Source organism: Vanessa tameamea, chromosome 7 (assembly GCF_037043105.1).
Source record: "Vanessa tameamea isolate UH-Manoa-2023 chromosome 7, ilVanTame1 primary haplotype, whole genome shotgun sequence".
In the NCBI taxonomy this organism is placed as follows: domain Eukaryota; kingdom Metazoa; phylum Arthropoda; class Insecta; order Lepidoptera; family Nymphalidae; genus Vanessa; species Vanessa tameamea.
This window is the reverse complement of record NC_087315.1, coordinates 9,649,716-9,706,379: the sequence shown is the minus strand read 5'-3', so window position 1 is coordinate 9,706,379 and position 56,664 is coordinate 9,649,716. Positions and strand designations below refer to the sequence as shown.

General features: G+C 32.1%; 1 protein-coding gene across 1 annotated transcript; it reads left to right on the top strand.

The window, feature by feature from the left end:
* The first annotated feature begins 19,378 nt into the window (after nt 1–19,378).
* LOC113401293 (uncharacterized) lies at nt 19,379–41,541 on the top strand. The gene is made up of 5 exons (XM_026641148.2): nt 19,379–19,431; nt 39,914–40,143; nt 40,324–40,427; nt 40,498–40,613; nt 40,691–41,541. The coding sequence occupies exons 2-5, from the start codon at nt 39,916–39,918 to the stop codon at nt 41,539–41,541; spliced, it is 1,299 nt and encodes a 432-aa protein (XP_026496933.2). The 5' UTR covers nt 19,379–19,431; nt 39,914–39,915.
* Nucleotides 41,542–56,664: the final 15,123 nt, after the last annotated feature.

Below are 56,664 nucleotides of genomic sequence, written 5' to 3'. Positions count from 1 at the left end.
TGTGCTCCGAAGAATAACAAAAGAAGCATTATACACAGAATTTTATTCTGAATAGGCACTCGCTATGTAAGATTTTCAGAAGATCTTAGTCGTTTACTGCGAATACAAAGAAATTCAATTTTCTTTAAGATAGGCAATCGTAAGTGAAATAAAACCAGTAACCAATTCAAAATCGTAACCAATATTGGAAATGCGAAAATGACTTTGTTTATTACGTTTTCTCGTTTTAACTACAAAAAGATTATTCGTGAATGGTGGCCTGTTCGGTGTAAAGAAAGGGACAGAGGGTACTTAACATTCTGCCCTCACAAGAGGGTGAGATCCGACGAGACGAAGATATTATTCGAAATGAATTCCAGAACGACGTTATCCGTATGTACGGTAACTTGACACCACAACAAATGGTTTTACCCAATTAATTTTTAAAATAAATTTATGGCTTTCATTGAAAGAAATAATCTCATGAATATTATATATATTTATAGTCGGGCTGCGATGTTCACATTAGTCCGAAATGCCAGCTGGGTCTGAATTAAGACTTGTAATAGGATTAGGAAGACGATGAGCAAACTTAGAGATCATCTGCATATGTGAGTGTTGGAGAGGACTTAAAATAGACGTAATTCATGTAGATTAAATAAGGAAGAGGGAATAGTAAGCCACCTTGCATGACACTTACATTGACTCCACTGGCATCCCCGTTGACAACAATGAAACCGCTACAAAAGAACTGAGCCCAATATCAAAATCAATGTTATTTAATTCTAGTACCTAAAATGTTTCGACTCCATAAAATCAAATATCCTTCTGAAGGTTTATTCGTTTCTATAATAAACGATATATACATATAATAACGCAGATTTTTATGTACTTGCGTCATTAAATAATTTAAATTTTATGTCAACTTCAACAAAAATCAACCTTAATTGGGTATATTTTGTAATTAATACCGTGATTAGGTTTATATTAAATATATTCCTGTAATATGACGATTCAAAAGTGCTTGTAGAGCTTGCTTGAAAAAATAATATATTGATTTGATTGTAAAGATTATTTAATTTCCAGCTTATCTATACTAATTATTATAAATGCAAAATTAACTGTCTTCCGGTCTGTTGCTCTTTCACGGCCTGAACCAAACTTGATTAAATTTGGTACGAAGTAAGCTTGAACTCCAAGGAAGGACAAAGGCTGATTTTTATGCCTAATACTTAACAACTAGTTATCCATAAATACACAAATGTCATATCTTCATTGCATTATGATACTATAACCTCGTCGGAAACCAGTGATGATAAAGAATGTTTCTACGGTTCAAAGAATGCGTTTACTTGGTGGTAGGGCTTTGTGCAAGCCCGTCTGGGTAGGTACCCCCCACTCATCAGATATTCTACCGCAAAATAACAGTACTCTGTAATGTTGTGTTCCGGTTAGAAGGGTGAGTGAGCCAGTGTAATCACAGGTATGAGGGACATAACATCTTAGTTCCCAAGGTTGGTGGCGCATAAGTGATGTAAGGAATGGTTAATACTTCTAACAGCGACTTTGTCAATGGGCGGTGGTGACCACTTACAATCTGATGGCTCATATGTTCGTCCGCCAACCAATGCCATAAAAAAGCGTCTTTTATGAAGAATAAAGTTTACTAGTGCCTTGGAAAAGAGCTAATATTGTGTATTTTAGAAGGTAAGTAAATGAGCATAGAAAGACAAGGATAATGTAACCCGAAGCTAACCTAATAAATACGTTTTATATTTCCTGAAAATTATATTCAGGTGAAATCCCAAGGCGTACTAATAATAAATATTGATATCAAATTTTCAAACCCGATATTAGTGTGGAATTCAAATTCAAATTTATTAATTAAATATTAAGCCTATTTTTAGATACTAACAGCGAACTAATTAAAGTTGATTGATGAACGAGTTATTCATTAAGTGTAATATAAATAATAACATATTAATCATAAACTCTAAGTAGTGCATAATATATCTGAGCTATAAGCAAATCCCATGAAATACGTAAATCTACGGTTTGTTTATCTTTATTCCTCATTCGATTGGAATAGGTTATAAGTATTTATTGAAACGAACTTCTGGTACGCGTCTTACAGTAGAGTAGAGCTGGCAGAAAACGTCACATAAGAGAAAAGATTTTGCTCTCTCCAAGCGATATTTCATTCTTTCTTTATTTTTTACTATAGTAATTATAACTCAGCTACAGAGTAATTAAAGAATAGATATATACAATATACAATATGTCTACTACCGACAAAATAATTTTCAATAAGAAATCAAAAGACATTCATACTAATACATAGAAAATTAGGGTAACAGATATATATTGTGACACGCTGTTTTCAAGATTATTTAAAGCAAATTAAGCTGTTAAAGTCATGCTTTTAGCAGACAATAAAGGCAGTGGAGGATCTGCGTACAGATTGAATAGGTTTGAACCTAAGACGGCAGATATGACGGCTAACTTAGTGTCAATTTTTTAAATTCTACTTCTGTGGCTGCGTTATGAAAAAGTTGTGAGTTTTTGTAAAACGCGCAGGGCGTAATGAAAGTTACATGATGAAGTTGCTCGCTAAATCGCCAATAAAATTTCAAGTCACTCGAAATAGACAACTTCACACCTGATATTTCCATCCCACTTACTCATGAATGATAAGAAACGTTATCAACCATATTGACCACCCCACTCCAATCCCTTTATTTTTTTATTGTAATTAAATATTTTGCAAGCAAATTAAAACATATTTTTAATTCCCTCGAAGATGTATAACTTCTCACATGCCTACATAAGTACGCGCACCTTTTTTTTTAATTATGTGTTCTACACACATAATTGCAGCTGCAGCGTACATAAGATATCTGCAAAACGGATTTCTAATACGTTAACAAGATTTTTTTTTGTTTTTTCTTCCTTGATATTTAAACTACATTTGTGCAATTATTATTTATCGTGCAACATTTTTGAATTACATAAAGGAAAATAGACGAGTAGGTCATTTTACTGGTTTTTCAAAGCCGGCAAAAATTCAACAATATTTACTTAGACAATTTGTAAATCTACCACTGATTAAAATTATTTCATACAATATAAAATATTGTGGATATTACGATTACTCCAAAAAATCATATACTCAAAACTTGTTTGAACACTTGTCTGACTTGTAACTATTTTTATTTAAAAAAATACAAACTAATTAATACTAAAAATAAATCAGGAAAGGTAGGTAAACGATATATCACTTGAGCAAGCTGCTACTCGCTTATAATCAATCACGATAAGATTACCGACTTGCGTGGATTCTCTTTATAAAGATATACACGTATAGAAACGTGTAATATGTCCTTCGATAACAATCCAAATATAATTTCGTATACTTTAATAAAAGACTAAAGACTTCTTTGTTATGATTATATAATATACTAGCCGCCCCTCCCTAATTCAAAAGGGGGAGCATTTTTATGTCTATGGTAAGCAGACGTTCGGGCCACTTAATGATAATAATTGGTCATTACTACTCATAGATATTGGCGCTGTAAGAAATTTTAAACATTCCTTACATCGATGGAAACTACGATGTTATGTCCTTTGTGTCTGTAGTTACACAAAAATATTAATTGTTTCTGTTTGGCGGAAGAATATCTTATAAGTGGGTGATATAGTGACAGAGAAATAATAGAGAGTTTTACCTAGAATAACTTTGTACCATGTTTCTATAGTAACATACTGTAAATGTCCCACTGCTGAGCTAAGGCCTTCCTTCTGAGGAGAAGGTAGAGAGCCTACTCCACCACGCTGCTGCAACGCGGGTTATTAGTTACACATGTGCTCGAGTACGAGATGAATTATAAACACAAATTAAGCAGATGAAAATTCAGGTGCTTGCCTGGCTTTGAACCCGCAATCATCGGTTAAAATGCACGCGTACAAACCACTGGGCCACCTCGGCTCATCATATAATGTCTGACATGTTTCTATATAGTACAGTAATTTGTTCTATGAGTATCACCAATTTTTTTTAATAAGTATAAGACCAGTGCTAAGAGTGACATACTTATAAGGAATAATCTTAATCTAGTCCAAAAAGTAAAATACATTCTATTATCATTATCATAGCTTACCCAATGGAAGCTGAAAAAAGAAAAAAAAAAACAGATAAAGGCACTAAAACTCTCTTTTCCTTATATTAAGGCAGATATGTGTATTTTGCGTCGGCTGAATGTTAATAACAGGGCATCAAAAACGCGCGTGATCAAAATACAATAACCCCGGAGCTATTGAAAAAATCTTCTCTGTAAGCAAGTTCGTGACATAATTTTATTGAAATAAATAAACATCCAAATCGTAATATCTTCATTCGGATTGTTACTGCAAATTGATTGCAATTCACGTTAATACTATTGAATATAGTTTAATTAAATGCCCAATGAGCCGAGATGGTCCACTTGCAATTTAACCGAAGATTTTAATATGATTAATTTAATAAATAATTTATAAAACACCTTTCTATTGACGCATAGATTATACATTTGTCGGAACAAAATCTCTGCCACATGTATATCCACCAACCCGCTTTGCAACAGCTTGGTGGAATAAACTCCAAAACCTTTTCCTCAATAGTAGAAGGCTTAGCCTAGTAGTGGAATTTGAAGTTTGTCACAATTTTTTTTTTAATTATTATTTGTTAAATGTCATTAAGATCGCTTACGAGAGTAACAGATGTAAATCCTTTGGGGCCGTCGCCAACACATCTGAATATCTTATAAGATTCTTTTGTCATACATATTGAATACATATCCATCATTTTCTTAATACACCATAAATTGAGCTTCATCTGTATCGAGACGAAACGAATTTATTGTATAGGAAAATAGTCAATTTATATTCAGATTCGTAGGCAGCAGTAAACTTTGGACAAAGAGCGACGTAGCTCGGAGACATTTGCATAAAATGTCAGCTCTACCTGAGGGCACGCTATTGTCGAGACAAGTCTGGTAATCTTAAAATATGTGCCTATTTTTAATTACGATAAAACTTTAGAGTATATACGTTTCAAGTATTTTTTTTTTATTAAAAAATATATAAATATATTATGTCAATTTCAAAAATGTTTTTATAGATTCTCAATCTCTACGAAACATAGTTTTTATTTTATTTTATTTCAGTTGACTAAGAAAGTATTAATTGATACACTGGGCTTAACATTATTAGTAAGTTCTAATTATAAACCAACCAAGATCTACCTTCTTGAATATTTAAACATTTATCGATCTTAAATCTATTAACGGGATATATTTGATATAATAATAAATGAAAATAACACGAACAATGCGTACATAGGTATTACTTTAACTAAACAAAACTACATTTAAATTTAAAATAATTGGATTTGAAATCAAATATTTTAATCTTTTTGAAAAATCATTCGCCATTTCCGCGAAGGCAATTAAACTTCACCGAAGTTAAATTAACAGATATGGCTAAATAAATTCATGGCCCTTTAAGATATTTATAGTTATGTATTTATACGAATTACCAAAATTAGTGATTCGCATTACCAACATTAGTCTCAATAATTCTATTCAATCAAGCACAATTGCTTTTAAATAATACTAATAAGAGTAAATGTTATGGAGACATAGTTATCCGTATTATTTATTTATAGATTTTCGAAACACCATCGGCATATTCACAAATTATCGAGTAACTAATTAAGCAAAGAGGTTAACATTTTCTTAAAACTATTTCTTTTATGGTATATATAATAAAATGAGTCTTAAAGTCATTAACAAAAAATCATTTTATGAAACAATTTTTGAAAATTTTTGAAGTATGTAAAGTACCGTAACTAACTGAACTAAATATTAATTGAGCTCGATATGTATATTGACACCAAGTACGTGATATATTTATTTTATTCGCGGAATTTAGTTCAGAAATTAATACTCTTAAAAAAGTCGATGTAAACGTATAAAAAGACAAAAAATTTACTTAATTGCAATCGTTTCTTACGAGCAAATTTCAATCTTCATTTTACAAGAGTCGTGTCGGAATGTTCAATAAACAACTACTAACTCAAAGCTCTTTAATCATTAATACATATATATAGGAATAATGTATGTCTAAAAATATGCTATGCTATATATAATTGAATATATGATAAGATCTCTTCATTGGAATTCGTCTAAGCCTACAAATAATGACTTTCAAAATATAAATAACATTGATAAAAGCTAAGCCCGATAATGTTTACCTCGGTTTTATCTGATTGATTTTCTTCTTTGGTATTCCTATTTCTACTAAAAGTAGCGAGTAAAGAATATAAGAAACAATTGTCGGCCGCGGTTTCTGTCGTCAGATGTCAGGCAAAAGTTCAAGCTTACTTCTTTTTTTTTTTTATTTAGCTTTTATTTGTGCCGAGAGGGCACAGATTATTTCGCCAATGTCACGTGCAACGACAAGCTTACTTCATACCATTTTTTTTTTTAATTCGATTTAGATTTTAGAAGTTCTGCCAGAGTAACAGGCAGACAGCGTTTCTTTCGAATTTTGTAATATTAGTATAGATGATCAGTATATTCTGAAGTTCAGAGCTAGGAGATCACGAACAGTTTTATCAGCAGAAATAAGGATAAGTACATGTGTTTTGCTAAACACATTTTAATTAATATATAATGTTGGCATTTGTAATAATATCTGTGTATTTCTTGTCCCAAAATTTTAAGCAAAAATTTGATGGAACTTTTTATTTCGTTAGCATTACATATTTTATGGTGCAAAGCTATATACCTAGGCCAATGCAACAAAACACATGCGGGTAATACGTAAAATTGAATATTTCACCTTTCACCAAAAATCCTGTAATTCCTTTATATAGAAATACAAGGTCAGGATTGTCTGACTTTATATATTTATATACGAGTAGCAGAGGCAATCTCGTATGCGGGCGTGTTTAGGGGCACACTTAATTACTTCCCAGCGTAACGACAAGAAACAGCTAACGTGATATAAAATTAAACTATTAATGTATGTTAACTTAAGCGATGAGATTCTCAACAAAATGGAACGCCTTCCAAATACTTAAATGATAAAAGGATACTGGAAAAAATACGTATATGCCGTTAAATTTATTATTTAGTTCGTAGTGCTATATAATTATTGTAGGTATTTCACTCTGCAGAAAAGCTTATGTTCCTGATGCCTTCGCATCGCGTCGGATTTATTACTGACCTCGTTTACCGAGGAAATGGTCGGTTGTGGAATAGCTTGCCCGAGGACATTAGAAAAATCCCGACACGGAATTCGTTTAAGCTGTAAATCAATAATTTGTTACTTTCGAAGAAAATAAACATTAGGACCTTTTAAAACAATTAAGTCGCCTTAAAAATGTTTATTAATATTTGCGTTTTATAGTAACAAAAAATATACCAAATAGACAAATAAATTGGCAATTTATAGTAGCGAAAAATATGAAATTACCAACTTATTATTTATGACACCAACAATGCTGAATGTCAATATTATTACTAGTAATCATACCGTCGTGATATGGATAAAAACCGTACTACTTACCGTCCTATTTCTCCCCCTTAAAATTAAAATTTCCATTAAATATTTTCTTAATAAACGTTTATATCGCAGTAGTAACTTTAAGTCAATCTTATAGTTTCGGAGTATAAAATGTAATCTTCTTTTATTTGCAATTAATTATTTCCAGTCATACTTAGTTACTTGAATATCAAAGGAATACATCAATAAATATTATATTGACATGTTAATTATAGTTTTCTTTTGATACATGGTTTGCCTGAATTACGTTATTAATAATTTCTGTGCCAATATCTATATATTATCGACAAATTTATATTCATCAACGTTAACAGTCATCTATACCTAATTAAGCGATTGCAAATATTCAAAACCGATACTCGCATATCGTCGTAACTCGCATTGGTATATTTGTACGATCGATCTCCATAAAGACTTCGACATTGATTCCGCCTTTCACCTTCACCTCAAAATACTCTCTGCGGCGTATTTTGATACACCCAGACAACACGGTCATCTGTCAGGCCTGCTCGTATATTACCTTTACTCAGACGTCCTACGAGCATTGTGAACTAAAAATACGATAGAGTTTCTATCACAAACACTGTCTTCGTAAGGGAAACATTACCCAAACATAGTCACCGTCCTCGGTGAGGTCAGTCCGTCGGGTATTCCTGAGTTACCGAATTCCCGAGTTCCCGAGTCCGTCCGGCACCTCCCAAGGTCGTGACGATAACCCGCGATGCTACGTGAAGTATTATATTTCCACCAAATTAAAACATATGTATAATGAGTATAAAATGTTCATCTTTATCATATAGTACTTGTTATAAACGAAAACATAAATACATACCTTCAATACAATAAAATATATCAAAAGTAAAACATATTTGGAACAAACAACAAATTAGCATTGATTGAAAAGATTAACCTGGTCCCTAAAATGAATTTATTCATCAAAATCTTAACAATCGAATCGACGTGAATCCTGGAACTTGATTAAAACTCCTTGAACGTAATCTCGTTTTTGTGTAAAATGACTCAACGAGTCTTAAAACAAATGATTCAATCTATTGCCGTTTTAGTAAAATCTACTTGACGTACAATTTTAGTACAATCTATGTATAAATTACAATATGTTAGCATTAATTAGCAAATTTTAAATATTACTAATTTAAAAAAAATAAGAGTAGTTTATTTCAAAACATGTAAATTGATACATACTCGTACAATACTACAAATTTCCGATAATTATTACGGGTGAATTTCGACCGCAGAGTGAACTATACATCACGTTATAAATAGCAAATCAAATCAATTTTATTCAAGTAAACTTCACAACGAAGCGTTTTTGAATCGTCAATATTAAAATACTACCACCGTTTCGGAAAGCAGCCTCCAGCGAGAAGAAACGGCAAGAAACTCGCATAGTTGCTCTTTTCAAATAAACAGATTTACAATGCTGTTTTTTTACAATAATTAGTGTCCTGTGATGGAACCCGAGCCTAAATCCAGGCGTTTTTTTCTAAAAAGTACTCTTTTAATGAATAATAAGACTTATTTATTAATTTAGTCTTAATATATTTTTTAATTTTCGTAAATGGTAAATTGGTTACATTTCCCGGTATCTTATTATATATGCGTATACCATTGCCCATAAACGTTCTCTTTACCGTATGCAAACGGAAAGTAGGGGTATAGTATATATATAATTACGATGGTATCCTTCTGATCGATAACGGTCAAAGAGGCAATGCTGCAAATGTTTGTGCAAAAACACAGATGTACTCTCTATTACCTCCCAACTTAACACGACCCGCGATACAACAGGTACAGAACCGAATTGACAGAAAATAATTTTAATGGCCAGTTCCGGGACTTCAACTTCAGACCTCGAGTTTAGCTAATCACTACGACAGCCAATGACACAGTAAAAATCTTTTAAATCCTCTAATAACCTATATAACTCTACAATTTTAATATAGAAATTCAAATGTCAAGTAGATAAGTACTACGAACATTCAAACATAAACAGTGCCGCTGATTGTGTCGTACACATTCTGAGCTATTTGAAATGTCAAATTACTTTAGTTTTAGAATTTGTATCTAATTGCTGTCCCGTTTATACAGAAAGTTGGAGAAACATAAACAGAACCATTTTGATTTAGAGATAATAATATTTTATCATTTTTCCTGTAGAATAAGCAATACAATAGAAACCCCTAAAATATGTATCGATCGCTTGTATAAAAAAAGTAAGTTAAATTAAAAAATATATCGTATAGTAGAATAATAGTATATGATTGTCAGTTATAGTCGGCAACAGTTCATCAAAACGAATAAATCAATCTACATTCGTTTTAGTTATTTTGCATTTCGCTTCTGTAACATATTCATTGGTTTGTTGCAAGCGCGTTTCAAAACTTTTACATAACTATTCATGACGTACATATTTCTGTGAGCTGGATTCAGTTATTTTTAAGAGAATGCATCATAAAAGGCTCTTTGTTGTGTTACACATGCATATCTATACAGAATGCTTAAAATGAATAAATTTATTGGAGACGGTATAAAAGAGTTATGTTTTACCTAATTTTATCTTTAGTACACAAAAAAGTATCAGCCTGTTAATGTCTACAGGCCAGGAGTTACTTTGGAGTTTACTCCAACACTCTGCTCCAAAGCGAATTGAGTTAATTTATATACACATGTGCTTAATTTATATAAAAGCCAATTATACCTTAAAAGTACCTTATATAACTTTGCGATACATTGTGTATTACTTGTGACCAAAGCAATAAAAACGACCAAGATATATGACACTTAGTTCCTGCTTAGGGCATCTCTTTACCAAAAGGAATCTCAAAACATCAAATGCAAAGTCTTAATTTGAAAGAGTCCGACCGAAGGTCGCTTCATTTTTTCAGATGATTCCGAAGCCTATTAATTGACTATCGCCATGACCTTTGCCTGAAGCCGAAGCCGAAGCTGAACCCCTACAAACCTGAAGCGAATAACCCTACAAAATTCAATTGAATATTTGTGCCAAATGATGCAGGTTTGAAAATGACCATGTTTTAAAAAAACACATATTTTTTTAAACTGCAATATACATTTGATTCAAATTAAACAGAATTGAGAAATAATATCGAATAAGGAAAAGAAACAGCCTGTAAATTTCCCACTGCTGGGCTGTGTCCTCCTCTCTTATTTGAGGAGAAAGTTTAAAGTTAATTCTACCACGCTAATCCAATTCGGGATGTGGCACAAAATTTCCACCTGGCACAAAATGTATTATAAATTATAATTAATCACATGAAAATTCAGTACTTCAAACCGTCAATTACGATTCACGTACGTACTACAAGCAATGGGCTATTTCGGGTTTAAAAAAAATATTAAATCATAAGTTACTTTTATTCATCTTAATTTCGTGGCTGTTTCAGATTCTTCGTCCTGAAATATATGTTCGCTGTATAAATGAACCTTTGTATATTTAATTTAAGTGTTAATAAGAATCGTTTTTTATTTAAAGTAAAAAAAAAACTTTTTATTGTTATCTAGTATACAATGCAAAATACATAAATAATTTCCAAAGTACGTCCAAGGCTTACCGGGGGAAGTAATTATAAGACGCCTCCAGCGGCTAAAGTTAACAGGTGCACAAACCAACTCACATAACGTATAAACTACGTGACCTTAGAAAGTAAAATATACTAAGCTAGAAATGAAAATATATTTTCACTTCTTATCATATACTTAAATTTATTTTGTAAAATATTAAGAATGTTATTATTTGCGTAGCAGATTCATAAATATAATAATGATTTTTTTTTGTACAGTAATAATATTAATTCGTTCAACAAATATATATTTTAACCATACTAATACTAAGATAATATGTTAATAATGAATGTCAATAGATTGCTCTTATTAATGTGTATTATATCTTTTTGTAATGAGTAAATTATTATCTTAAATTATTTCATATTTTACGTACAAAAAAGCCATCCAACCACCGTAATGAAGTGCGAACTCATACGAGGCCCTTAAGATGGTCGTCATTTGGAGCCCGAAATGTCTCGAATTTCAAAGCGTAGTCAAGCACTCGTCGTTGCGCCATTAAATCCAGTAAGAGCCACCAACAATTACACAATCAGAATACAAAATAAAATAATATTATAATATTAACATTGCCGATTAGAAAATGTAAATATATTTTGAGGAGCATTACTCAACACAATTTTTTATAGACGAGGATAGGTATGTAAGGCGGTGTATGATACACCCATTTGGGTTGACGCTCATACCCCACAAAACAAGGCCGCAGAACGTCATAGCGGTGATGGCTATACGTGGTTACCCAACGGTGAAATCAACAGCGGCGACCCTGGAAACTCCAGCCGGAGGTGCTCACGTTACTGTACCCCACTGGGTGAAAATCAGGGCGAGAGACGTCCGTTCAGGGTCTACTGAGGTGGGGTGAATCAGAAATCTAGCCCAACGAGACTTGATTCACAGATGTAAAGAGGACGCCATTCGCAGGCCTGGTGACAGTGGATTAAATGTGCCCCTATTTGAGTCGCTAAACATACTCTTTTTGGTTTTGTCTTACTGAAAAGCTACTAAACCGGATAATACAGCGCGTTCTCGAATACGTTTTAGTGTATAATATTACCATATAAACAGTACCGCTTCGCAATTTCATCCCTTTATAATTTAAACTATTGGCGTGACAAACTTAAATTCCATATTCCTGTAAAAATTAATAATAAAACTTTATTTACATAGCTCTGAAACCTCAGTGATTTTGATCCATTAATTTAAAGCATCATTTGAAAATAGTTTAGAATTTGAGTTAGTCTCAACTCACAAATTTTATTTTCAGAATAGTACTATAAATAAATTGGATTTTGACTATAATAAAACTTACTCCACATACAGAGAGTAATACTCTATTGAATAGTAAATTTATCTCCATCAGTTCAAATTGGCGTCGTCGGCCGATAGTCACGAGGGGACGGGTCACCAAATCCTAATGGTCTGAAGGTAGCATACATCTGTTTCAACAGTGAGGATATTGTATCCGTATAATATCCCGCCAATATAATCCTTTATATTTTTATTGACTAAAAACAATAAAAAATAATAATCCTTTATTTGGGTTGTTTTTAGAAGGTCATATATATGCATAATAATATCATGTAATTCGGCATATTACATATTACATTATTATGATAGTTATATTTCAACCCGATTTATTTGACGCTTCAATATTAATTTATTCTTTAATTTCCGGACGGATATAAGCTGTACGGTATGTTGATATTGTATTGCTATCTAAGCAAAAGTTGTCAAAACTATAAAACATGCTCGTACTTGAAATTTTTATGTGGAATATGTTGAAAATATTAACAGTTTTTTTTTTCTTTTATAGATAAATGAATAAAGATAAATGTATTTGGCTTACAGTTCTAATTTATATTCAAATAAATTATACATTAATTTTTAAGTATTATATAAATTTTCAGTTGGTAATTTTAGACAATTGATCAAATGCATGATAAAAAATAAATATTGAGGCGTGCGGTAGTGTGTTAATATAATAGATATTAGAATGTAGAGAAAATTACTTTAGCTATCCCTTAGTTAAATATTTACTGTTTGATGATATTTGATTATTTAAAAAAATATATAACGAGGTAAATCCTTACTTACCTAGTCATGACGATTACCTAGCATTTGATTTATATACTTATAAATAAATTAGGATCTATATTTGTACGTGTGTACAAAAATGTATTTGCATTCGCCGACCTGTTAAATAATTGAATTAAATACAAAAATAAATATAATATTACGTTCCATATACACAATAAACTACAAAACTAATAATAACTGTTCACAGTTACGGAGCTACGGACAGATAGAAAAGAATCTTCAAAGGCGCTTTGCTTGTTCTATTTCCGACGGAATCGATCCTTATCTCTCCTACTAATAAAACTCGATTATTGACAAGAACCAATTTATTTACATAATATTCTTTGGAGAGTACCTCGTTGGTGTAGTGGCTAATAAAGGTCGCAAGGTCCTATAGTACCAAAACTCGATACAGACCAATTTTTATTTTTTATAAAATCGTCTGTAACAGTTTGGACGAAGGCGATATATACTCTGCCGTACCTCCAATAAGACGTAAAGCCGATATTGCCTGTAAGTCTGTATTGATGTTTTGTTATTTTTAATTAATCATTAATAAATGAAAGTATTTTAAATTGAATTCTAAATATCTTTGGTTAAATTAAAATTATAGTCGTTTCATTTCTATCACGAGTAAGGGATGGAACAGCAAGTCACCTCATTAGCGAACTGAAGTATACAAGGGCAGCATATTATTAAGTCATATTGAGGCTTTTTATGTCGCAGCTTTACAAATGAAATATTATTTCATAAAAGGCTCTTTTTCACATTTCATTATAAGACTTTAGTTCAGAATCGTTTTTTTTTTACATAGCCACAGATTGGAATATTTTTATCTAATTCGTCCAAGTTGTTTCACCGGCGAGCACGAGATGAATTATAAACACAAATTAAGCACACAGAAATTCAGAGGTGCTCGGCCGGGTTTGAGCTCAACATTTTCAGTTAACATTCGGATGTTTTATATTCAATTAACTTTTTTCCAATTTCAGTTCTTTTATCGCTAAAAGAACTACAAGACAAACAGAACAAACGCAAACGGAAATTAAGTCGAGACAAAGATGCCGACGAAATGACGTCAAATGAAAGAAGTGACGTGCGCTCTCAACAACCCAAAACAGTCGACAAATTAATATTTATACTCAAATAATTAAATTGAAATTAATGTTCAACATTTTATTTCATAAGTGTTTGATAACAAGTCGAGAGAACGAGCGCCGTTTTACTAATAAAGCAACAGGTCTTGACGGAGTTTCGGGCTTTGTAGGCTTCCCGATTACTCTTTTGCGGAAATTTTTACAGAGAAATTTCTTTAGAGCACAATTTTAAAGTAGAATTTATGCGCGAAATTTTGCTGTGTAACGTTATAATAGTAAAACGTCTCTGATACAGTTTCATTTCGTCGTGTGTACTAAATTGAGCAATGAAGTATGAACTGAAATTAAACATATAACGTAATCGGTTTAAATCATGTTTTGAAGAAAGAATAAGGGTAAAGGATACCCTTATTCTTTCTTTTAACTTATCTCTAACTTAACAAATCTTTAAACGAATACATTATATAATTATATGAATTACTATTAAATTAGCATAATATTATAGTAGGTACCAAGCAGTGTACCGTGGCGACTGGGACTGGTTCGTTCGATTTTGGTTAACTATTAATGAATCAATTATTATCTATCCTAATGTTTATTATTTAGCTGATGTATTTGTGTTCTTTTTTTAATGCGCTTTTCTCAGGCGCGATAAGTTTTTTTTATGAAATATTTATTTTATATCACGCTACAGCCCTCGACGACGGAACCGGGACGTTTAACACGTGTTAAGCAGATTATTTAATAAAAAAATCGTGTTATATAATCTTATTATTTATAAAAATATATGAAAATATAATCAGTTTTATTACATTGTTGTTACATATATATATGTATATATCTTATGTACATTCTACTGAATATACATACGTGAATAGTCAATGTTATCGAATGTAAACAACTATATATAGATATCGCCTTTGAAAGTCTAGAACAAGTAGGTAAGACAAAGTGTTCTTACGTGTTTGCGAGACTCATAACTTTATTAAGTTACAGCTACGAGCAAATTACCCCGAATGGTCGTGTTACTGAAATAATGGTAGTTACAAAGTTTCTTTACATAGGGAATGTTTAATTTGATATATCATATGATATTCAAAATAACGGTAGAATTGAAGAAGTAATAAATAAACATTTATGTTACAAACATTTTTTGAAATGTTTCTAATATTTTAGAAACAAAAATGAAGCTCGTTTTGATGTTGCCATAAATCGATTCGATTATAGGAAGTTTTTTGTATGCATATCTACATTTGTATATACGGATGTTTGTAAATACGTCATTCTTACACGTTACGAGAATATATCGATTCTAACAGTCACAGTAACATAAAACAAACTTCATTATCATAACTCAGAAAATAAAACAGGAGATAGCACCTCGATAAGTAATCAATAAAAATATCTACTAAATGCGATAGAAGAAGTTTTCATAGAGAAAAAGCAGATGGAATTTAGTGTTAATAATATTTGTTACACGATCAAAAATTTAAAAATCGAACCAACGAATATTTTTATACAGATCATTTGGTTACTTTAATTTGATTAAAAGTATGTAGAGTATGTTCAAATTTCATTAAACGTTTAGACGGCCAGAGACAACTTCTACGAATGCAGATTGATAGTATAGACCTACCAACCGCGCCCACTTTATAACATATGTTATTGACGCGCCCAATTGGTAGGTCTATATTTTAGAGCATTCTTTTGTCTGTTTATAGGAAAGATAGATATCGTTCTAAAATCTTGTTTTTATTTCTATACATTTTGTATACCATTAATATACCTACCTCGTATTTAAATTAAATAGCATCGAATTAAAACCTGAATGTAAATCAATTAAACATTTAACTAGAAGTTAAATTTAATTGTAAATTTATTAAATACTACGTTTTGTAATTTATGTTCGAAACTGCTCAAAACTATTTTCATTTATAACGATTGTCAAATAAATTCACAACGTAAAGTGAAATTGCTACAATTTAGTTCAAGCTTTTCACATTAAAAAAAAATAATAATCTTGCAATAATAATCTAAATTGAATTATAATCCTATACAAAATTAAATATATTCCTAGTAATTTTCGACTTTGTCCTTAACCAAAATAGCGAATATTGCGGGTTGAAATTCTGACAAGCATCACTGTATGTAAATACATATATTTTCGATTATATCATATTAATCTCATGCCGCGGTGAAGGAAAACATAAGTGAATTAAGGAAATTTAGGGAATAGTTGTATCCATCCAGCCAAATTGCAAAGAGTCAGCTTCATACTTTCTTCTCAAAGCGAAAGGAGACCGTAGCCAGCTGTTGGACATTTACAAGCTGTTACTCTGTTAGTACTTTTGCTATCTGTTACTGGATTTGTTAAATCTCAAGGCTCAATTCATTTATAAGAAACAAAATTTACCATGCAATCGAATTTTATACTAATCTTATATTTCGGTCTGACAAATGAGTAACGCACAGGTTCATAATTCTGATTCAGTGTAATTAAACGCATAAAGGATAGTAGACCTTGGATGGACCTTCACGACCAAAGACTGATCAGCGAAACATTAGAGACATCTTCCAAATTCCACAATTTATTACATCAGTGACAAGTAGCGTGCCAGTCGGCCTTCTACGAGTTCCAGCTTCATCCTTCTACTAGCTACCATCGGGTAACTCAGTGCCATGAAAGCCTTACGTCACCGACATTCCACCCATTTCACGGAGCGTTTTGCTTCATTTCTTATGCTTCATTTTTTGCTGCATTTCTCACAATATGTAATAGTACCTTCCGACCTCTGTTTTTCATGATTATAGTTCTGCTACCATTGAGTTATATGTGAACAGGCATCTTCTGGGCAAACGTGTCCCACCGCTCACTATCCAAGTCCTTGAGCAGCTCGTAGCCTTTCAAGAAAATCTAAATAAATCATTTTGTTTGAAATCACATCTAAATATATCTCACTGGTACCTACAAGTGATCAATTCCTATGCTGATATTGAAATTGTTCGAAATATAGTCCATTCCGTCAATGTTGATGTCCTTCCTACCTTTGAAATCATAGAGGATATTTCACTTATGGCTGTAATTTCGCTTTATATAGATTATGTAGGTATATATATTGACTTAAGTGACTTGTATAATGTGATGTGTAACGCAGTTTCTGACCTAATAACATCAGAATATTGCATGCATTAGTAGGTCGGATCAGATATATAACACATTCTTAGAATCTAAATTAAAATTTTCTTATATTATTTATTTTTATATCACATTATTTTACTATATTATTTTTTATTCTACTGGTTTCAGTTAAATATTGTCAAAGAAACACCTTATAGGTACTTTGGTATGCTAAGCATATATATATATATATATATCGTATTGGAATAAGAAATACAACGCTCTTTTAAAAGGCAGTTAAACGTTATGAGTAAACCAAAAAATAATTTTACAAAAGACCACAGAGAAAGACACATTTTTAACTATATAAATATTTTGTAATCAGACTATATAAGTTTATATTAGAGAATAAGGTAAGTAAAAGTGAGTACATTAGATATTAAAACGGTCGCCGTAGACGAATATCGAGCCTCAAACTTTACGACATAAAACGGCGGCGTCAGGTGCTACACCGGGAATTATAAATGGTGGAGAACATGCTATGTTAGTTTGAAACATTTTAAGAGAACACTAAACTGGTTTCATAAGTTACTAGCCTAATACCCTGGCATGCGTTGCTGTGCCTATTATTATTACTTTTTAAATTACGTTTTGCGCTTAAGTGTACACCAAAGGTCATTAAAAATAATCAAATATGTGCCTTTTTTGTATAGCGATCGGCAGAACGAGTTCGAAGTCAACAACATACATTTTTACCGTAATGTTTCGAAATTAAGATTTTGACCTTAATTTACCTTACTTTCACTCCCTTCCGTTTCACAAAACTGACGATCGGATAAGAGAGGTTCCCCCTTCCCAATTACCGTACCTAGTACAAATATCAACAGGACATCATATTGTTATATTTCTATATCATGCCTTAACTCCCATCAATTTAGAGAATAGCCGATGAATTTAGAATTATATAAAAAAAAATCTTAGGAAATTTTTGGTTGAAAATTTCAGATAAATAGCTCAAATCTTGATTTAAATATTCGTTAAAATTTAACTGCACCTAATCTACTCAATATTGATTTATTAAAAGCTTGTGTACTTTATCATTTTCACAACTTCTGTGTATAATTTCACAAGCACGATTTACAAGGTTTTATTGAATAAGTTCGGAGTCCTTCGATTCCGATCCCTCCTGATCATTAGCTAAGAGCATTAGCTCTACGGCGTTAGTTCTCTCAGAAATGACTTTAAGTAATATAATGAAAGCATTCTTAATTAATAATATAATTTTTAATACATAAATAAATATTTAAAAAAAAAAAAAAAAATGTATGTGTAAAAACGTTAAGATCTTAATATTGATTATAATATATATACGTTAAACCATAGGATACGTATATTATTTTAGATTAAAATATATGTTGATATAAGCGTAAATAATCAAAAAATATATATAATAATTTAACAAGACAGATTGGTAGCAAAAAATTTTAAAATGTATTAATACTAATGTATAATGAACTAAAAAGGCTATACGGTTTAGATTTATTTAACAAAAGTTAATAGAATTAGATGTTATACATAAATAACTGTACCCATACATATACGTGTAGGTATGTACCTTTGTGATAATTACAATAAAAGCGTAACCTAATAATGAGTTGCATCTCAAAATCAAAATGCAAACATTGTACTCCAGTAACATTTTAACACCCACGAGGCAAAAATCAATGTCACTAATACATCGTGCGTGAAGTAAGATTATTGAATTTGATGGGATTGTGCTCGCAGTCAATGGGAAGTTAACTTTTTGTAGGGGTTGTATCAGTATGTAGGGCGGGAGTGGGCGGGCGGCGGTCCGGGCGAGGCTGCAGCGTGTCCCGCGTGTCCCGCGCAGTGGATCTCCGACCGCCGTTCCGAGTGCACGCCGCGCCGCGCACGCACACCACGCACCCGTCGGTACGCGCCACGCTTACACGCACGTAACCCTACCCCCACACCCATACCACTCAACCACCCCCCACCCCGTGTGGATACTAATTGCGCGGAGCACAAATCTTCGCAAAATTTCGTGAATAATGGACACGCGCAATTATTATTCGCGGCGTATATTCGGTGTTTGCATGAGCTTTTTCCGACTCCAAATGTTTTAAAATATACGTGTCTGTCGTAGTTATTGTATTTTAGTATAAACAGTCTTGTATTTCTCTGTATTGACATTTTTATAGAAAAACATATCATGAAAATGACCAACTTAAAACAAATTGACATTAAACATAAACAAAACCCTTTGTAGTTTAAAACCAATATCAGTTTCTTTGAGTATTTTCGTTTAAATTAATTTACTCCATCAAATAACATAAAAAATCTCTCTCTTAAGGTTATGTCCTTTTTCTTTATCCAATAGAAGCAATAAGAAGTTATTTTATTAAAATCCCGCCGGGACTACTCAGCCGTCTCATTCATGCGAAACAATTAACTCTGAACCTAAATTAATCAACGAGTATCTAATAATTTAAAGAATTTATCTCGTCTTCAATAAAAACACTAAAATTTCACATAATAATTATTTAAAATTCCCTTTCTTAAATTATTTGGCAGTTTTTAGATTTTTCTTTTTAAATTGTCACTTCCAATAACTTTAAATTATATATAACCTTTTTTATAACATTCTAAATTCAATATAAGTTTATTTTAAAATATTTTATAGGTACCTTAATTAAAGTGAAACGTGTTTAAACGTGATATGAATACTTAAATATTTCGTTATTACAAACATTATATTTAAATATTGTAAAATATTTAAATTAATAATATAATTACTCTTTCTTTATGAAACAATTATTAAATCTATAAAATGTTATAAATATTCTATCGCGGTGTTTTAAATTTATTCGCGTAATATTCCGACGGATTTTTTCAATTAAGTGGCAGATATTAAACATTTATCATCAAATTCCGTTTTCAAATAATTGACAATTCGAAAATCATTTTGTCGAAAAAGGTGTTTTTTTAAAAAAAAAACTGATACTGATTAAAAAATATATTTTGAATTCAAAAACATTTTAAACAATCCAATGACATTACTGACACTAAATTGAACCACAATCGAACAAATTAAATTTCAATTTTAGTAGAGGTCGGAATGACGGTGACTTTATCAGATTTTATATTCGATTGAAATTAATTTAAACAGTTTTAAAAGCAGACAAGCAATTGCAGTTCTGCCTTTCATAACTTTCTTATAATTATTTCATAGTTTTTGTTCCATCGTGGCAAGAAATCTAAGCGTTATTTAATCAGCAAGCTAAAGCGGGTAGTAGAAAAAAGTTTACAAATTATAGAAAAACCCGTCTATCTTACTTTTATTATACAAGTTTGTTCTATAATTTTCATTTAATTTTAGAAAATGTGTGTGTGGAATATTCCATCTGAAGTGCATCAGTTTAAGATGAGAAGTCGATTTCAAGTGAGAATATCTCTGCAACTTTTCTATATTTATCGTATCTTAACGAACGGATTCTAATGCAAGTTTTTATTATACTGTTTTGATTTAATTATATGTGATTACATTTATTGTAATAATATGAAACTGTTTTTCTTGCGGGTTCTTCTCGAAAGAATCTACATTCCGAAATGTCGATTATTATAACTGTAATATCAACGATTAAAAGATTCGTCCACCTTTAAAAAATAATTGTCCAGATTTTAGACCTAGTGCCCGGGCTAATTTAAATTCGAGTCCGGATTGTATTTAAAGGCCTGGCTGCCCTAGTCACCACATTTACATGCGAGCCAAAGTAAATGTGTCAAACCATTCGCGCGGGCTTTTAACTCGACACAACATGGCCCCAAACAAACAAACGTTCATTACGACATATTGAAAGGTAACTGAAATTACGGAAGCAATGAAACATTATTTACTTGCTTTCTTCAATTCGTTTATCGATTTTATAATTTGTCCGGGTTTTGATTTTGCTAGATAATATATTGTAATGTTTTGTATTTTTTTTTAAATATTATCAGTAGACTAATGCTTAAAAGTAAATATACTCAAAATAACACAAATTATGCAGCTGAATAATAACCCAGGTTTGGACGCCAAATGTTCGTTTATGATTTACATACGTATCCTAATCACTGGACCATCTAAACATGTTACGTTAAAATGATCATCAGTAGAAAATGAATTTAAGCCAGCTTTTAAAGGTTAAAAGCTTTAAAAGCTGGCTTAAATTCATTTTCTACTGTCTTCTCCTTATATTTAATCCTTCATTAAAAAAATAATCATTTGAATTAACGCGATTATCACATACTAAATGATTTTAACGAAATATATAATAGTTATTGATTCATATAAAATTCAATTCTATTGTTTCAACTACTAATGTAATTATTATTTTACAAAATATATTCTTATCGGAAATACAATATACTATCTGTCTGTTTAGAATCTACATTTAAACATAAAGATTACTTACTATAAAGCCATCGCGTTGTAGTTCTCACCAGCTTTTTTGACTTCACCAGAACTGACAAATATTGCAAAAAGAATATTAAACAAGCTTCCCACAAACCGTTTGAGCTGATCATTTTAGACATGTTAGGTTCCGATGACAAAACAATCTAATATTTGGCATTTTATTCGTTTTAGTGCGTATTTTAAACGGTTTCTTTTACAATAAATTTATAATATACATACATATATCGCAATAGCAAGCATTGCTAAAAAATAATTATTGCTTTAACATAATCAGGCTAAGGTACGGTTCCGTCATCGCCTTAGCCACCTCGTAAACCACTTACTAAAGAGAGCTTTGATGTACGCAACCGAAATAACTGTTCACGCAACCATAAATCTTCCATTACAGTCATAAAACTGATGAGAGAAGCCCACACAATTGGTGATTGCTTCGCCTAAATTTTTATTGTTATACATATATTTTGAGCGCAATTTTTCTTGTTTTAACACACTCATATAGAACGCTAGACACAATAGAAAAGTAATTTTGATGTACATGTTTACTGTCCCAAAAAATATCATATAATTACTAGTACATTATGAGTTATGATTATGTATAAATTATACATTACAGCTTATGAAAACAAAGTTATAAAAAATAACAAGAGTTATACAAAATACAAATATTTTACTTTTTTACTAACAAAATTGAACCATAATTTCTGTCGTCATTTCAGTGTCAGATTTATTAATAAAGTTAGATGAAATTCCTTTGTCATAAGCCTCTTTGCAAACACACGTCTCATAAAACATCCTTTTAGAGTTGTTTTCATGCAGAATGTTACAAAATTATGATGATGAATGATCTTTCGCTTGTAACTATTAATTTTAATTCGATATATTTATAATACAATAAAGCGCAGAGCTTTATAATCATGATTGCGGGGGATGGCGGCTAAATGCTAGCAAAATTTCGACATTTTACAAGAAAACATAACTGTACTAAATATTCAATAATTCAGAGATTTACAATATTAATTATTGTAATTATATTTTTATTTTAAACATTAATACTTAATGACATATGACAAAGACTTCAATATTAATAGAAACATAATAGATAATACTAATACAGAATTAGTATTGTATAATTTAAAAATGAACATAACTCAAGTATATGCAAATATAATTAAATTTACGCATTAGGTAGGCGTACCGATGCGTTTTAAGTTAAATTAAAAAATAAATACTTTTTTATCTCAGTACATATTTACATTGAATACTTTTCCATCGCAACCTTTTTATAGAATATCATATAAAGTTCAGATAAACCCATTCATCTGGAATATCAGATATAAAGCCTCGTGACCTTCAGTTTTTTTATTCACTAGGACTCCTTTTATAAATTTGTTACCTCCATAATATATTGTATTTTTATACGATATAAGAGGAATAAATATATGTTGAATATTTTTATATATATAATAATTAACTTAATATATGTTATATATATTATCATATACCTATAAACTAACAAAATATACAACTAACATGTCCTTCTAAATTAACTTTTATCTAAACTGCTATCACACATATAAAGCCGAAGAGTTTGTTTATTCAACCACAATTCCTGAATTGTATTTTTTGTATATTGTTGTATTTTTAGATCCTGATCTAAAAATACGATTTGAAAAAAATGTGTTAGATAGACCATTTATTGAGAAAGTTTAATATGAAGCTATGACCCAAGGGTGTGGAACAGTAGCGATTGACAGGGGTATAACAGAGCCGAGAAGCCGGTATATAATAAATAGATTCCTAACGCATGCTTATACACAAGACTGATTAAATTTCAATTTGACATTCAATCGAAAATCGGTTATATCGACTGGAAAATTACTCATCAAGCTCTATTTCCGCAAGATGACTACAGCATCAAGCGTAACTAATAGTTGGAAACATTCAATATAAACCAATTCTATTTTAAATATTAAGATTAATTTACAAAAACATTTAACGCGTTGGTACCAATCATCAATCATCAGTATCAATGTTTTATTTTGATATTTAAAAAAATATCATAAAAATTCTGAATACATTGTTACAAATACATTTTTTATAAGTTTTCGTCCGTAAAAATATGTTGCGTTGTAATTATAATGCCCTAGAAACCTTTACATTTACTTGTCTATAAAATTTGTTGACTGACTATTAATAGAGTTATATTTAAATGTATCTAGAGCACGGTTTCGTGCGTGCACATAGACATAACGTATTATGTTTGTGTTATGTGACCGGTGGTCGAAATTCGTCAATAATAATTATTGGGAATTTAAGGAAAACATATATTATGAATAAACAAACATATAACTCTTATTACTAACATAACTATTTTATTGTTAGCACTCCAGCGAGACAGTAGGTAGCTTGCGTCAAGAAAAAAAAAAGAAAATTGTTTGACAAACAAAGGACTGAACTGTTTTGCCTTTGCATATTTATATACAGATCGTATTTTTCGTCTCTGTATAAAAAATGACAATTTATTCATACACTAGCAGTAACACGCCCGATTCACTTGGCATTCAATAAAATTTAAATCTGAATAAATGAATCATCGAAATTTAAAAAATTAATAACATATAACTATCAAAAGACGATTCAGCATCGATTGGTCATAGTCTCATACGTTTATACGATATAATATATTTAAACAATATATATAACAATATAGATTACTTGTGAATCCAGAGGACTCATTGGCAGGATAATCTAAACCAAAGATTGCGAGTTTGAATCCGGATACCACTGAGTTTCCAGGTACTTAATTTGTGATTATAACTCATTTTGTGGTCTAAGTGATAGACGCATGTGTCGGGCATAATTTTGTGTCATTCACCAACCCGAGCGAGCCCAACTCAAAGGAGGGAGAAAGGAGACCGTTGCCCAGCCGTGGGACATTTGCTTTATACATTTCTTCTAAAGACATTGTTCATTTATTAAATGCTACGTTGTAAATTGTAAATTTAAACGCTCTTAAATAAAACAATATTGAGTCGTTTAGAGATTTTACCATTTACTTTTCTATAACTGAAGAATATAAAATTAATTTAAAGATAAAATAAACAAAGAGAGCAAAGTAATTGCAGAAAATCAAATAGCAATCTCTCATCAAAAGCTTTCAAACTGCTATTTCTATTGTCTTATTTAAGCAATTTTTTTATATACCACATTATGTGTTAACGAGGTGAATATCGATGAAACCAAAGTAACACAATCATTCAGTATGTTGTTGAAAGATAATCAGACCAGTGCGTGAATACCGAACTCCATAAATCAAAATTTATATCGATACAACACTAGCCAACCTAAATAGGACATCGAAAGAATGTTAAATTAGTTCTACATCAAACATAATACTATGTACGACATAATTAATATAAAACCTAACCTTTTCCGCATATGTATATAGACTCTTAATTTAGCTAGCATTTTAATTGGAACGTTTTCGTATTATTCATTTTCAAAGATTTATTATTAACAAATGTATGATATATATCGTAATGTTTAGTGATTATCTGATACGGTCTAAGATCCCGAAGTTCTGGATTCAAACACAGTTCGAACTAAAATAAGTTATTAAAATTTTTGAGTTCTGGCGAGAACACAGTAGCATACCGAAGTATGAAAGTGTGAAGTGGTTACACCCCCGTGCTTCGAAATACACCTAAAAACTGTATTTTGATTATTCTGCACGTGAAATTTTTTCGGTCGTCAAATTGAATTAGGAAGAGAAGGAGTGCACTTGTGTGTGCACTCCGCACTTGTGTTAGTGACCACACTTGAGCACTATAATATGTCTTATTTAACTGGCCAGTCTCCCTTGAGAGAAGCCACCATAGCCCCTAGCATGGCCATAGGAATGTGGGCGAAGCTAAACGTATGTAACGTTGGTTAATACGTAAATATGTATCGCTAATAATAAACGATTGCTATGAGATCATAGCAATTGTTTATTAAAACATTCTTTTCAGAAAACGAATCTGACATAGAGTAGTCGATTTTAATGACAATATAATAAATACAATTTGATTATTTTTTAATAATGTTTATACATTATTATTTATTACATTATTTTAGGATTTAAGTCATTTAATTTATATTTAAAATATATAAAAGTATATCCTACTAAAAAACGCCACTTTCAATCAAAACTATTGTAGAAACGTCACAAAAGGTTGGCACATTTCAATCCACTTAGAAAGGTTTTCTCCGGAATATTTTATAGTGATATTATGCAGGTTTAGTGAATCTTGTGTTCGTCTTCGTCGTAGTAAATTAAATTGTCGGAGCGACGTTTTAGGGGTGCTTGCCAGATGTATAGTTTCAGAAATGTCTTAGTAATGGCTGTTGCAAAAGCTTATACCGGACAGATTATGTATATTAAATTATCCTTTGTAAACGGAGTAGTTTCTTTTATTGTTATTGGAGACTAAAATTATAGCTTACCAAAATTATATTCCAAAAAAGGAAGACGAAAGGCAAAAATATAATTTTAACATTCAACTGTCGGTATAGAAGCTCAGAGAAAAATTAAAATTCATGAATGAAATAAATAAAGATATTTGAAGAATTATTTGAAAATCATATAAAATAGGTAAATTTACGTTATGTTATCTTATTGCGAGTTCGATTAATTATATTTCCGAAAAATCCATAGATGTACATATGTGTAAAATTTTAGATGTACGTTAAATAAATAAATAATATATCATCATAATCATATATATATATGATCGGTGAGGACCGAGACAGCTCAATAGATACAACACGCGAATCTTAACCAGGGATTTAAAATCTGTAGGTATTAGGTAGTGGATATAAGGAGGTATGTAAAACGTGTATATTTGTTTAAATCCAAGTAAGAACGGCAAAATATTTAAAAACTTAATTTATCTTCATAAATAATTTCGTACTTAACGATGAATTAAACCTGCACGAGTCAAGTCAAATTAAATTAATTCTTCAATTGCATTCTCGACAAGTTAACTATGTTTTTATGAAGTTTTATGAACGTAATATTTAGTTTCACATTTTTTTATTAACATCGGTCACGAGTATCTTTAAACAAATTTTCTATCATTAGTGGTCTCGGATGAAGGTTTTCAATTAATTATGCATGTTCAGCAACCACGGAAGCTGCGAACGAATCTCATGTTAGATAAATACACGCAATAATATAATACGAAATTTATATAATAGACATGATTAAACGCTATAATAATTTACCTACAAGATTTAATGTGTTATTCGCAGATTGCACTTGGTATTTGCGACTATATTATGTTTTAGTAACTTGAAATATCATTGTTATATATAATAATGTAATATTATTTTAATGAAATTGAAGAGTCGTGATGGTCTAGTGGTTGAAAGAAGATTACAATCTAGGGTCAAGATCAAATACGGAAAAACAAAAATGATTTACTAAGTCCCACAACTGGGCTCTCCTTTTTTAAGGAGAAGGTTTGAGGTTTACTTCACTACGCTGCTCCAATATAGGTTCTTAGATACATATAAGGCAGATTTTCATTAGACATATGCAGGTTTCCTCACGATGTTTTCCTTCACATTAAAACAAATTAAGAACATGAATTCAGCATTACTCGCCTGAGTTGTTAAATCATCGATTAAGATTCACGTGTCACAATTGGAGCATCTCGGCTAGTACAAATTACTTGCTATATTATATACGTGCTTATATTATGTATAAATGTGCTCATGTGCTCAGCAGTAACGTTATATACAGTACAGTTAACAGCAATTACAGTATATTGTAAGGAAAATTACATGTGTCGATTGAAATTCAGAAAGATGGCTAATTGAATAATATTTTTGAAAATCGTGACGAAATAAGCTCTAAGCCATACGAGGAGAGAAGGTCCCGTCATCAGTGAGACATTTACAAATTTATACCCATTTAATATAATATTGAAACACAGGTTGTTTATTTTGTTAAAAGGTAAACTCTCTAATCCTTTAATGGTTTTAGTTTAAATCGGCAAACTGACACGCCCTTCAAATAATATAACAATAAGGCCCTTTTTTTATGTGCTACGTCCTCTGTTTAATTTCCAACTTTGTTAATATGATAATATGTTTTAATCTGATTGCCTCATTGGTCTATTATCTGGATCATCGAGGCCACACATACTAAGGTTCTGAGTTAGGCCAGATAACAAAAAAAGAAAAAAATCATTAACAGCCCGGGGTCTCGAAGTTAGAATTGTATACACTCCCGGATCTCGGAAAGTATGTAGATATGTTGGTCCTGCGCCTGAACTTGGTGGTTGGGCTTTGTGGAAACCCGTCTGGTTAGGTACCGCCACTCAACAGATTTTCTACCGCCAATTTTGAAGGGTGAGTGAACCAGCGTAACTACAGACACAATGGTCATAACATCTTAGTTCCCAAGGTTGGTGGCGCATAGGTGATGTAAGGAATGGATAATATTACTTACAGCGCCTTTGTCTATGGGCGGTGGTGACTACTTACCATCAAGTGGCCCATATGTTTGTCAGCAATGCCATAATAAAAATGTTAGTTCCCAAAGTTGCTGGCGCATAGGTAATGTAAGGAATAAATAAAATAAAAAAATACTCTTTCCGGTCATGTCGAATTTACCGTCCCATCGGAATATGGAGTGAGGGAATAGAAAAGAGAGTGCGCCTATGTTTGCGCGCCCCATGGCGCACTGTAATATGACGTACATAGTTGGCTGGTCTCACTTGAGTTTGGTCGCCGTGACCGCGGACACCAACAAATGATGATTTAATCTGATTCATTCGTCTAAGAAAATTATCACTTCATATTACCTAGGAAAAACGCTCTGTTACAATTATATTTATGTTAAAAATATATTAATAGACAATACATATTAATCTATACAAAATTATATATGTAGATATTATCAATGGTAAATGTACTGTCCGTTGGTTTTCTTTCAGTAGAGTAAGAACAGTTTCTTGCAATGTCTTCCCGGTAAAATTTAATAAATTGGTGGTAATTTAATATTAATTTAAATCTTGTAAAATTATACACAATGAAAATGCACTCATTCAATATTATAACATGACATGATTCTAAAGTGCCCACTTGAATTAATAATATTGTGAAATGACGGTTCAAAAGTACTTGTATTTAAGGGACAAGTCACATATTTAAATATAATAAATGAAGATTATTATTGGAATATATTTTACGGAATAAAATAATATAAAAATATGTAGAAATATTGTACTCTATTGTACTCTAAAAATATTACGAAACACAACCGTGTTAACATTCGCGGGAATAAGATATGTACTAACATATTAATTTTACAATAAACGACTAACAGTTTCATTCTAAAAAACCTACGGTATATATCGTAGTTTTAATATAAGCCATATTTTAATAAACATACACAGTATCAACGCAGTATCACAAGAATGGTTGGTATTTTAATAAACGCGAAATCCGCATTATTTAAAGAAAATACAATACATTATAATCTATTTTAACATATTTCCCTTCCATGACACGTCGACAGAATTTTAATTTCTATCTTTTTTCATAACGTATTGAAAAAATGTCGATGGCTTGTGTTTGGTGATGTGCATACATTTAAATGTGAATTATTCAAGTGTGCAAATGGCCCCGAGCGAGATTAATTTAAGCATTTTTGCAATTGCTGGTAGTTTCTGTTTTGGCTTTCGTTTTAATCCCGTACAAAAATACCAGTTTGTTAACGCGGTTTGCGGTTGGTCTTTAGGTGTTAGGTATAAAAAAGTTCTTCCATGGTGTTCAAGCTTGCTACATAGCAAATTGTATTAAACTCTGTAATAGCTGGAACGTCTATGATGGCAAGAGTCATTTTTATTGTATCATATAATATAATCTATATAAATACTATATGTAATGAAAAAATTGTTTTGATTAAACGTCTACGTCAACAATAACAGTGGTACTGGTCCAAGTTTGAATCCACAATCTGTAATATTTTTAATCAAAACTATAAGATGTCTTGAATTATATATAATTATAATGTTATTTCTTTATCAAAACTTTGCATATAGATACGTTTATATAACACATGTATACGTATATAATTATCTTTAGTAGTGTTAAATTCTAACCAACAATGACGATAATGAAACAATGATATGTCCAACCAGATCTATCTGAGTATACGTTGTCACAATAACGTAATAATAGAGAATAGAGGGCTAATTGCAACAGCGTAGTTAATTTTGCTGTATAAACAATGTTTACGCAATCCGATAACTTCATCTAACGTCTATGATAATGCTATATATTATATTTTGCATGTTGGTAGTAGTATATACATATATGAACATCTAATTATTGATTGATATATATATATATATATATATTTGTGTTTATATTTTATAATTATAATTAATAATTTAATTCCGTTATTAATAAATGAGGTTGGTTCTATGTAACATAATGCCCTCCTGACTTTTTTTATATATAGTGCACAAGTGTACATACATAGGTGTCCTCGCATAATTCGGAAATAGTTCAGTTGTTTCATTCGATTTCCGAAGCACAGGAGTGTATCACTGTCAATTGCCTGATTCCAGTATGCTACTGAGAATTTCTCAACAGAAACACCAAAACATATCTAATGGTCTGGAATTTTAATCCAGGACTTTGAGGTCTGCGAAGTTAATCCACTTACACCGATGCTGAAATCGAGTGAAATATAGTACAGTATTATTTAATTTGGACTGAGCCCGACTTGAGTGGTATATTATTTTATAATATTTTTGAAACGCAGTTTAAACATATTTTCTTATCCTTCTATTAAACATCATCAAAGACCGTTAAAGGTCTAATGGAAATTACTAGTCAAAAACATATTCTACTTTAAATTCGTACTGTAACTGTACCGCGTGCGTTTTTCAATTACAGCAGTTGCGTAGTGGTTGAAATTCATCCGACATATCAGTGAAATCAGGATAAACATATAATTAAATAATTATAAGTACTTCACTTGACTTTATAATAAATTGCTGCAAGCAGATTATTTTAATTCGTATGTACTAATTGAAGTTATCATTGAAAATAATTATTAATTATAGTTTATTTACTGACGTATTGTATGTAATATTGGGAGCAATAATTGAGTAAATAGAATTTTATCCCAAAATCCTACATAGTAAGCCGTTATATTATTTTTGTTTTAAATATGTCGTATCCGGAAAACATTATATTGATATGGTCTGAAATTTTAAATACACAAGACAATAGAACAATATATATAAATAATATAATAAAATTCCCTATTTTTTGCTATCACTTTAATAATAAGTTTTCATAATTCAATACTATATTTTTTAGGTTTATTAATATTATTATATTCCAATATATAAGAACTATTAACATTAAGGCCATAACTACATACAAATAAAAATTAAAAATAGTTACTGTACAAATCATGTTCGCGTGGAATGATGGCAAGATCAATACATTTCCCCGTTGAATCGCAATTCTGATCCTCTGGGCAAAAAATGAACCAGCCCTCCTGTCTCCAGTGGAGGCAATAAGGCGATGTGTTATACTATTAATGGAGGTTTTTGCACTACTACACCAGTATAATAATAATAATAATTTGTTTACAAAATTTAAGTTTCTCGTGACCCAAGGTCCAGTGCTTACTGTTACAGTGTGTACTGGTACTGTTCAAGACACATACGCAATATATTGAATAGAATATTTTATTACTTTATATAATTTAAACACATGATTGCTAAAATTCTATTGCCCATTTTATTTTCTCCACTGTTAAAATATTTTATAATTATAAACGTTCTACGCGTCAACCACAGAAAATAAATATCTTGTAAGTAGTATTTACATAGAAGCAAATAAACCTGGCTGAAGTGCTATTTCTCGTCTTTGTCTAATACAGAGACATACTATTAAATAAATGGGAATGTCATTAGTGTTGATAGCTTACGTTTTACAACTTTAAATCGTATGGCAATTATACTAATAAAATGTATGTACAATGTACATCTATGTAAATCTATCTGATGACATTTTTTATGTTAGTGAAATTGAAAATCAAATTCAAAATCAATTAAATATGATTTACTTACAAACATACCATCAAATGTCAATGAACTCTTGTTCTTACAGAATAAAGTTAGTTAGTTACGGTTACTCTTGCAGAATAAAGTTGCCATTAAAATGAATCCAAGCTGAAATAAAGCCAATGAAAACACACTAAAACAAAGTGAAACTCTTCACATTCGCGTGCAAATTGGTGTTATGCAAAGTCAAGCGAACGTATTTTGGGGCAAAAAAATGACTTTTTCACTTACTGAAATAGACGAGTATCGATCTTGTGCAAAAAAGTATAAAATAACAAAATAGGTCAATCCGTCCGTATAAATAAAAAACTCGATAAGATTTTTATATGCGTTCACTTTTAGAACTGCTGTTGTTGCTTTTTTATCGAATACAGCTCCCAAAACCTTTGTATAGCAATTTTAGTTATTTCATTCTCTTTGATAAAATTTTCGCTTACGTTGCGGTTCTAACGTCGCGTCGCTCACACAACTCTATCAGTTTTTGTGGGGAATATTTGCTCACAAAGATGTTCGGAAAACTTCAACTGACGTTTGAAAATATTTTGTTAATCCATACTTCCATACTTAATATTATAAATGCGAAAGTAACTCTGTCTGTCTGTCCGTCTCGCTTTCACGCCAAAACTACTGGACCGATTTAAATGAAATTTGGTACACAAATAGTCTAGTCTTTTTAATTTGGAAAAAAATGCTGTAAAGGGTTGAAAAGGGGGATGAAAGGTTGTAAGTTGGTGAAAGTATTGTCATTTTTAGAACTAGAAGCATAAAACTTATATTTTAGGGTGTACACTTATTAACTAACATATCACGACACCCACTAAGGAGCGAATTTTAGAAATTCTACCCCTAAAGGTGTGAAATAGGGGTTGAACGTTTGTACGGAAGTCCGTATTTTTTTTAAGTTGGAGACATGATACTTTATTTTTGGGATACTGATTAAAAATTAGTATATAAATATTTAAGCGTTTCTGCATATTCTACTCTGAAGGGGGTGAAATAAGGGATGAAAGTATGTATGAAAGTCCGTAATTTTAAATACGTCCGAAAAATGATTAAATACGTATTTAAGTGTTTCTAGATATTCTACCTCTAAGGAGTTTAATAGGGGTTGACATTTCTTATAAAGGTTAGTCTGGAAGTCCGTCGTTTTTGAAGTTAGAAGCATGAAACTTTATTTATGGGCTACTGATTAAATATGAGTAGATACATATTTAAGCGTTTCTTGATATTCTACCTCTGAGGGGATGAAATATGCAATGAATTTTTTTATCGAAGTCCGTCATTTTTATATTAAAAACATGAAACTTTTTTTGGGATAATGATTAAAAATGAGTAGATACGTATTTAAGCGTTTCTGGATATTTTACGCCTAAGCAGGGAAATAGGGGTGACATTTCGTATATAGTTATCGTCGTCGTTGTAGGTAGATATCGTCTGGAAGTCCGTCATATTGAATAAGGAGAGAAATTGTGTAGACATTTCGTATATAGGATAGTCTGGAAGTCCGTCAGTTTTGAAGTTAGAAGCATGAAATTTTATTTTTGTGCCACTGATTAAAAATGAGTTGATTCGCATTTAATCGCTGGATATTCTTCCTTACGAGCTGAAATACACACCAATGTGGTATACAAAGAGGTCTTACATTAACGTAATATTGTAAGTTAATTTTGTAAATATATTCATATTCTACGCGAGCAAAGCCGCGGGTAACAGCTAGTTTATTATAAAACCGATAAACCGAAAAGTAATTACTTGACTGCACATAAATGCAGCCATTTAATCAGAATAGAAAACAAATTTGTCAGACTTTTAACAATTAATAAGTACCACAAATGAGATACCCTTCAAGAAGACAAAAAAATAAGGCTCTTGTGAACGAAATTAATTTTCAATATAGGGTGCAAAACAAAACATTCTGCAAGTACATTACATTGGTTTCCTCATAAACGGTAAAATGATAAGTGAAAAACAAGTATTGTAAAAGGCGGGCGGTTTCCTAACAGCGTAATTAAACCCGAAGCTCAGAGCCCACACTCCGAGCCAAGTGATATTTAGGGTCCCTCGACACCATTCTTCCCTTTATTACGAGCCTTTTAACTTTGCTACGTTTTATTGCCCTTATTTCTAATATCTTATCTTTCACACTTCACTCCACAATTTAGAATTCCTTTTGAAATAAATCTTCTTTTATGAATATTAGCTCCAAATTTTTCTCGTCGACGAATTTTTCTTTTATTTCTTACGTTTTATTTAGCTTAATCTTAATTATTTACAAAGCATTAAATAAATTATGGTTCGTTTTATAAAAGTGAGTGTCAATAAATAAAACAATCATATAAAATACATCAGCGATTCTATGTTCACGATTTCAATATGTAATTAAAATCAAAAAAATAATGAGTAATTTTTTTATAACCTTCTGAGTCGGGGACAATGTTGAAATTAATATTAAATCGTGTTTATAACTTTTTCGTTCTCCTGAAGTTTACGAGATAACAAACAACGTCGAGGGACTGTCCGAAATTCGATAATTGTGATGTATCACTTTGCGAATGGATCTTTACACCCCGGGGCATACATAGCCTATAAGTTTCACCCTAAAATAAACTTTTGATATTTCAATACGAAATATAAGCAAAAATTCAATATAAGTACGAATTTCAAATTAATAAGAAAATACTTTATTTTAAAAAGGGAATCCTGAACAAAACTAATATACCCGATTATACCAAATTCTATTTATTTTTGTGTGATTGGTTAAATAATGTTGTCTACGTCTTTCATGTGTCCATTTATTGAGGACAGAAAAAGATCATTCAGTAAGTATAAACAACCGCTAAAACGTTTAAGAGAAAGGCGAAATGTTTATAAATGTCGCTGATTTTAACAGAACTTAAAGTAAACTCGAACTCTCTGAAACATTAACTCGATACGAGCAAACTTAATCGAGCGGCTAAAGTAAATTTCGATTAGTTGTTAGTTGCTGCTCTTGTATTAATTCGTGTTCGCAACGCCAATAACTGTCAATAAACTTTGTATATTACTGAGACATCTACAAGTTTATTTGGAGAATGTATGCTGGGTACAGTAAAACCTTATCATTTATAGGTTATAGTTGGTTTTAAGCAGCTCCAGATTTGAGAGCAAATTCTGCCCCAGGCTCTAATTTGAAGGAACGAAAAATTCAGAATGATATATTTTAAAATAAATTGTGCTACTAAATAAGATAACAATAAAATAGATGATAGGGGTAAATTAATTGATTTAAAAATAATGACACAAAAAAATAAGACCTAGTGTAGGTTTGCGATTTTTTATTCCACTTGATTTTTGTGATGCCGCCCGCATTGTCCTCTCTCGGAAAGATTATGGATCGAGACTGATTATGAAAACTGTTAAATCAATTTTTGAATATGATTTTTTTTGCATTACATTTTAGAGATTATTTGAAAAATATTCTTGATATTCTAGAAATTGTTTAACTATGGTATTATTTTAAATCTACTGAAGACAGAACAAAGACAATAGCAGAGCGCCACAAGTAACCACAAGAAACAGCTTATTTTAAATAAAGTTCTGCATTCAACATATTCTCTAGCAAAATATATGTATAGAAACTTTGTTCTTATCTTTACTAATATTATAAATTCAAAAGTAAATATATCTGTCTGTCTGTCACGCTTTCACAATTAAACCACCGAACCGAATTTGATGAAATTTAGTGTGAAGTAAGATTGAGCTCCGAGGAAGGACATAAGCTATTTTTTTACTTACAACCGCTCCCCAACACGCGGGCGAAGACGCTGACGAAAACTAGTATTTCATAAATGTTACGAAGGACGTTTTATATACTACGAGAGGGCTCGTTCCCCTTTTACGATTCCACCATAGTGTATCTGAGTAGATTTTCATGTAGAGACGTAATCTGTTTCCAATAGGCTTTAATAATCTATAATGGCACGGATGAAGGGATTTCTCATAACCCCGTACTGCATAAAGTGACAGCCCATTTGACAAACTAAAGGAAATGTCATAACTTTTTATTTATGATGCGTTTTATTTTTCTAGTTAATGTTAATATAAGAGTTTATTTTATAAAACGCAATATTATACACATTCCAAATAACATGCAACATTTAGAACAAAATTTTACATACGACTCTTCAGCTAGATGCAAATGATATATATTAATGTATCATGGATTATTTAAGGGATATTTGCAAAATTAAAACTTTATTCAATTTCAAAAATGTTAGCTGATCTCTAACGGGCTACCTAATGCTAAAAAGTTGTGATATAAGAGTTGATCAATATTTTCGACATTGACACTATGATAAATTATGACTGCAAATTCTCACTCGCCCTTCAAACTGTTGCCGTTGCTGTTAAAAGCGTTATTCAATATGACTGTTTTCCGGTATAATATGTATTGAGTGAAAAAACCTTAAAATATGTACAATAAGAAACTTTATTTCGGATTATTTTAACTCCAATGCAGTCAACATTGCGAGAATAATTTTGCTTTAATATGCAATTTATTTCAAAGTATGAATGATAATAAGAGGCATTTTATTATTTTTTAAAATAAAATAATTTAAGACGTTTGCATTATTTTTTCATAACTAATCACTTAATTCACATTCTTATATATTATTATCGTATATTTCGTATATATTTATCGATCCCCAATTCTACCCTTCCAAATACCTCGTTAAACTTCGTAAAGTACCTAATACATTATTATAATTTACATATAACTTGTAGCAAGATAGAAACAATAGAACGTAATTATTTTCTTGTGTAATAAATCTTGAAAATAAAAATAAACCCATATTTTAATATCATTATGATATAGAAACAGACCCCATTAGTAATGCTCCACCAGCCGTGTTTTTGCACTTGACAGTAGACTCGCCCTACACGTTGAAATAGCTATTGTTACCGGTTATACAATAAATCTATACGTAGGGATTGGTAGACAGAGCATATTTGTATATTGTAATGCTTTTTTTTTAATATTATACTATTTATAAACTTTCCATGAATGTTTAAAACTAATGATTACAACAAATATCTGGATCCACATTCTATTCAAAGAGATGTAACGATAAAACAAAAATGACAGTTTGATATTATCTAAAAGGCGTCGAGGCAAGAGTTCTATTTTATGCAGACTTGTCAAAGTAACAGAGACAGCCATTTTCCAGCTACGGCAAGGCTCTAGGTCACTTAACCGGGTCAAAGCTGGGGCTTTCGACTTGAAACACAGTGATTATATCTTGTCAATACGTTATTCGTAAAATAATTAAGTAATAAATCTATTCAATATGTATAGAAACCCTTTAAATATAATTTAATGTTAGTTTCAAATTTAAAACTATTTTGACGAATAAGTATACATTAATTTATAAAAACTGAAATAATAACGAATCATCAATATATCCTTTTTTAACAAAAATATATAAATAAATAAATCGGTAATCGTGTGCCAACTGGCAACCCTTGCCGCGCAGCCTTGGGGACCTGTTGATATATCGATTGAGATTTTGTATGATTATATTACCGTTCGCTTTTGTGAAGCTCGGATAACCGAACCGGCATTGGTTGTAAATTGCGATACCGGCCTTTGATTCTAGATTACTTTAAACATTGAAAAGTAAACAGACAATAGATTTTTTCTGTGTAGATTGTGCTTTTAAACTTCATACATAAAATTACAATTAATTTTTTAATGTGAGTAGTTTTGTTTATTTACGGATTTAAATTTAATCTCTTTTGATGTGTCGATTGAAGTTTAAATTATTAGAATCTAGAAAATGTTATTGACTCATACATAGAAATATTTTAATAAGCACCTTTAGTTAAAATGTATAATATAATATATAATGGCATATGTAATATATATTGGCAAGCTTATCCGAGTATCTCCAAATAACTGAGGGGATGTAAAACTATATAACGAGTACCAAACTATCCCTTGAAAATCAGCGGTAGCCTCACCGAGGTTAAAACGCCGACCATGCTCACGTGAAAGTGTTAATAGTATTATTACCAATTATATTAAGAAGTGAAAATATCCGATTCTCTCTTGCTAGAAACATGTACATAGGTATATAATTTCGGTTATAAACATTTATCGTAGTTTTAATGACATCGGAAAGTTAATGGGCACATCTTACGCATATCCATCAAACATTTCAAAGGAAGTCAAAGTATTGAACAAGGAATTTTGTTTAATTTTCTCTGAAATAAACAGCGATTTTAAGAATGTTATTCTTGGAGAATCTTAAATGATCTGTGTCTTATGACGAGCTATTTGATCTCACATAATACCCTTCTTTCCTTGTTTCATATAGATCAAGCAAACGTAAATTTTGCAATTATCTACATAAATAAATCATAATTCAGACTGAATATTTAATAAAACATAGAAAGAACATATATAGTACTTCATAAAAACCTATTATTTGATTATCGAATTAAACAGCAATAAACAGCAGTATTGAGTTATAATATTAGCTTTATTAAACAACATTTAATCCATCTGAAGCTATATTCTAATCGGGACGTCTAAATATTACTCGATCGAATCTACGAGTAGGTGTGCTCGTTAAATCCGCTACGAACCAATACAAATATGAAACCTATCTTAAAGTCAAATGTTCTAAGAATATACTTAAAGTATATGTGACATCGTTTATATAGTTTACTAACAGGCCATTAAATGTCCTCCTGAACCTGCAGGAAGACCTCTCCGGTTAAAAATTTTTATGCTTATTTTTATGTGATTTACATTTTACTTTGTAGTATAGCTTTCTGAAAGATCGTCTTGGGGGGTCTCTCTCACTTAATCTACGGGTACACAAAACTGTATTAGTTGATGACATATTAAGATAAGAATTGTTAATATTTCGTAGCCAATGTCTATGAGCGGCGGTGACCACTTACCATTCAATACCATCAATTTGCCTACATCATATTTTAAACTATAAAACAAAAATCAAACGTAAATTCCAAGTCTCTAAATATCCCATAGCTTGCTTCTTACCAATAAGTTGCCCAGTTTCTAATTCAATTCAACGTGTACTTAGCTTACGCCGATAAAGGTCATATGAGATATAGAATAAATATATAAAATAACAAATATCCAAATGTGCTCATGCAATGCAAATCAAAAAAAGAACTTCGTTATAAATTGACAGATAGCAACAGATGATAGATAATAATTTGTTAGTACATTATTTCATCAAGAAAGACAGAATAAAGCTAGTTATGAATAAGTACATATTACATCTATTGTGACTAACGTGATTTTAATTAAGCAAATGTTAGCGAATATAATTCAAAACCCAGTATAATTTTGTATGTTGAACAAAATTAAGTGTAGGTTGTAAAGGCATTCACTATATTCAAAACCACCTGCTGAGCGTTTCTTAATTAAAGCGAATGAAGGTGTCTGGCTGCACTGAAGTGGCGTACTTCAAATTCTACTTACAAAATATAACATAGCTAGTAGGTTTGGATTTTATGTTTCATTTGAACAAACAAATTATTTATTAATTAATAATATTTTTGTATCATTTTCATTGCATAGGCAACATATTTTACGTGTAAGAAAGATGTTCCATTTAAAAAGAGGAAGAGCAATGTCCAATAGGTACGTACGTTAAAAAAATTTTGGATAACTAGTCTTCCAACATTTATTTTATCTTTCATATCGTTGTTTTTTCGTTAGTTTCAGTTTTTATAAATCTACTTAAAATATCGAGGTAGACAGAATGCATTTGTTTAAACAAACAAATAATTATGAATCTCGTAGCCATGATGCGGCGCGGTTCAATGGCCATCGCCGGCGGCGGCGAGCCCTTGATCGTGGTGGAGGAGAGTGGGGCTGAAGACGCCGAATCTTACCGGTCCCCCGTACCTATACGTGGGTTCTCTGAGGACCAAGAGTCTCCACCAGATCCATACCACCTGTCGCCGTGGCGCGAAACTCGCAAGCACTCTCTTCCAACGCCATCATGCACGTCTGGACCTACTGCTAGTCAGGTATAATTTAAAAGGAAAATATTATATTTATATAAGAAAAGATTTTTCAGTAAAATTTATAAATATGTTTAAATATATTTACCTATTATTTTACTCTATTAATATACATAGTTTATAAAATTACTTTTATTATAATTAGTCTATGAGTTTCATTTTAAAATTACTTTGTATACATGCCAGGTACGACGGTTATCGGAGCGTGGAGAGGGTGTAGTGCGTGAAGCCCGTGAAGCAGCATTCTTGGCCACTTTAAGCCAAGCTCCTCCCCAGCCTGGAGGCCGAAGGTAATTGAAGTCAGAGAGAATAAACCAAAACGTTTTATTTCATTTGTACAAAGGCTATTTTTCTTTTTAGACATTCCGTTGTGACAATATCGAGAGTGCCTCAGGCGCTCTTCGGACGAGGTCGTCGTGAATCAATTGCGGCATTCCCTGCTCTTTCCCGTCGTCGTGACTCGGGTGCGAAAAAATGTAAAGCTAAGTTTTCATTATCATGGCAAAAAAATAAAAATCTTATTTAAAATAATTCATATGCTAAATGATTATAGGTCCACCAGCTACTGACAATCTGGGAAGTACGCACAACCTTCAACTGGATATAATGGACGATATCGTTCAAGCTCGCAAAGTACGAATGCGGCTCTGGAACACGTCAAACGAAAGAGTTTGTGAAGTTCAACCTCTCGATGAACGATCCCCCATAAGCAGTTCCGTCAGATACACGAAAAGTGGACGTCGACATTCAGATTTCATTGGGTCACCATTGCCACCCATTCCAGCGCGTCGTCGTGCTTCAGAAATGCCTCCACCTATACCGCCGCGGGCTGGAGCAGGCGTTGTTTGCACTGATACAGATCTCAAACTTATGTTAAATGCACTGACTTCTTCTGCTACAGAAATAGATCGATGCGGTAAGCCTGACCGCAATAGACGACTGGCTGATATGCGCTCTAGCAGTTTTGATGCATCTACATTACGTGAAAAACTATCAGAATCGGGAACGACTTGGTTTACTCGACGACATCAAACACTTGCAACTAAGAAGAAAGAAAATGAGATAAAGAAACCAAGAGTGACATTCGCACCAGATGCTAAACCAGCAACAGGAGATGCAGCTGCTGTAGTATGGGACAAGCCATCGGGCTCAGTAGTTGACGCAAGCGCACTCGGAAGCGCTATTGAAGTTTTCCTACGTAGTGGCAATACTGTCAATCCCGGACCATCGACATCCGGTATATCAGTGCCACAAGTAACTAAACCGAAACCCGAAAATGAAGCACGACCGAGCACGAGCCGAGCGGGACGTAGTGAAGGTGAACGCTGGTTCATAAACAGATCAGAAGAAGAAGAGGGCTGCGATGCTTCTTTATGCTCATCGCTGAAAGATCTTTTTGTGTAAACAAAGAAGAAATATTCAAAATTCTTACACATAATACCTATTTGTCAAGTACTGAATTATTTCTCGGGCGGCAAGTGAGAACAACTCGAGGTTTCTCACCGCCGCCCTCGATGTACCTTACTTTATAAATCTTTCAATGTGATAGACTGCACGCTGGATGCCAGCGCCGGTCGTCCCGAGTCGACTCACGACCGACGCTTGCTCTGCGTTCAATTATTTTTAGAGTAAATTCTATTTTCATTGTAAAATTTTTGATATTAGCAATCAAATTATTAGACTTATCGTTAGTTAGAAAATTGTAAGTATTTGTAATGAACGGACGCGCACTTTCCACGTCGCGCTCACGGCGACTTCCCACCGCGTGCTCCGGACCCTACCCCGTCTCGTTGTCGACAGTCTATGTCTTGTAATCAAATGTTAACCATTAAAAAATTTAACTTTATCATTGTATAGCAGATAATTTAAAAAGATGTCGCGTCGGGAGAAACGTACGCTTAAAAGACGAATATAACTTTCGTCATTTATGAATAAAGTTTTTATCGATGTTCTTTGGCGTTTTTATTTCCTTTCAATAATATTATTTAACTGGCAAAAGAATAGAATGTACTGAGCCTGTAAATATATAATTTATAAATTATCAAATGATAAATAATTAATTATTATAGAAGATTTCAATGTATGTTTAAATTTAGTGTATGTATTAACAATTACAATGTTAATCAACAATAAATGTATTAAAGACTTCTTAAAATTACTTTGAAGTTTTTAATTTAACCATATTCAAAAAAAATTAATAAAACACTATTTTTTCTATTAATTACATTGTGGACTAAATTAATTTTTCTCCATTTTTTTCCATTTAAATATTTCACATATAGTTTTTTCAAAATAATTATGACATAAAATTCACTAAAACAATACTTTTTATAATTTACATTTACTGCAAGTAAGATAAACCAATTGGCTCAATATTTACGAGCGTAAATTTAGTAATCGAAATTGTAACTGTCCACACAATTATAAGTATTCAACTTTTTTTTTCTCGTTGCTGTACTCGTGGATCTATTAAAAATCCAATATCCAATCAGAGTATTAGTTTTTTCTATCTTTACTATAATTATGGAAAACAATATTTTCTTGTACACTATGACGTAACACGTAAATGTAATTACTAGAATTAAATATAAATACACATATATATAGAATATAATATAATAAATACCTACTTTACTGTTAATTCAGAGACCAAGTTAAAATTACCCTTTAATATTCAATTACGTCTTTTTGCGGATAAACGTTTCCATTACCCGTAGGGAAACTTTATTTTAAAATCAAAGAACAATCAACCTTAATTAACATTTCCAACGAACTCAAATAGCAGACACTCATGTTAATTGCGTAATTATTGATTGTGTATTTCTGTGAAACAATGAGCTCGCCTTCAGACAAAGTATTTTACAATTTTTGTTCATTTCAACAAACAGTGTTTTACTTATTTTACTTAAGGCTTATTTTTAAAAACGCAACAATCGACTACTATAAGTATGCTTTTTAATGTTTTTTTTTTTTGTAAATCAACTGTTTAATGCTCATTACTCTGTTTAAAATTAGGACAATTCTTTCATTTAGCAATTGGAGGAAATATGCTTATTTAAACTTATTTTCTTATTTTTTGATTATTTTTTTTCTCCCAGTGGAGACATTCTGAAAGGTACCCAGGCCCCCATAAGTTAAGCAAGAATTTAGTATAGATATTTCTTTATTTTTTTAATTAATTAATCAATTTCAGTTAAACAAAATGAAGAAACAAACCTTTTCCACAATGGAACAAGAGGCCATTGAGCAGTGGGACATTAACAGTCCGTTACATTCCTTTGCTTACTCTACATAAGTCAGATAAAATTACATTTCAATAAACAAACAATCTTGCAATTAATAATAGCATACAATAAGCAAAATGCCTCAAATCACTTTAAGCATATTTATCAAAATAACAAATATAATGAAAACAATGTATAATTGTATTTTAGATATTATAACGATTATAAGGCTCACAACCGTCGTTTCAACGGACAGTTTATCAGGAAACATATTCCCACAATGAATAACAATGTACAATAGGAGGCAGAGTTAAGATATCTCTCGTTTAATATGAGACGTGGAGTCACGTAAAGGTTACCCTGATTTGTTTGCAGGGACGAAATTAACCTGAATATATAATATAGTCGTGGACAGGGCCCTGACGTGATACAGTAATTTGTTCATCACAGATGAGCGACCACGTAATCGAGTTAAAAGCCCTGAGGCGATTTGCCTCTTGCAACTGTACCGGAGCTATGGTGACCGTATTATACATAACTATGTTATCCTATATTATTTGGAAGTTATCTTTTACGTAACGTAACATCACATTGCTGGACCATAAGATGCCTTATCTTAAGAAGGTTTTCAAGGTCATTCAGTCAAAGCTCTATAGCGGGTTATTGAATACACTATTGGCAGAATTTCATCTGACTTTATTATAAACATAAACTTGAAATAAACATATATAACATACGAACTTTATTATACACATCAATCTAAGGACATGAAAATATCAGTGGTTGAATCGTCGGTCAAAATTGACGAGTTTTAAATGTGTATTTATAATCCTCGTTATAACCCTCGTCTAAATAATAGGCTTACTCGTTACATTCTTATAAAGTAAATAGCTTCTAGCTAGTGATTATATGTTTTTCTTTTGATAACTTGAAATTATTGAAAGTTTACTTACTCCCAACAAAAATCAAGTCAAAAAGTCTAAAATCTTTATTCAATACATGTAGAAGAATTACACTTTCTTATTGATAGTCAAAAATCTCCCACCGGTTCGGAAATTAATACCACGCTGAGAAGAACCGGCGAAAGCAACTCAAATAATAAAAAAGACAACTTATAAATATCATAAACTAGCTACCGAGGTTATATTCGTGTTTCGTAAACCAATAAAATAATAACCAATTCACAATTAAATTCAATTATTAACACCCAAAGGACAATAGGATGCCATTTTTTTAACAGAATATACTAGACATAAGGGTAGTTCGATCTTACTATCAGTAAATATATAGATTCAAGAATCAGAGCCAGTAATATTATTATACGGAAAATAATAAAAAAAGCTTATCTCTACTTGTATAACACTGCTATCTCTTAAGAGTAAATATTATTGTGCATTTAAAAATATAATAAATGGTAAATGACAATTAAATAAACATTAATTACTTCGAATTTTAAGTACTTGATTAATTTAATAAAACTCCTAAACGAACAAAACCCAATAAGCTTAAGTGGGGTAGGTGTTAAGTAGAATATTAAATGGGATAAATCATCTTTACAGAGTATAAAACAAAGTCGCTTTCGCTGTCCCTATGTCCCTTTGTATGCTTAAATCTTTAAAACTACGCAACGGATTTGATTGAATGAGGCGGTTTTTTTTAATAGATAGAGTGATTCGAGAGGAAGGTTTTAGTATATAATACATAGACAATATAGTTAAGTAGCACTGATAATTTTAAAAGTTTCTAATGTGATGTCGTAAATTTATACATTTTTACGTAACCCTACTAAATAGATCAAAATAATGTACTACAGAATTGTACACCTCAAAAATATCTACAAAAAAGTCCGCGATGGTATGTGTCTATCTGCAAGTGATAACCCACAATAACATTTTTTTGTTATTTATTTTTTACCACAAATATTGGCTAATTTTCCAAGCGATTTTAACCTATACAGCATTAATCCTTATCCAATGAAATACCGTAAATACATTGTTAATTTAATATTGATCTATATGGCCGTTTACAGCATATGATTTACATGAATATTTTCGAAGATATTACAGATTTAAAAATTGCGGAACGTAGCGTTTGCGGTGGTACCGGCCGGCCGAGGCGGCGGGAGCGTGCTAAAGGCGCGTCGGAGGCCGCAGTTCTCCCTGTTGCACTTTGAATTTAGCAGCGATCGGACGCGGTTATTATCGAAGCTCTCTAGCGAGGGAAATAACAATCCATACTTCCCTACTAATATTATAAATGCGAAAGTAACTCTGTCTGTCTGTCTGTACAGATACGTATTTAAACATTTCTGAATATCCCTCCTTAGGGAGGGAAATTGGGAATTTGGGTTCCGTATACAGGTTAGTCTGGAAGTCCGTCATTTTTGAAGGTAGTAGATAGAAATTTTATTTTTTGGATACCGATTAAAAATGAGTTGATACGTATATAAACGTTTCTGGATATTTTACGCCTAAGGAGGTAAATAGGGGTTGATATTTTGTATATAGGATAGTCTGGAAGACCGTCATTTTTGAAGTTAGAAGCAGGAAACTTTACTTTTGGGCTACCGATTAAAAATGACTTGATTCGCATTTAAGTGTTTCTGGATATTTTACGCCTAAGGAGGGAAATTGGGTTAACATTTCGTATACAGGTTAGTCTGGAAGTCCGTCATTTTTGAAGTTAGAAGCTATGAAATACACACCAATGTCAACAAAGAGGTCTTACATTAACGTAATATTTTAAGTTAATTTGTAAATATATTCAATTATTCATTTTCTACGCGAGCAAAGCCGCGGGTAACAGCTAGTTTGTATATAACTTTAATAAAGTATAATAATAATAATATAATATAATATGTAGATGGTACAATGCTATACATTATTGAGTCAGAGTGAACGTCTGTGTCCGTGCTAGTATAAACTGTGTTACAGACACAGGCGCCTTCCTCTTGCAGTTCATTCACAATTCTCTGCACTATGTAAAGGTTTTGGTAAGTATCAAAACTTAATTTACTATAGGTACTTATCACTAATTATAATTTATATTTGCATGAAATGGGTACGTATTGTGTGTGTGTGTGTGTATGTGAGTGTGTAAGTGTGTGAGTGTGTGTGTGAGTGTATGAGGTGTGTGTGAGAGTGCGTGTATGCATGTTTCTTATATTAGAAGATATTAATTAATATATTAAAGGAGCAATTTAAATTTGTTTATAGATGCGTTCGTAAGATTTTTTGCGAAGAGTTGTTCAGTCTCATCGTACGTTAACTTTTGGAGAAAGCTACTTATAACAGTTTTACATTTAAATTTAGGTAAGGAGTATATTTTGCAGATTTCATTAATTGCGTTATACAGGTGGCTGCCAAGACATGGGTAGCTTCTTCTCGCCATAGCAGTTTTGGTGGAGACAGGTGGGCATACAGGATCTTTACGTCGTTTATTTTGCTGTCGTAATCTTGGGTCGTAGGTCAAGGATGCATGTACACGTAAAGTGATGTTAAGTGCACAGAGCTGCCGGACAGTGAGTACAGATACGTCTTTATAAAGTTGGGTAGTCGGGTACCGATAAGGTTTGTGCAGCATGATTTTCAAGACAGCTCTTTGTGCTCTCTCAAGGCGAAGTAAATGCGTTTTAAGTGTACCACCCCAGGCAGATATGCAATAGGTAAGAAGTGACTGGGCCAAGGCAAAGTATACGGTTTTCAACAGTTGGTCGGTAACTACTCTTCTTAGTCTTTTCATTGGAGACATCAGCTTGCGAACACGTGTAACTGTCACACTGATATGCTTTAGCCAACTTAATGTATTGTCGATATGCACCCCCAAATATTTAACACAAGAGCTTCTATGTATAGTAGGGCAGCTACAATTGGTCAGTGTAGGGTGACAATTATGGGCTTTAACGTCTGGAATACTAGGCAGTGAAGCAGAGTTCGCTGAGAAAGGGACATAGTGGGTTTTAGAGATATTTAACGTTAATAAATTCAGTGAAAGCCAATCCATCACGATGCCAAGAGCATTTTCAGCTGCGTGGTGAGCAGATTCCCATGTTTCTCCACTTATGAGAAGCGCAGTGTCATCTGCATATACGAGTATCCTACAGTTTGGGATTGACAGTTGACACAGTCTATTTACAAATATAATAAATAGGGTGGGACCCAACACGCTGCCCTGTGGCACGCCAAATGTTAGATTCACATCGTCACTGATATAGTTGTCTACCTTAACTCGTTGGTTACGGTTTGTAAGATAATCACGAAAGATGTTTAGAGTGATATCTCTTATTCCCAAGCTTTCTAAACTACGCAGAAGGATGGGTATAGAGACCGTGTCGAAAGCTTTGGCTAAATCAAGAAATATCCCTATAGTTTTAGTCCTACAATCAAGATTTTTTACGATTTGGTTTGTTAGTTCAAGAACAGCGTCCTCTGTTGATACGCCTCTCCTAAACCCGTATTGATTTGGCGCAATTATGTTGTTACATTCGAGATAGCTGAGCAATCTTTTGTTCAGAACCTTCTCCATAATTTTAGATAGTGTAGTGAGGATAGATATAGGCCTATAGTTTTCGACACGGTCACCATCTCCACCCTTATGTACTGGTGTAACTAACGCCTTCTTAAAAGTGTCGGGGAAAATACCGTTGACGATACATAAGTTACAGATATGCGTTATTGCTGGAACAAGTACATGTCTGGCAGACCTAATAACTGAGGCTGGTATTCCATCGTGACCTACTGCACAATTATGTTTTAATTCTATGATTATATTTTCTATTTCTGAGAAATTCGTCTCAAGTAATACGAAAGAGTTACCTTGAGGATTAATTAGGCTATCGAATTCAAAGTTTGGGCAAATTACACGCTGACCCTGCGCAGCCTGCCTAGCAAGGTTCGCTCCTACGTTTGCAAAATACTTATTTATAGCATTAACAGAGGAAATTGGATCGCTGCACATATTAAGGAGTTCTCTTGACCTACCTATGGGAGAGGTGTTCTTGTAGGTGATAGTTTTTATAATGTCCCAGGTTGCTTTGGGGTTACCATTTGCCTTCAGGAGTTCTTTTTGGTCAAAATTGGATTTAATAGTCTTCAGTAAATTGTTGCAGTAATTTCGGTATCTAGAATATATTAGTTTAGTAGTGAGATCATTAGGATTTTCTCTTGCTTTTTTATGGAGTTGATCCCGATTTCGCACGCACCTCAAAAGGCCAGTGGTCATCCATGGTTTAATAGTCTGCTTCCTGTTACCAACTTTTTTTAGCGTAGTGTGTTGATTTATTGCGTCTGATATAATGGAGATAAGTTGTTCCGCACTTTGATTGGGATCTGTGCTATTTAAAACACTTGAAAAATCAGAGTTTTCTAAGCAGCTAATAATACCTGGAAAGTTTAAATGTCGTATCATAGTTTTAGGTATTGTAATATTTAGAGGGTTTCGTTCAATGCAAAACAGGATAGGTGCATGATCAGTAAGATATGAGTCCAGAACCAAAGTTGTAGAGGGTTTATCTGTTTTTAATAGGACATGATCCAGGCAGTTTTCCATGCGAGTAGGGAGAGCGTGAGCAGGCAGTAGCCCGTGAAAAGCCATTGTATTTAAATATTCTTCAGAGTTAGGGTCATTATTTCCAGGTCGAATATTTATGTTTAAATCTCCAATCACACTTACAGTTGTTGTTGACGCCAAAGACTCTAAGATATTGTTTAAAGAGTTAAGGAATTTTTCTATATTTCTGACTGAGGGTGAACGGTATATTGCAACAATCGCTGTATCCAGACCTAGCCTCAAAATAAGACAGTTTGCATCCTGGAAAACTGGTTCCTCCAACCTATGAGTCACATCTGAACTTACGTAAACTACCACACCATCGTTTTGGTTGTTGAAAGAGGATTTAGCTGAGGTAAAACCAGTTAGAACAGGAATATCTGTGATTTTACTCAACCAGCACTCAGAGAGGATTACTATATCACACTTAATGTCCATGGAATGTATTAAGACATTGAGGCCATCAAAGTTGCGATTTAGGCTTCGGATGTTGACATGCAGTATATTCAAAGTTGGTTTCGTAGTGTTTATATGCTTCAAACATTCGTCTGGCAAACTCGCATGCGACCGTGAGATATTGAAAGATTCCACAGAATCAATAAATTTATTTAAGTTGTCCTTATCGAATTTGGAATATTGAACGTTATTGACCAGTTTGTCTCTGTGCTGCAGAGTATAATTTGTGTAAGTACTTTAGTGTAGAATTTAAGCTCTTCTATGTTTTGTCTATTTATAATAAGGTGTTTGGTGTGAATGTTTTGGGTGTGTAGCTGGAATTGTGTTGTGTTGTGTTTAATAACAAATTTTGTTTCATGCAAAAAAATTAATAAATTACGGTTAATTACTAAGTGAGCCATATCACATAACAGTATCATAAAACATATCATAAAAATAAGCAAAACGGCTTCTACAATCTTTGGATATAAATAACAAATAATTATTGAATATTGGCTAAGTATACTAGTTAGATGCACCATACAAGTTGCCCACCAACCAACAAGACCATTTAATGTAATACTAAACTTAAAATAATAATAAAGTTTACTTAATAAATTGTGTGAAATGACATTGAAGTAGTTTGTACAAGTTAGTCATTTTTTTTTAGCTAAGAGCTTGAGATTTATTGCGGAATCGATTCGAATTTGCGGCTCACCTTCAGCTTTACGCAGGAATACGGAACCTCGTGAAGTCCAGCAGTACATATACCCATTTTCTTTTGCAAACTGTCGAGCTGCATAGAATAGTTTCTGCGCGTTAGGTGTTAGGGTTTCAGATATAAACACAGGTTTCACAGGTCCGGGTATACTGAGGTGTACAGTATTTAATTTTTCTTCATTTGGTTTCTTCTTATTGTAAAACTTGACTCCCTGCATTATTTTGTCTTAGTATACCTTATTGTTATATTATATTGATAAAAATGATATACTATATAATAATAAAAATATAGACCATACCATATTGTGAACAATATTGATTATTCCTAGATTAATTTTAAAAAATACACAAACACGATATCTTATATAACAGAAATACGAAATTTGTTTCGATATTCGATGCTCATTCACTCGTAAAAACGCCGTACTGCCTGTAATAAGGCATTGACAGGGTATGTTCAGATTATTCATAAAATAAATAAACATTTATACCGAGGAATGGAAGCAGAACGAGTAGATTACATCAAATATAACGAATATGCACGTATTCGCTCGAAAAGATATGATTTCAATTTAAAGTTAGAGCTAGTAATACTTCACGAAGTAACAGGCGAGTCAGTGTCGAAAGATTAACAGTAGAACTTATGCAAGGTAGAGAATTTGTGACTGAAAACTTTGACGGCTATAACGAAAAGTAAGTGCCATACGTCATGCCTGTTGTGGGAGATAAATGTAAATAGTTAAACTAATAACCGAATTATCCGTAATAATCTATACTTATAAAATAATATGTCCTGACTGACTAATTCATCATCATACCCCTAAGGGGGAGAAATACGGGGTTGAACGTTTGTCCGTCCGTCATTTTTTAAGTTAGAAACATGAAACTTTATTTTCGGGATACTGATTAAAATTGGCGATGTTGTTGATGATTATTCAATCAACGTTTATTTCTTTTGTTAACAATTTATAAATACCATAATTACATATTTTATATATAAAGTATAATAAAAATAAGGACATGCCTGATAAATGTAATTATTTTTTTATTTATGATTCGATTTAATCGCAATAACACGGCAGGCAGTAATTAGGCTACTTGGGGGGCACCTGGGTCACGCTCTTGCTTAGCTTCAGAGAAATGAAAGCAAAATAAAAAATATTCATAACTGTTATTATATAAATTGTAAAGATAGATAATTATATACAAACTCAAATATAATTTAATATAAAGAAATATAATTATACAAATATAACAAAATATCAGCCAAAATATAAATAAAAAAGGTGATGATATGATCATGGTAAAAACCCGAAAAAGATATACAAATAATGAAAATTTTACTTGATGAATGATGTTTAATGGGCGGACTACCTTCAATCAATGTATCTCATATTAAAAGACAAAGTACAAAATTGTACTCAATGTGGACCTTTAGAGGGTCGTGAAAGCCTTACCTAAGAATCTAAATCATCTAATCTAATTTACTAATATTATAAAGGGAGAGAGCAAATTTAATGTATAATTTTTGTTTTGTTTAATGAATTACATTACTGCTTTTATTGAACTGTTGTCAACTGTACTTGGAGTACAAAGTCGTATGAACTATCATGTTGAATTCCGATTATTCACCCCGTTCAGGGTCGATAGATGAACACGCGTTTCTCAACCAGCTTAGTGTGGCTGTTTTAAGGCAAATAAACGGATAAGCTGTTCGGTCGTCTTAGATTTGGAATTTTTAATGTGACTATCTACTAATTTCGCTTTCAATAGTATATTAATATAATTATATGAAATCAAATATTGCTAACATTACATTTTTTTGTTTGTAAATGCATAACGTTGCCTGCACTGTACATACACATATACGGCATTTATATTATCTTGTTACATTTAGATACACACGTGTCGTTATCAGGTAATACTGTTCGTCATATACAATCGTTCTTCGAACAACCGACTTCCATACAAACGTTCAAACCCAATTTTTTACCTTAAAAAGTACCCTCTCCAATCGCGTAATCGCCCTGGGTATTTAAGAAAATGTATATCACATATTAACGGAGTGTGTCCGAAGTGAGGTGAAACACGGAATGTTAGGACTCGAAAACATCATCTTGATTAATCCAACATCCACAGCAAAAAGGATATGTAAGATGTTGCGTAATAATATTAACCGTGGAATTAATTAGTTTTAATTTAGTCATAGTTTATAGAACTACATAGTCATCTTATTGACTCAATTCTTTAAAGGAGAATAAAAAATAAAACCTTTTCTTCATAATTTTCCGTCCTTAAAAAGGGATTAAAATAGGTTTTAATTTAAAACAACCTCTTGGCTTTAAAAATTCATCGTAGCAATACTTAAAAACTGCGTCTTTGAAGAATTCTCAGCCCTCCATTGATATATATGAATCAACCTTTTTACAGAAAGAATGACACAAAACGTAACTATTTAGATGTGTGTGTGTGATAATTAACATGTTTGGGTGAGAGTTACACCAACCCAAAGGGTTTAGGTCTTATTTGCTCTGCCATTAACAATAATAAATGATATTTATATTTATAATTAAATCTTAAATGATATTTTCGTACTAATAAATATTTCATTATTAATATCCCTAATATTAAGCACATTCCTTCAACTGATAACAGACAAAACCTTTCATACTAAATATTCAGTGAGGAATTCTTGGAATTCACTGTGTTTCAATAGAGCATTTCTCGCTTCTCCATAAACCATTCGAGGTTATTAATCTTATATGAAAAGAATAATGGCCACACTCCCGCCCGGGAGTCACTTTATATGCTGCGTTATAAAACAGCCAGACATCAACACAATTGCTGTTATTATTAGAATATATGTACTAACATAGCTAAAGATTACAACTACGTCATTTAGAAATACTAATAACAACAATAACTTAATCTATTGCTGTAAAATATCAATAATTCTTCATGAATATGATTAATTATTTCAAAAAAAAAATTAATGTTAACTATATGTTCTGCGTAGCAAATTGCTAAAGGTTCCCGGGTCTTGACGTTATAATCGGCTTTCCTCTACTATAATATGCATGTATTGTACATTCACATAACAGAGTGACTCTTGAAGAAGGTTTAATTCTTAAATCACTCTGCAATATATGAAAACCGCAAAAAAATCCGTTGCGTAATTTAAAAGATCTTACCGTACAGATTGCGGGAAGCGATTTTGTTCCATACTATATAGAAATTAGTTAATTTCTAATTAGGATCGTAAAAAATGCTTCCATCAACTTTTGTCCAGCAGTGGGAAATTAATCTAGTTTATGGGCGTTCTAGGTAGAATTAACATTGCGAGTCGGTACTAAGTAGTAGCAAGACATTAAAATGAAGTGCGTGTAAAAATCCGTCTTGAATAATGTATATTTAGATTTGAATAAGTGACTTCATCATTAGGATAGGAGTCACTTATGAAGAAGGGCAATATTACGTAAGTATTAAATTTACCAACACATGCATTTACGCATATAAATAGAACCAACTGAAAATAAATTTCGCAAAAAAAGAAAAAAACATATGCAGTCCATTTTCGAAGCTCAAAAGTCGAACAAAGAAATTTCCATGCGCGGTATGTATTCTAATATACAGTTTGATGTAGATGAAATAATAATAAACGAAGTTTTTTGTTGAATAAGTGTATTATGTTCAGAATATCACAATACCCCAGTACTAAGATATATATAAAATTACCAGGAACGATAAACTCGTATTCGTTTACCTAAATTCAATTAAAAGCGGCAAAGAATGGCTAGGAAGTTTTTCAATTTACTGGCGACATAAACACTTTCGTCCGTTTAGAATTAAAAACGAAGCAAATGAAACCACTGACGATTAATCGAAACCAGAAACTTAAAGCGCTTACATTGCTTTTTATTTTTTATTTAACTTTTAACACGGTTTGAAATTAAATTTTTACAAGCTTGAATAAAATAAAAATTCATAGATAATAGTTTTAGTTTAAATTTAACATTGTATTTAATAAATTCATGTAATCTTATATATAAAATGGATTTTAGTTTATCTGTTTACTAGCGACCCGCCCCGGCTTCGCTGATACTAAATATACTACAGAATTTCTTTATATACAACTTTCACTGCTTTTTATGTCATAAAAGGCCACATTGATCTATATTAAATGCACAATGTAATTAGGGTACTTAATTGGATTAAGATTAATGTTGTTGAAAATGACGCTTCTTAAAGTAACGAATTTAAGCCATACATTATTAGCCATTATTTCTCGTAAAGGAATAATTATTGTGGGTTATCCCTAAGAGATAGACCATCGCGAACTTTTTTGTTTTAGCTTTCGATTCTGACCGATCATTGTGAAAATTGACACATATATATTTTAGTTCATAGACAACTTTGTTGTAGCTCGCTGCCAGATGGCGTAAACATAAACTTTTGTACTGTTCAAGCGATCGCCATGACAATTAGTATGTGTTTCGTTTTGTGTGATTACTAATCACTGATTAGTGTATGTTTATACGAAGGCATGGCAACGTCTGCGGTTTATTTGTATTACATGATGGTAAAGTGTCTTTTTCTGTATTCCCCCTTCCACGCACGATCAGAATAACTGGTTAAGTGTTGTTTTTACATAAATATATTTTAAAGGCTGTAGAGTAGCATAACCCAAGTTCTAGCCCAGAAAGTCCACGGTTCCTGTAGGATAGTTGAGAAAAGTCTTCATGAAACATGTCATGCTGACTCAAGAATTTTACATAATCATGTTCTTTGCGCGTTATAGAAATCCATAAAAATATTTTTAAAATCTATTCCCAAAACTTTACAAGAATAACTATTTTCATCATTAAGTACCTGTTTTAATAAGAAATAATGTTAAGGCTCGCGGGAGTTTCGTACTAAAAACATTTACACCATGCTTAAAAATACAACTCAAACTAAATAAAAAGTATTGTGTTTCTAAACCAACACATCAGAACGTTTTTAGAATATATGCCTTTTATGCCTACATTCGCTGTGTATACGTTTTACAAAATTAAATTTCCAGACTACGTGTACTAATTTAATTAAGTTTGTAATTATTTGTGGTTTAAAATGAAAGTATTTTTTGGTTTACGTCGCTCGTGAATGTTATTAAAATATACTCCTTTCACCCCAGTAAAATATACACTCTATAATTATTTATTTAGTTATATTTTGATTGTGAGTTGTCATTGGCCGTATGAATGTATACGATGAATGGGTCGGGTCTGTGGTATTGTTTACTACACGTGCGCGATTCTAAATTAGGTTTTTTTGTACTAATATCGCTTAGTTTCACTAATATTCGTGTTGTCCTGCGTTGTTTCTTGTGTATTACTTGTTGTCAGATAAGTGTTTCTTTAATAATTTAGTAGTTGGTGATGGAATCTGAGGGCCCCCGGATGGGGGCGGAGGTGACTCCATAAGTCATGATTTTGTGATGTCTACTGATACTATAATTAGAGAAGACTCCAAAAAAGTATTGAAGGCTGCCAAACGCTCTCAAACCGCTGCAGAGAGTATTCTAAACAAACGGGATGCTTCCTCTCCCCCTAGCGCTTCAATTCAGCACACATTCACACTCCCCGAATTTAGTAATACTAAATTGAAGTATAACGACTCCGATCAAGGCCCTTTTATTGTCCACGCCTCATGAGTGGAACACGACCCATCAGCTGGTTATACAATTAGTTTACTTAAATTTGCTCAAATTAGGAATTAAATCAGCAGCTCGCAACTGTGTTGTTGTTGAATTTGAGAATGCTTCTTCTGCCAATAATTTCAGTGACAGTCCATTGTTCCAGGAGCTTAATTATAAAATAATTATCACAGCTTTTCACTTTACCCGAATGGGTATTGTGAAGCAAATCTCCATCGACTGGTCTATGGAGGAGTTCCTTAGTAGTATCGAAGGCTCCATCCCTGGTTGCCGGGCTATAAAAGCAAGAAGGCTGAACCGTAAATCTGTCACTGATGTTAAAACTGAGTGGTTACCTACTCAAACAGTTGTTGTGACATTTTTAGGTCAAACCTTGCCTGAGAGAATCTTTTGTTGCTACACTTCACTTCCAGTAACCCACTATCCAATGCAATAATTGCTGTCGCTTTGGGCACACTCAAGATAAATGCAGGTCCAAACCAAGGTGGACGTTCCTGTTAAGCACCCCGTAGTGAGGCTACATGTCTGTCCTGCTCATGTCCACATCTGGCTATTGACCCCAATTGCCCAGAACATATAAGTCAGAAACAAATAAAAATTGTGATGTCAGAGGATAATATCCCATACTCTGAAGCCTCTCTCCGTTTTCGCCCTACCCGACGCTCTTTTGCTGACTCCGCACGCTCTTCTCCCAACTCTATGTCCACTCCCACTCGCCCGATGAGCCCTCTCACTCCAATTTACGAAATCTCCAGCCCTTTAATCCCTCCTGTTTCATCCCAACGGAAAAATGTACTTCTCAACCAACGACCTCGCCTTACCCTTACCTTACCCTTAGTAAGGGATTCGACAAAGAAGCTCACTCTGCCCTAGTTAGTTCTCCAAAATCTTCCCAGCCTAATGGCT

What these genes read in the sequence shown, in the direction of transcription:
- LOC113401293 (XM_026641148.2), top strand. Translation starts at nt 39,916, where the DNA reads ATGATGCGGCGCGGTTCAATGGCCATCGCCGGCGGCGGCGAGCCCTTG. An exon ending in CTGGACCTACTGCTAGTCAG is followed by an intron (nt 40,144 to 40,323) that starts GTATAATTTAAA and finishes TATACATGCCAG; the next exon opens with GTACGACGGTTATCGGAGCG. An exon ending in CCCCAGCCTGGAGGCCGAAG is followed by an intron (nt 40,428 to 40,497) that starts GTAATTGAAGTC and finishes TTTTCTTTTTAG; the next exon opens with ACATTCCGTTGTGACAATAT.